The sequence below is a fragment of the Neophocaena asiaeorientalis genome, unplaced genomic scaffold (genome assembly GCF_003031525.2).
Source record: "Neophocaena asiaeorientalis asiaeorientalis breed wild unplaced genomic scaffold, Neophocaena_asiaeorientalis_V1.1 scaffold26, whole genome shotgun sequence".
Lineage (NCBI taxonomy): Eukaryota > Metazoa > Chordata > Mammalia > Artiodactyla > Phocoenidae > Neophocaena > Neophocaena asiaeorientalis.
In genome coordinates this window covers 13,440,819-13,512,907 of record NW_020173108.1, presented here as the reverse complement: position 1 = coordinate 13,512,907, position 72,089 = coordinate 13,440,819, and positions in this window count along the sequence as shown.

Below are 72,089 nucleotides of genomic sequence, written 5' to 3'. Positions count from 1 at the left end.
GGAAAGAGATAGGCAAACGTTGAGTAGAAGTTTAACATAATTTTTCTGTAAGCAATATGTAACAAAAGCCCAAGCAGGGGGCTTCTTACTTTGTTTGGTGTATTATGAGGAGATTTAGAGGTAGCTTTTAAGGTTGAATAAGCTTTTAAGATGTAAAGATGTGGTTCAGTATTCTGGGTTAGAGAAACAGTAGAGAGAGTCATACACAAGAAAGTAAGGCTATGTTTGAGGAACAAGTTGTAGGTAGGAAAAAACGTGAATAAGATCCCCATGAGATATCTATGAATAATGAGAGAGTAGACTGATAATTTAAGTGAAAATTAAGTAGAGAACTGAATACAGAGAATATTGAATGTTATACTGAGGGGTTTTGCTTAGATTTTATAGACAAGGGGCAACATGAAGGTTCTAAACAAAGGACTGATGCTATTTGAGTATTGATTTAAAGACACTAATTTGGCAATATTGGGTAAAATATATTCAGTAGGTTTTTAAATAATTTGAGTTAGGTAGAAATTATTGGAAACAAATGTTGTATGCCATTGTAGGCAAAGGGTAATGAAAACCTTAAATATGTGCTGAATATTGCAAAGGAGAGATGGGTGTCGGCAGATATTTCAGTTATTGAATGAATAAAACATAGCAACTGATATGTGGATGCAGCAGAGGGAGAAATCAAAGTTTACAAGACTCGTTTAATGGAAGATTTTTGGTGTCATTAAGTCAAGGAGAAAAGTCAGGCAGGGGAAATGGTCAGGTAATAGTGGATGATGAGAACACCTAGGTCACTGGGGTTCTCAACATTTCCTGCACATTTAAATCACTGGGGCACGTTAAAAACTACGGATGACTAAATTACACCCATTGAAATTCTGATGTAATAAGTCCAGAGTATGTCATTGGCATAGGAATTTTTAAAACTCTGTAGGAAATTCTAAGATTAAGCCGGGGAAGTTCTGATTTAGATTCTGGTTACTTAACAATGCAGGACATAAACCAGCAACATCCACGTTATATATAGAAATCTAGATTTTTAGTCCCAATCACAGAACACCTGAGTTAGAATCTGTAGTTTAAATACTTTCTTAGGTGAGTTGTATGCCTATTAAATTTTTAATGGTGCTTAACTTGAACATGCTAGAATCATCTGAGGTGCTTTTAAAACCAAACACCTGTAGATCCCACCCCTAGAAATTCTGATTTAATTAGTACTGGGTGGGGCCCAGGCACAGGTATTATTTTGAAAGCTCCCCAGAAGATACAGACATGAGCTAGATTGGAGAGCTATAAGTACAAAATATTTTACCTGTACATCCAAGAATCAGATTTCCAGGGGAGTTTGTTCTTTTGATTTCTTACAACAGCATTAAAATGTAACTAGGAGGAGAATGAGAAATGGTTTTTTTTTTCTCTAACTGTCTTGCAAGATAGGTTGCTTAATGAGAATCTACAGAAATATTCTACGTGACTAGAATTTTAGATTTATTTGGAGCAATTTTGAGTAAGATTGAAAAATAAAACTGAACAAAAATGTGTCCCAGAAAGCAGTTTAAATATCCATATCATCCATGCACAATAATCTATTTGGAGTTAAGGTAAACTTTTTAGGCATCTCTGATTTTTCCTTGTGAACTAATACCGATAGCTACCCTGTTTTGAGGGACTTTATAACGACAGCCATTGTGAATTGTTGCCACGCTCAATTTGCAAGGGCAGAGTTTCAAGCTAGAATAATTGCCTATTCCACTCCAGAGATGGGATGCTGACTGCTTCATTACCAGCTGGATAAACCAGGGCATGAGCAATTTCAGACAATGTGAACCATGCTCCTTTATACTACCCATGGGTGCTAGTTCCCAAATCTACTTACTCCCCCAAGCACAGTGACAACAGACATGTTTTGCTTGATGAAAGGTGCTCTTGATGGGACTTAAAGAGTTGTGCAAATGCACCTGTGCCCTGCTCTCACATCATTCTGCAGAGTGAATCACCACCATGTTGGAATATGCAGATAGACTCACATTATGAAATCACTGATGTGATTTTCTCTATTACTAATGTTTTTCCATCTGACTATCCCATTTCTAAGGCAAAGGGAATGGCTATTGTATAATCTATTGTTAGGTTACATAGTTGTATCGGCATACATCAAGCCAATAAATGTAACTAGGAAGGTTTAACTTACAGTTTAGTACATTGATTTGATTCCAAGGATGTCTATAGAAAAGCCTGTAAACCTTGGGAAGTAATTGCTTTTAAAAAGCATTTGCATTTGGAACTTTGCATAGTTGATATAAACTATTATGAGAGGAACTTCCCTGGTGGCGCAGTGGTTAAAAATCTCCCTGCTAGTGCAGCGGACATGGGTTCAATTCCTGGTCTGGGTAGATCCCACATGCTGCGAAGCAACTAAGCCCATGTGCCACAACTACTGAGCCTGTCATCTAGAACCTGTGAGCCACAAGTACTGAAGCCCACGCGCCTAGAGCCTGTGCTCTGCAACAAGAGAAGCCACTGCAATGAGAAGCCCACGTGCTGCAATGAAGAGTAGCCCCTGCTCACCTCAGCTAGAGAAAGCCCACGTACAACAACAAAGACCCAACACAGCCAAAAATAAATAAATTAATTAATTAAAAACAAAAAGGGAAACAAATCTTTAAAAAAAAAACTATTATGAGAATCATTTTAAAGCACATTTTTTTGTTTTAGTTCAATTTATTTATAATATGCCATATGTATTACTTAAATAACTAAACTTCATTTAAAGTCAATCATAGTTTCATTTTGAGTTAGAGGAGATGTTGCTTGCACCAGAAGCCAGTGTCAAATTTGTATTAATGAATTATCAACTACAATTTTAAACCAAAACCAGACACACAACTTTAGAAGTAGTGTCTGGTACAGTGGAAACCAGGATGAAAATATTGGTAAGAATGGAATTAAAGTTAATATGCCCAGTTTATATGTTCTTTTATTAATTTTGAATTACTTGATAGTCACTGTTTAAAATATCTATCTCTATATCTTTCTATGATATATGCAAAAATATATATGTACATGAAACATGAGAGTAAAGTAAAAACAAATACTTTAAAAAAAATTATGTGTCTACCACTAATGCTGGAAATATAACATTCTCAATTACTCTAAAGCCTCCTGTGTGTCCTCATCATTCATCCTTATCCTGTTCATATATAAACAGTTTCTTGAATTTCTTATATTTTAATAGGTATATTGATAATTCGTATAACATTCAATTAACTCTTTTAAGGTCAACAATTCAATGGTTATCAGCACATTCACAGATATGTTCAACTATCACCACAGACAAATTTAGAACGTTTTCATCACTCCAAAAAGAATTAATTAACAGTCACTCCCCATTTTACCACCCTAGCCCCAGCCCTAGATTACCACTCATCTGCATTTAGTTTCTATAGATTTTCATCTTCTGGATATGTCAAATAAATGGAAGAATAGACTGTGTAGTCTTTGTGACTGACTTTTTTCACCTTAGCATAATGTTTAAAAATTTCATCCACATTGGAAAATGTATCAGTACTTCATTCACTTTCAGTGAATAATATTCCATTGTCTGGGTATACCACAGTTTGTTTATTCATTCATCAGCTGATAGACATTTAGGTTATTTCTATCTTTTGGCTAATATGAATCATGCTGTTATAAATATTCATGTACAAATTTCTGTGTGGGCATATGTTTTCATTTTTCTTGGGTATGTACCTAGGAGTGGAATTGCCGTATCAAATGGTAGCTCTATGTTTAATCATTTGAGGAACTGACAGACTGTTTTCCAAAGTGGCTGCACCATTTTACATTCCGACAGTAGTGTAAGAGGGTTCAGGTTTCTCCGTGTCCTCAGCAACACTTGATATTCTGTGACTTTTTGATTCTAGTCATCCTAGTGAGTGTGAAGCTGTGTCTCATTGTAGTTTTGATTTGCATTTCCTCAATGACTAATGATGTTGAGTATCCGTTCTTGTGCTTATTGGCCATTTATATTTCTTTGAAGAAATGTCAATCTCATGCCCATTTTAAATTGAATTAGTTGACTTTTTAATAGTGAGTTATAAGAGCTGTTTACATTCTGGACACAAATTCTTTATCAGATTCATGAGTTGCAGATATATCCTTCCAATCTATAGGTGGTCTTTAGAATTTTTTCATGGTGTCTGTTGTTTGTTATTTTCTTTTTCATTTGTTTAGTCACTGGCTGGATTATTTTAGTGAAGTCTGTTATCATGCCTTAGGGAGGCACAGCTTTGGTTTTGTCCATAGTCATCCTAGGCTGACAGTGATTCTGGTAGTGCTCTCTTCCTCTCATTTCCTAACCACACCCATATGGCTAGCACCACCAATTGCTGCCTATTGCTCAGTGGATTTTAACAGGCTCTAGAGTATAAACTGCTCTGCAAACTATTCCAATCAAATCGTGGGTCTTTTGAAAGAATAGTGTCTGAGGTTAGTATTTGATATTTGTTTTTGTCCCAGTAGGGTTCCTCTTAGCCGACTTGTTCTCCAGTTCTCTCTTAGAAACTTCTGGCCTACCAGTTAACCTATATCTTTTTTTTTTTTTTGCGGTACGCGGGCCTCTCACTGTTGCACCCTCTCCTGTTGCGGAGCACAGGCTCCGGATGCGCAGGCTCAGCGGCCATGGCTCACGGGCCTAGCCGCTCCGCGGCATGTAGGATCTTCCCGGACCGGGGCACGAACCCGTGTCCCCTGCATCGGCAGGCGGACTCTCAACCACTGTGCCACCAGGGAAGCCCTTAACCTATATTTTGAATCTCCTTTGAATTACCTTTAACTACAACCTCCAGTTTTTTTGAGTGTGCGTCTAGGCTTGACTTGCTCTATGTTTTGCTGCAAATGAGAGTGTGCATTACTTTCTTATGTCCTGAAGCCAGAAATCCAAAATGTTTCACTGAGCCAAAACCAAGATTTTCTTAGGGCTGTGCTTCCTTTGGAAGGTCTAGAGGACAATGTGTCTCCTCGTCTTTTCCAGCTTGTAAAGGAGCATCCTTTGGCTCATGTTCTCTTCTGCCATCTTCAAATCCAGTGGTGTAGCATCTTCTATGAACTCCGTTTCCCTTTGCTTCCTTCACATGACTTTTTCTCTGTGTCAAATCTTCTGTTTCATTCTTATAAGTACCCTTATGATTGCATTTAGAGCCCACCCAGATAATCCAGTTAATTTCCCCCATCTAAATATTCTTAATTTAATCACATCTGCAAAATTACGTTTTAGCATATGAGTTAACAGTTACAGGTTACAGAGATTAGGTCATGGGTATATTTCGGAGGGGCCATTATTCGGCCTAACATAGCAAATATGCTTCCATCCAGTCTCCAAGAAGACTTTCTTAGAAGGGCAGCAGAGAAAATAGTCTCTTTGCCCTCTATATGGAGGAAATCATATTTCTCCATCTGTTGTCTACTGAGAGAACCTCCAACTCATATAGAGCATCTTTTCCATCTGGTTCTCATTGCATTGCTCTGTTGGGCTTCTGGGCATGGTGTACCAATACTGCAGTGTTTAGTTGGATGTTGATATTGCTGTAGGCATAATAAAAAATCTGTCTCTGATCCAAAAACCTCACATGCATAAGCTTAAAAATCACATTATTTACCTTGATACAAATGCCTATATAATCCATACGCAGGAAAGGAAAAGATAAAACATGGTTAGAGCTGTTCTTCAATAAAGTATTTTCAAAGATTTCTATGAAACACTTATGCCTTTTTTGGTTGGACTTTGTTTCATAGGCTTGATGCTATGTCAGTCCACAAAGATTTTGTAAGAGTATTCCTGTTGTACAGTGGAATAAAACACAGAAAAATAGTAAGTATGAGATCTCTTAATATATTAAGTATTCATTTTCATAATTTCTGAACTCATTAATATTTTCTATGTGTATGCACATGCATATGTATCTTTTAGATGATGTATATTCTGTATATGACATGTCATATATCTCACTATATTATATGTAACATATCATATATGTAACATATCTCCTAAGAAATAAGCAGAAAGACACGGATCATAATTTCTATGAAATTAGGGAATTTTTACATCTTGAAAGTTTCAGCACTTTAAAATTTATATTACCCTGGTTTATTTTTCCATTAGTGCTTAGAATCATCTTTATTCCTACAGGACATCTTTCAACATGTTTAAGAAAACTCTCATAATAAGACTCAGGCAACACATCTTTCCACTAGGGAGTTATATGATATCCATTCATACAGTCCCTTAGCTGTTTAGGAATATATATGGAGAAATAACAAATCAGTAATATATCTATATTCATTCATTAAATAAATGGGTTTAAATATGAAGGCAGAAAGTCATCTGTGTGAAGTATTGAATAATTCAAAATATTTTGACAAATACACCTTAATTTTGAAAACACACAAATACAGATATGACTATCCATTTTCTACAGTAAGTATATATACATTTTCGCTTCCAAATTTAGCTAAAAATATTTTTATTCTAAGAACATCCTTTGTATTTGAGGTTGACCAACTGGCGATTTTTTCCCTTTTTAATAAAATCTTATTATACCTCATCTTGGCAGAAAGCTTTAGGGAAAAATAATATGAAATTGGGAAAAAAAAGCAAGATGAAACTAATAAAATAAGATCAAAACTAAAGTACTGTTTTAGTCCTGAAAATGGTCAACACTGTGTGCTGAAGAGAGGATGTAATTAAAGTGATGTCAGGAACAAGTTACACCTAAGTCATTCACTGAATGGAGAATTTTAGAATTATTTCAAATTTGGCTATATTTTTTCTTTGTGATTTTTTTGTAAAATTGATTAGCCATTAAATCAAGGAAATAATTTATTGTCTATACTACAACATAATCATTTGTAATCTACATTAACAACAAATGGTTTTCATTGCCTACTTGGCAGGAATTGTGCAATATTACCAAAAGAATGGTAGCCACATAAAAAGTTTGATGATGACTCTCAAGGCCAAGCCCTTTAGTCTATCACAATGGTTCTATGGTTTCTGGCCTTTTCAAAATTGTCTTTTAATAATACCCATGTAGTATAAGTTAATTGTTTAGTCATGAACAGTAATTGATAAGTAAAACACATAATGACAGCAAGTCCTATCAGTTTAATAATACTTTAATTTGTACCATGAGAGCATCAAAAATAGAGCACCAAAAGAGCATCTTTTTCTTTTTTTTTGTAAAACAATTAAATGACATTGAACTCACCAGTTTGTTATGTAATGTTTGGACTGTATCTGATAAACAAATTAGACCCTGAATTAAAAAAAAACAACTACACAGCAGTAAAATAGATGATTTCTTAATAAAACCATAGATAGGAAAATATTCACCCAAGATATTAAATATAATAAATTAAAGTTTGTATATTTATGGGTTCAAGTTAATGTTTAGATCTCATTATTTTAAGGATCCAAATTAAAGTTATGGATTTTGCAGGATTTAAAAATTAGCAGAAATAAAAATGTTCATGAGCTTTATGTGCATAGAATTTGGTATTTATAATCTCTCAAAGTTTATTGTTAATAAATCAATGAAAGGCATCCTAATGAGTTAGTATCAATCAGGTCCTGCCACATTCTATCAAAATTGGCTCAATCATGGTAAATAAAATTCAATCCAATTAAACTAATTTAACTTTCTACTTCTCTTCGTATAGCTCACATATTAAACTCTGAAGAAGTTTTCTTCCAAACATACATGTATGTCATTTTGTCCCTTAACTTAATTTAGTTTTAATTTTTAGAGCAAACAGTGAGTTTAGTAGGAATTAGAGGGACGGAAGTAAAGTTAGGGGCACATACTATGTTCACATATGGTTCATGATCCTACCTTTTCAGAGCTCTCTCACGTATTCCTTAAAATAACTTTATTCAGTTTATATTTTTATATCACTTTTGTAAAAGAACATGCATGTTCAGAGAGCTTTAGCAGTTTTCTAGAAATTAGAGAGTATGACTGAGCCAGAATTAAAGCTGAGATATGTTCAATTACAAAGTCCAAAACTTTCTTCTAAACTATTCCCATTACACTTAAGAAATTGGAATCATATTCTTCAAATTATTATCCATAAATCAAGGATGTCTGCATGTTTCAGAATAGACTAGGTTATACTGTGTTAATAAATATTACAGTAATCTTACTGACTGGACATATTAGCTCACAATACTCCCACATAGGTTGCCTGAAAGCTTGGTTCTCTATATTTACAAACAGTTCCAGGCTAATAAAGGCTTCATTCTAATAGAGGCTTTCTTCCTACACAGTCTTCCATGATCATCACAGAAGGGGGAAGAGATGTGGTCAACAGTTATCTAGGAAATAATACATGCCATTTATCTACATTTCCTTGACTAAAGAATCTCGTGTATAATTTCACAGGGGATAAAAATGTCCAATCAGGAACCCAGTTCCTGAAAAGGGGAGAGCAAAAACTATTTGGTATAAGCATAAATGACTACTTCTGTTCATCTTCTAGTCAGCAAATATATTCAGCTGACCTTTCCATAGGCAAATACACTCATCTTTGTGAGGCAAAGCCAAAATATCCCATTCATTCACCTCAAAATTTAGTATCTTTACATGATATGCAGTAGTTTCAACATCAGGTTTAACGTAGAGCCACTTGATATGGAGTCTTATGAACTCAAAAGGCAATTTCTCTGCCCCTCACCTATCTAAATATGGTGGCAGAACAGGGTAAACCAGAATGAACAGTCTTGTTTTGAAGGGAGAGAATGGGAAACACCAGCAGTCACTGATCCTACAATTATGAAATCCTGCCTGGCAGAGATTATAAGAACCCCTGCATTGAGGAAAGGGAAAGTTTCTTAAGCGGGTCTGAATTTTGCTCCATTCTAGGGATCTCCAGTCCCTGAGCTGTGACCTCTGGGGGGTTTTGTTTTGTTTTGATTTTTCCCTTCATTACCTTTTTGGACCACATTGGAAAATAGACCCTCCCTGGGGGCTGAGCAGCTTTCTCAGCTTGATTCCTGCGTGTTCAAGCTTGGGACCCAAGGATCAATTTAGTGTTCAAAGAATTACAGACTTTTTGAGGCGAAGCTCATTCTCTAGAAGTATAACTTTCTTAAAAATATAGTATGCTTCATATCCATTTAATTATACTTGGTTCAATGAAGAATAGTAATAATGAGCATTCTTAGATTTATTTAACTTTTTTCCTTGCTTTCTTGCCTCCATTTTTCACTTTTACCACTTAGTTGCAGTTACCTTGAGTTAATACTTCTTTTCTTGGAAAGTCTTTAGCCTCTTTTCCCTGAGCTATTTTGTCAATTGAAATGATTTACTTGGTAGCATAACCTTAGTAATGTTCCAAGACACCTTTATTCATTCAGATTTTTAACAGAGCGTGTTGGATTCGATATCTATAGCTGTATAACACATTACTCTAAAATGTAGTGGATTAAAACAACACATTTATTATCTCACAATTTCTGTGTGTCAGGAATCTGGTTCAGTTGGGTTCCTTGGGTCTTTTATAAAGGCTGAAATCAAATTGTCAGCCAGTACTGAAGTCTCATCCAACTACTTGACTGGGGAAAGAATCCATTTCTACGCTTGTTTTCATGGTTTTTGAAAGGATTCAATTTCTCAAGGGCTGTTTGACTGAAGGCCCCATTTCCATGCTGACTCTTGGCTGGAGGAAGATATCTTTAGTTCCCTGCCTTATGGGCATATCAAACATGGCACTTTGCTTCACTAAAGCCTGAGAGAGAGAGAGAGAGAGAGAGAGAGAGAGAGAGAGAGAGACTGCAAGCAAGATGTAATTTAATCTTTCAAGTAACACCTCATCACCTTTGCCATTGTTTAGATACAAATCACAGGCCCTGTCCAGACTCAGGGTAATGGAGGTAGGTAATAGGGTGTAAGTACCAAGAGGCAGAAATTATTTGTCTGTCTTACAGCCTGTCTGCCACAGATGGGATAGATAAACATAAACTTGATTTGATCTTTATGGAAGCTTGGGATTTATTTTTTTTCCTCTACCTTTTGTCTTTCTTAGGACTTCTCAGTTTAATCTTTTACTAGTTAGGGTTGAGAAGAAATTACCTCTTTCAGAACTGTAAACTCCTGCTTTTCAGGACTCAGTTATTCTCTTCCACTACTACTTACAAACTGGCCAGTTCTCTTTTGTGATCAGTATTACTGATGTAGTATCTTACCGATTCAGCCAGCTGCAGCTAACACATCTGTTTTCCAATCTCTTCCATAATGCTGCTGTCCCATAGAAGTTTAGAGCCAGGAGACAGTAGGTGGAATGGCATCAGCTCTCTTTGCTCCTGACTCCAAATTTAGCCATCTCCTCTACTGTTCCCATAGTTGGTGATATAGGATATTTCACCAGTACTCTGGACAGTGAAAGTTCCATTTAATTCCAGATTTGCCAGACTTCTCCAAGGGAGAGTTATATCTCACCCTTGTCTTTTGGAGCTAGCCCTGAGAGTAGAAGGGGTAGAGGAACCCATCTCTAAGCCCCACATGAAGACTATGATTCTCTTTGGTTCTACTTTCTCATTCCGAGGCAGGAAAGCCTGCCCTACAAAACTGGCTATTATATTTCTTTTTATTCTTCCAAATATTTATAGAATTTGGCATTAACTTTCATAAAACCCTTTCTCCTACCATTTCACTCAAAAGAATATTTTGATTTTCAAAAGCTGAGAAATCCAGTTTGTTTTTATTTTGCTCTGGGCTCTTTCCTTAGATTAGGTAGGGGTAAATGGACAAGAAGATAAAAGAATTACAAGTACTGGAAAATAAAACATAAAATTAAAATATTATCTCAATTATGCTTACTCTCTTTTATTTATATTTCCCCTCTGTATCTCCTTGCTTTCTGTCTTTTGCTTCATAGATTATGTTCTTTTATGATTTTAAATTTGTTTAGTGTTTTGGGAATTAGATATTTCATTTGCAATTCTACTAGTTTTTCAAAAGGATTTTATGGGAGGACTTCCCCGGTGGTCCAGTGGTTGGGACCTCGCCTTCCAATGCGCGGGGTATGGGTTTGATCCCTGGTCGGGGAGCTGGAATCTCGCATGCCTCGGGGCCAAAAAACCAAAACGTAGAGCAGAAGCGATATTATAACAAATTAAATAAAGACTTAAAAAAAATTGGTCCACATCAAAAAAAAATTCTTAAAAAAAAAGATTTTATGAGTTTTTTCCTCTTAATCTTCACCCTATTTTAGTATTCTCTATCTTCCTTTATCTCATTCTTTTTATTTAATGTAGATACTTTTCCCTCCTTTTTTGCTTTATTAAATTGAAAACCTTGATACATGAAGGTCATAATCTATTGCAGTTCCTAGAGGATAATGTAATATGAGTATTTTCTGCATCTCACAATAGGTCATTTTTTGAAACACACTATTCCTCTGATAGTCTTCATATTATTTTGTTCTTCAATATTTTCTTGATTTCATGTTGTTTTTTCCCCTCCAGTACTCATTATTCAATGGGAGATAATAATACTAGTCTAAGCATTTGACAAAGCGAAGAGTGAGTAGGTTGCCTTTGGCCCTACTGTTGATGGCTCAATGTATATTTGGAAAGCAAATGGATATATTCAATTCCAAGGCAGGTTTAGGTTTTAAACAGACTTCTTTTTTTTTGATGAGTTCTTACCTGTTCCCCATCCCATACCTTGGTCTGAGTTATAGAGTTACATGAAAAATTAGAATTTCTACCTTTTTCCTATACTACTTTGAACTTTTATGAAAAATTCACCCCCAGAGAGTAAAATGTAATGACTAACACTCTACCACTCTTATTTTCACCAAGTTATTATTTGGAATTTAATGTCTTTTGAAGAAAATGATGTGTGTATATGTGTGTGGATGTGCACATACATGTGCTGGGGTAGCTTGGAATGGAAATACAGCATAGTTGCCAAGGGAAAAGAATTGCTGACCACATTTCTGATTTATATAGTCCCTGAATCAGAGAACAGGTGAGGGGGTTGAAGGCATGTCTTCCAACATTTTTTTTTCTAGATAATCTAGTTTAGTTCTGTGAAATGAGTAGACTATGGCCTCGTGGACTGTAAGTCTGAGTAGTTTTGTTGCTGTTTTTACTCCAATTAAACTTTATCAGCCTTAAAATTTTTTTCAGTTCCTCCAAGATTGTGACTTGTCTGTTAGTATTAAATTTTATGTTATTAATATTTTTAATCCCTTATTTATGTTTTCTTGCTTATTTTGTGAGAAATTGAAAGAGGTTAATGGTCAAATGCTGCTGGCTTGAAAGCCATTAAGTATGCTTTCACATTTTTGTCATCATGTGATTATATTTTAACATATACTATATTTTACTACTTCTAATTCTACAATATTCAAATAAAATTCTATATTGATAAAAGTATATATTAATGAACTGAAAAGTGCCATTCTAGAAACAATTGAAGATAGAAAAAAGTCACATAATAATGGAGCTATTGCCCACTTAAAATACTCAAATCAATCAAAGACAATTAGAATTAACTTTTGTTCCAGTTGGGTTTTGGTTGAAATGCCAATTATAGTGTGCATTAGGAAACCAGATAGGATATTGTGATGAACACTCAAGTAATGTCAATTCAATTGAAATATGAACGATGGTGCAACATTAATTGGATTTGTGTTCTATATATAAAATAAAAACATTAGTAAAATTATATGATAATTTATCATAATAAAAGGTAGCTTTCAGAGATCTCTAATATATACTTAAAGCTTTAAGAATGTATCTGAATCATACCCAATGCCTGATAAATTACAATAATAAATAAGCTTGGGAAGTAACTGAGTCAGAAACTGTCTGAATCTAGATATTTTTGTATCATACTGCTGCCATGTCCTCTAGTACACTAAAACATGTCTATTGTTGTTGCAATAATGACTTAAAATCAACATATAGCAGGTAGCCAGAATAAAGAATCCCTGAATGATGTATTTAGAGTTTCAAGTCATACATACATCAGGAATTAAACCATAGCAAAGACTGTCTCTGACTTATTTTAGAAATATGATCTGTTGCCTACCTGACATTATGGAGATGCTCTTTTCAAATATGATCATTTGGAAACATATACAATAGTACATGCCTTTTTTCAAAACCTTTTATTTGGTAATTGATTTTTTTAAGAAAAATATTGCTTAAGGAATACAGCTCTATCTGATTACCATTTATTCAAACAGCCTCATTACTGTGCCATATGAAGAGCGATAACACATATTACATTTTAGTGATGTCATGCTAACACCTCAGGGTGTTTTCACAATGATGTAAAGCTTGCCCTACTTGGAAGCAATAATAGAAAAATTAAGAGTAATAACAATTAGAAAAGCAACTTGTTATATAGAGACCTTCCTAAATTTATATTTAAATTGAACCATATATAAATTTTAATATGTGTTAAATAAATTTATATTTGTTATATTTATAATTTAAGGATGAGTTAGGATTTATTTAACAAAGCACTACAGAATCTCTAGATACAGCAGCCAGTAATGTTTGTTGTGATAAAAAGGGATATTTACTCCTCATATATTATGGCAGTTTACATAGTAAACTGCATTATTTTGTGGCAGATGTGATATATTATAATGGTCTCTGAGATCCTCAAAATTGAACACTGTGTCAAAGTAACTTTTACATTTGCATTCATTCAAATATAACTTAATATTTGCTCTATATGATTGGCCTGTTTTTGGAACAGGTATGTATTTCTGTATTTAGCTTGAATTTAATATTGGCAATAAAACATGATCTTGTAGTGGAAGCTGACAACAAATATCCTCTGTAGCCATCTAGATTTTGACATACAATTAAGGAGAGCCTCACCGTGTAATTTTCACATAGATCAATAACATTAGATTCTCAGCACAATTCTTTCTCTGCTGATATAAATGAAGGCCTCATTTTAAATTAGTTCAGCTAAAATGGGATTACTCAAGTAATGTTAGATAAAATAGCTTTCAGTAGCCAACGCTGAGGACTTCACATAAGAAAAGATAAAAATTTAAGTAGTAATTTAATGATTTTTTGAAAAAAGTTGTTAAAGTCATATCACAGATGGTTTGTTGTACACAAAAAGGATTTTATAACACATAAACAAGTTTATTATTGGAAGTTGTTCATTGACAAGAATATATTTGGCTAATACATAGTAAGTTCAACATTTTTTTCACCATAAAATTCACCTATATATCAAAAATACGTCTGGAGACAAGGCATGAGGAAAGGATAGAATTGTGTCTATACTAATAATAGCTTCTGTTTCTTTTTTTTTTTTCTTTTTTATTATTATTTTTTTTGTGGTACGCGGGCCTCTCACTGTTGTGGCCTCTCCCGTTGCAGAGCACAGGCTCTGGACGCGCGGGCTCAGAGGCCATGGCTCACGGGCCTAGCCGCTCTGCGGCATATGGGATCTTCCTGAACCAGGGCACCAACCCGTGTCCCCTGCATCGGCAGGCGGACTCTCAACCACTGTGCCACCAGGGAAGCCCTGTTTCTTTATTTTTATATCTCCACACTGGCACCAAATTCTTATTCTCTGTATCATATTTTATCTATCTAAATTGTACTTTTTCCCCTCAGAACCCACTTGATTTCTCTATTCATCTGAGAGGTTCAGAGGAAAAAAAAGGGAGAATTTTGTCATAGAATGGAGCCATTTCAATTAGACTGTGTGTCAAGAACTTGGTGTCATTACAGAAAAATATGTATTATACTAAAAATATACCCATCAGTTAGCAGTGCCAGGAGATTAAGACCAACCAGCTGGGATTTAAATCCAGGAGTTCTGAGTCCACAATCCACATCCTTAACCACGATGCCATACAACCTCTCTGGATGACTTCTCATGTCTGCTGAGGTCTTTTAAGATGGTATACTTTCCACTTTATTAATTAATATTAGAAAACTGAAGTTACATTCACATTTTTAATTGCATGCAAGAGAACTTGTATATTAATAGGCTGTGTAAAAATTCTGGCTGTCAAGGCCATAGGAAATCCTCATTCTATTAAGTGATAAGTCTTTCTTGTTTAAGAATATGGAAGTTGTGAAATCAGTTTATTTTTCCTTTCTTCTGAATCTTTTCATGTGTCAGCTATAATGCTGTTTGAATCAAAGACAGTTGATTACCATCTATGTTCTTCCCTTAAACTGAATGGAGAGCTTTGTGGAAGATTGGCAGGCCTGCAGAAAGAACTATTTTGACATTGGCAAAATGTTGCAACAGGAGAGAACTTGCAGCTCCTCTGTTCTATGGTTGTCAAAGTAGAATTCAGTGCCAGATTTGGCAAACGTTTCAGAGCTTTTTGCTTCATCAACTATCAACCTAAGAAGCCCAAGCCATCTCTATTTGTTGCAATAAGGCAGCCCCATTGGTCAGATAGTTTTTCTTTTTTAAAAAATTTATTGGTAAGGGCTATTAGGATATATACATATGTATATGTATATGTATGTATATATAATTGAGTTTTAAGTGCTTACGTCTCACATCTTTTTTTCCTTCATAGAGGGCTTTGTTGTGGTATTTTCATTAGTTTCCCAATACCATATTATTTTTCTCTGTAATATAAAAGACCTTAGGGAGGATATGAATTCTACCCAATCCCATTCAAAATCAGCATTAGAAAATGCTTCCTGAATAAATGTCATAATTCTCCTTTCTGGGTGCAGCCTCTGGAATCAGATGGACAGGTCTTATTCTTACACTGTTTGCCTGGTAACACTGACACTGGATAAATGCCCAATATACTTCTTCATCTGTTAAATTGGTATAATAAGATCAACTTCATAGGATTTATATGAGGAATATTGAGATGATGCTTATTAAGTATTGGCTCTGCCTGGGACATAGTCAACATTCAATAAATATTAGCCACCATCCTCATGATCATGATCATGGACAGAAGGAAGCCTGAATAAATAAAAACAGATTATGGAAGCAATTTTGTATTCCTCTATGTATATGATAAAATATAAGGAAGGAAGAAGGGTGAGGGAAAATTGGAGTGGGGGAGAATGTATTGTTTCAAGTAAATTAACATAATTTGAAATACTAAAGATAGGAAGACTCGTGGCAAGACTCTGGCACATTCAATAATTCATCACATACCCTAGAGACCTAGATATTGAATGTGTTTATTAAATCTTCTCACTATTTGAGAAACTAGATCTGCCCAGTCCCGAGTCAGAAGGAGTTGGGCTTTTAGAGGAAAGTGTTATGATATAATCCTCCAAGGGAAGAGAAACCCATTGGAGATAATTGTAAGTCAGTTGAATAGTTAAGCTTGGCTGCTCCAAACTGAGTAAAACAAATGGGGATCCAGGCTTGGAGAGCCTCATACTGCTCTTAGGAACAGGTCCCAGTGAAGAGGCTCAGTAGAGGTTTTGCTGGGTCCTTCTTATTTGTCAGGACTTAGCTGAAATGTGCCCTCCTTGAGAGGCCATCTTAGACTCCCTGATATTAATGTCTCTTTCCCCTTCTCTATTACTGGCCTCATTTTTCTTCTTTATTATATTTATGGTAAATTGCAATTATTTGAGTATTATTTTTTAACTTAGTATCCTCTGATGTCCGTAAGTGTAAGAGCCCTATGTGTTTAGCTTGCCATTATATAGAGAACACTTAATGTAGTGGTTTTCTCACAGTAAGCCCTCGATACAAATTTGTTAATTAGAAGGAAGAACAACAAGGACAATAAAACTAGGGGATATCTAACTACATTTATCACACAAAATAAAGGCAAAATAAAAAAGGACAGTCCCTCAATAGTGTAGCCCTTTTATGTTATCCCCTCCATCCTTAGTGGAACTATCACTTGATTTAACCTGACCTGTATGAGAGTGTTGGGAACAGGGAGACAGAAAAGTCATTATTGTTAGATAGTCATTCTGCCTATTTCTCTACCAATAATCTTGGTGGTGCTTCTTAATTTTAATACTTCTCTGCTCCCTCATACCTAATGACAAATTGTATAACTGAAGTCTATTGTGAAAAACTCTGTGAGATTTTAAGCACTATCTTCCTAAGCTATATAAAAGTTTTCAGTTCAGATCTCTATATGATAAATTACATTGTCATGTAATTTATCTGTTCCGTCCTTCATGAACCAGAATAACTTTCAAAGAAAAGGTGATGTTAGGATTTATTATCCACAAGGTCTCTTGAATAATACAATGTCCCTAACTACAGTAAGTCCCCTACATATGAACGAGTTCCATTCTGAGAGTGTGTTCGGAAGTCCAGTTTGTTCATAAGTCCAACAGAATTAGCCTAGGTACCCAACTAACACAATCGGCTATACAGTACTGTACTGTTATAGGTTTATAATACTTTTCACACAAATAATACATAAAAACCAAACACAAAAAATAAAGAAAACATTTTTAATCTTATAGTACAATACCTTGAAAAGTACAGTAGTACAGTATAACAGCTGGCATACAGGGGCTGGCATCGAGTGAACAGGCAAGAAGAGTTACTGACTGGAGGAGGGAGAGGAGGTGGGAGATGGTAGAACTGAAGGATCGTCAGCAGTAGGAGACGGAGGGAAAGCTGCAATTTCACTCACACCTGACGTTGATGGCACAGGTTCCGGTTCCTTGTTGGATTCAATTCTATCTACCTTCTTGAAAAAACGATCCAGTGATGTCTGGGTAATAGCTCTTTTTTTCTCGTCATAGATGACACGATAGCACTGGATTGCATTCTGAATGGCTGCAGCAATCTTCCTGTACCGTTCTATGTTCGGGTCCTGTGCCTCAAAAATGAACAGTGTCTCCACAAATAAAGAAAATCCCCTTTCCATTTCCTACATCATGAATCTCTTCGGTTCTTCAGTTAATTCTTCTTCCTCTTGTCCCTCTTCATCCTTTCTCTGGGCCTCCAATTCCATCAGGTCTTCATTAGTAAGCTTCTTGTGTTGCACAGCAGAGTTCGATGAAGTCATCCTCTTGCAGATCTAGATCCATCTTCTCCCTGAGCGTCACTAAGTTGCTGGAGATCTCTTTGGACTCCTCATCCACCTTCTCAAATCCATGAAAATCTTGAACAAATTGTGGGCAAAGGTTCTTCCAAACCCCATTCATGGTGATGGCTGTAACCTCATGCCAAGCAAAGTCAATGTTTTTTATGGCCTTGCAGATGTTATAGTCCTAAAATTGTGGCAAGGTTGTTCCTGATTCGTCACTCGCCTTTACTGCCTGACAAAAAGTGTGATGTAAATAATATTTCTTAGAAGTTGCTGTAACTCCCTGGTCCATAGTTTGGATGAGCAATATTGTATTTGGTGACAGATGCACTACTTGGATGTTGGGATGAAAGTCGTCCATGAATGGGGAGTGGCCCGGAGCATTGTCAAGCAGCAAAAGAATGTTGAATGGGACGTCCTCCTCCAAGCAATATTTCTCTACCTTCGGAATAAAGTGGTGGAAAAACCAGTCCTGGAAAATGGACTGTGTAACACAGGCTTTGAGGTTACTCTTCCACACAATAGGAAGAGAGCCCTTGGCTATGTTTTTAAGGGCTTTTGGGTTTTCTGAATGATAAACTAAGAGGCTTCAGCTTCATATCACCGGAAGCATTGCCACCAAACAACAGAGTTAGCCTATCCTTTGCTGCTTTATAGCCTGGCATCAACTTTTCTTCCTTACTGATGTAACTTCAGTCTGGCATCCTTCTCCAGTATCGTCCTGTCTCATCCACATTAAAAACCTGCTGGGGTAAATACGTGCCTTCATCAATAATTTCTCGAAGCATTTCAGGAAATTCCTGGGCAGCTACCGTATCTGCACTCGCTACCTCACCACTTTTATGTTGTGAATGTTGGCTCTTGTCTTGAACCGATGAAACCAGCCATGGCTGGCATTAAAAGATGCGCCCTCTGATTTTTCGCGGTGTTTCTTCTTCAAGACTTCATAAAGGCTTTTAGCTTTTCTCTTGAATCAGCACTAAGCTAAGCAGGACTTGACGCTGATGCTGATCCTGCGTCTCCACACACCGAGAAGTTTCTCCATCTCCTCCATCCCTTTTCCACACTTCTTTGATATTATTGTTGACATCATTGGCACAGGAGACTTCACATGTTCCGTGATCTTGCCCTTTTCGTTAGAATCGTGCCGATAGTTGAACGATTCATGTTATAAGAACGAGCAGCGTCTAACACCTTTTTGCCTCACTCCACTCTCTCAATTATTTTCACTTTTGTTTCCATTGTTATTGCTTGGCGCTTCTTAGCAGTACTAGCTACATCACCAATGCTTTTACGCTTGCTTCCGGACATCGTGGGCTTGAAATAAAGATACTGTACTACTGTACTCTATATTGTACTGTACAGTAAAGTACACAAAAGCACAACCACTTGTAGAGGATACATGCACATGACAGTGTACACCAGACACTTGAACTGACTTATGTGATTGGACACGCGAATGCACGTTCGCATCTTTGAAAGTTCGCAACTTGAAGGTTCGTATGTAAGGGACTTACTGTAGTTAATTTTCAGAAAATATGTTTCTCTAACAGATTAAAAGGATCGGTTTTTCACATTCTATTCCTGGCTATTGTAGGAAGTAGAAAGATCTTTTGTACCCAAAATAAGAAAGGCTATAAAGGAAAAGCTCTATAAACATATTACCAACATGTGTATCTAGATGGTGAAAAAAGCCTCCTTCCTTGTAGAAGTAATCACAGTGCTCTTGCTCTTTTGTAGACCCATAGCAATGAAATGCAGGAACTTTTAAAAAATATCTTCTATCTGGATATGGCAGGAGATTTTTATTTGAGTAAGATGTTATATACTTACAGACTTGAGATTTCTATGCAGATGTATTGAAGAGAGCAGTAGCTTTCAGATTCACAACAAGCATATAATTCAAGCTGTTTTCAAAATTGTTTGATTAAATGGAAAATAATTGCTTTTGAAATAGTTATCAAGTAATAAGCCCTTTTGATTTTCTCCATTATTTTAGAAGCTGGTGTAAAGAGGCACAGTATACACAGGAGAGCACATTTTGATTCCAAGTTGATTCCATTGTGTTTGATTAGCAGCTGCTATTACAACCAGTCCAAGTTAGATGAATGGCCTAGGGATTGTAGTCTATAAACTGTCACCTCCTAGAGAAAGTAAACAATAGCCAAGGGAGATATTTCATTCCTTGGAGTCTAAGCAAACTGTGGAGAAATCACTATGAATGGCAAGCATGCAGGAGAAGGTAGAGAACAGAGAGAACAACAGTGCTGGTAAACAGAAAGTCCTTAAAAATGAAAAAAAGAAATTGGTTACTAAACAATTCAGTCTTAGTTGCTAGGAATTGGATTTGATACAGTAAGCTTTATATATATGTACAATATTTCCCCAGATCAAAATATGTTTGAAATGTTCATATACATATGTATGTAAATGTAGTAAAGGCACGTACAATATTCGTATAAAGAATCTCTCTGTAATACCTATGAAATGTAGAATCAATCTATGAGACATGCAGAGTTGTAGAAGTTCTTATATATGGATATGTAAAACAATCTTAGAGAAAAATTAATTTTATACACATTTACATCTGTCTCACTGACAGTCATAAGAACTTTTTTGAAGGATTCTTAATTTATTATATATTATTTAGAAAAATCACAGGATTGGGTAAGAAAGAATTGAGTTCCTAGAACTTCAGCCTGAACTAGTTATTAATCTCTGCCTCAGTGATTTCAGTGAAACATGAATATAGTGATGCTGTTGTGCTAAGGGAGAGATTATGCAAAAGGTGCCTGTCTTAGTCCTTTCAGGCTGCTCTAACAAAATACCACAGACTGGGTAGCTTATAAAAAGACAGATTTGTTTCTCATAATTCGGGAGCTGGGAAGCCCAAGATTAAGGTGCTGGCAAATTCAGCAACTTGTCTAATGAGGGCTTGCTTCCTGGTTCATGGATAGCCATCTTTTCGCTCTCTTCTCACAGGGTGGAAGTGGGAGAGGAAGCCAAGCTCAATGGTCCCTTTTGTAATAAGAGCACTAATACCATTCATAAGGGTCCTACCCTCATGAGCTAATCACCTCACAAAGGCCCCACCTCCAAATACTATCACATTGGGGATTAGGTTTCAACATATGAATTTTGGGGGAACGCAAACATTCAGTCTAAAGCAATGCCCAACAGAGAAACAGCTTATAGGGGACAATTAAAAAACTGTTGTGCCCTTCCTCTGCCTCATTATTAATAATGCCACTTTGTAAATAGTAGTATTTTAATGGTATGTATTTTTCAGTTGCTTTCTTTTGAGGATCTTATATTGCCTCTGAGGATCTTATAAACAGAGGAAAAGAGCTTAGTGAAAAAGGAAGAAGAAATAGGTCACGTATTTGTAGCTGTATCCATGAGCCAAATGTTTTAAGCAGACAGCTCAGGATTGTGAGACTACATTCAGTTAATGGCACTGATGTGCCGATATTAGTCAATGTGTTGTTGATTAAGCAGGTTGTATGTGGACTAAAGGCCCACTTAATATTTGTTATGCAAGTTTAGGAATCCAGTTTCCATCTTTCCTCCATGACAAATCATTTTTTTTTTATAAAGAGGTGACTTTAAGATCACCCAAAGTTAAGTGTAATATTCTCTTCCAGTAGTGACTTCATAATAGCTTTTGAACTTAGAAAGTTGAGACCCCAATAAGTTGCATTGTCTAGTACAAAAGAGACTAGTTGATTGAAAGAGATGAACATTGACAAGCAGTCAATGCAGGTTTTAGAGAAATTTGATACTTAGCTGAGAAATACCTGATTTTTAAGAGTTTTACAACCTGAAGGCCCCACCAAAATGAATGAACTTTAAAATGTCCTCTTGACTACTGTGTTTCAATGAACTTCCCTGTAGGATATAACTGGATATTTTTTGTTTTAAATGTTGCAGAGCATCACTATATTGTTCTTGTAGCCAGCAAGTTTTCTCTGCTGCTTAACTCTACCTCTAGGTCAGGATAATAAAATCATATCAGCATAAAGAAGAACATTTGTGTTCTTCTTTTCTGTAAAATGCAAATAGTCAACTAAAATAATTGTTTACTAGGTTGGTGACATGGAACTTGAAAAGTGGGATACTAGAACATAATCTAGTTTCACCAGCTTAGAATTTGTTATGTTAAACAGCTCTTGAAGATTTATTCACAGCTTGGATTATATAACAATTATCCAATAATAAATTCCATTTTAAAGGGCTACAGACAAAAGTAGTCAGTGATACGGTTGTATTTTTTCACATTTATTTTATAGGTGAAAGGATATAGAACAAAAATAATAGTGATAGCTATCATTTATTGTAAATTTACCATATGCCAGACATTGTGCTAAGTTCTCTATGGATTTTATCCACTTAGCATTCAACACATCCCTTTAAGACATGTAAGGCACTATTACTATTTTATAAAAAATGAGACTTAAGCTTGGATCACAAAATGAATTTGTCAAAGTCATACAACCATTAAGTGGCAGAATTGTATGCAAACTTCATGTATGGATTCTTAGGATTACCACTGTTGCTCCTCCTAATGGATATCATCTTATTCTTCACCTCTCCCACTTTTACTGGCATGAAAACTCAGAACTAAATAAGTTCTTTAGTCACATCATGAATCAGACAACTTACATCTAAATGTCTTTATGATTAGAGCCAAATCCTTCCGACTTTTGAAAGGTATATAGTTCTTTTGACCCTTGAGACATTTATGTCAATTGCCATAAAAACATTTTTGACAGTAAAATCCACTATGCTCTGAAAGATTTTTAAATAGTAATGATAGAAATGCTATCAATCCAACATTTACAAAAACAGAAAAATAATAGTCCTTATATATAATATTCTAGGAAGTTATCTCTGTCTGGAAGAATAAAACACTCTTGTAGGAATTAAAAATTAAGTGAGCCTTAAAAAAGATTTAGGGAAAAATAAATTAGATATCTGTTTTAGTTTGTACCAGCTAAGGTGCTAAGTAACATCTTAATAAGTAACTACAATAGAACTTTGTAGGCCAAAGGTGTCTTCTATAAATAATGTGTTGAAATCAATTAGTATCCCTAAGGAAATACATAGAGCGTTTCTAAATGACATAAAATGAAACGTGCAAAAGCAGGGGAATGTAAATTTTCAGGGAGGGATTTAGTACATTTACTTTGGAGCCATACCAAAGCTTTCACCTCCTGTGAGCAACATGTAAAATCATGTCAGAATCAAATTAGATATATTGTCTTTAAATGAGTTTTTCTTTATAGAAAAGGCATTAGAAAAATGAACTTCTATAAATATATAAATTGTTAAAGTTTCTATTAGAGTGGCTTGTGCCAAAATTTACATTAGGGACAATTAGAAAATAAGAATGAGTATTGGAATAGAATGAAGGTGAGAATATTTGTGTGTGAACAGCCAAGTCTTTAATAGGAGAAGTGAATTAAGAGAAAGATTGCCAAGGGTCTAGGTCTACCTGCATAAGAAAACACAGGTTTTTTTCAGTTCTCCCCTTCATGTATTTCATAAGTTAGAGAAAGAGTTCAGATACGTAGATGATAGACCACAAAGGAAACATATCCATAAGATCATAATATACGGCATCTATTCTCAGAGTTAAGGCAATACACAATACTCCATACAGAGCCCTTTGGAAGAGCAGGGAGGAGAGGTGGAAAAGGAGAAGCAAGATGAGGAGGAGAGAGGGACGGGAGAAGTCAAGGAAATGAGGAGGTAGAGGAGGGAAAGAAGGAAGGAGGGCTGGGGGAGAGGGAAAAGGAAGAGAAAACTTTCCTCTGCGAGAGTAATTCAATTATATTCTCTTATTTGTTACTATCTTTCCACATTAAAAAGGTCATATTTACTGCCTAATAGTCATGACTCCCATCTACTGCTTCATTTTTTTTCTCTCTCTCTTCAGTTACTCACTACTGCCCATGGCAATACCCAGTGCCCAAAGCTAACTTGGCATTATTTCAGGTCATTTTTCTCTTTCTCTTCTCTAAGCATTACAGGATCTTCCTTTTTCTCCCCCCTCTAGTTGTTCAGGTTCATTGTTTCATTTTTATCTTTAGAGCCCTGAGTTTTACTCATGCACTCTAATATAACAAGTCAAAAACTAAAATTATTCTTCATAAAAACTAATTGTAAATAAAAGGCATAGGAATCCTTACTGAAAATATTGCAACATATAAAATATAATAGACCAAGAGACCCTAATATATTAAGAGATTTTTCACACAAGTTAAAAAAGATACAATCTAGAAGAAAAAAAAAGGTCTGATGATAAAGGGAATAATAATAATCCAGTAAATATATAACAATATTTAACCTTTCTAATAATTAAAGAATCCCTAAATTAAAGGTCAAGTATCTTATAATAAAGACAGTGACAGAGGAGTAAGAGAAAAACAACTTGTTCAGAATCTTCAATTACTTTAATAGGCAATGATTGCTAAGTTCTAAGGCAATCTAAGAAATATTTACTGATTGAATGAACAGATATATCAGTGAATGAAAGAAAAGGTTAGCTGGGAGAGAAATATAGGAATGGTGGTTATTCATCATAATCTCTGCAAATATAAGCATGGGAGTTTCTTCTGAATAACAGAAGGTAGAACAAAAATCCCCTATATAAACACAGTATCATTAAAAATTCAGAAATATCTACTGTCAAGTTACTACTTTTTTACAAGGAGGTAATAGAAAGTTAGTTAATGCAACCTAACGTACCATTGTGATCTAAGCTACAATTGTCTACCTGATTCTAAAATGAGAAATATTGTGTATAATAGAATATTCATGTATAAATATGCATGTACATATTTTTTTTAGTATAAATAAACTACAGTTTACCATTGGGGAAAAAATAAAGAAAAACAAAGTCATAATAACACTATTATTTTCATCTTTCAAACTGTCAATTAAAAGAATTTGACACTTGATTTAACAATTTATCTTTTATTAATCAACTTCAAGGAAATTAAAGTACCTTTATTACAATACTAATTTTAAGAGGGCAAAACGGAAGGCTTTTAAAAATGTTCCAAGATAGGAATCTGGTTAATTATATGAATGGATAAATACAGATATAAATAAATGAATGACAGCAGTGGTTTCATTAGGTAATGAAATTATAGGTGGTTTTTATTTTTTTAACGTGTTTATGTTTTTTTTTTTTTTTGTGGTACACGGGCCTCTCACTGCTGTGGCCTCTCCTGCTGCGGAGCACAGGCTCCGGATGTGCAGGCTCCGGATGTGCAGGCTCAGCAGCCATGGCTCACGGGCCCAGCTGCTCCGCGGCATGTGGGGTCTTCCCGGACCGGGGCACGAACCCGTGTCCCCTGCATTGGCAGGCAGACTCTCAACCACTGCGCCACCAGGGAAGCCCCTAACGTGTTTATGTTTTTAAAAATGTATGTAACAGTATGAGTCTGTTGTACTTTTACTCAGTTTATTTACCAACTTCTACACAATTTTCTCTAAATCTTCTTATTCATTCTTCAAGTTTTTTCTACTTAGATTCTCTGCTCATGACTTGTGCATTTTTCACCCACTAATGTGTGTAAACAATTCTACCAACTTTAGCTTCCTTTGCTATTCCTCTTCATGCATGCATGTGCACAATTGCAAAACTCACCTGAAAGCAGGTTAATCAATGAGGAAGTAGATGGGCTCACATCGTTGCTAAGTTGTGCCCCTTGAAGTGTATTTAGATTAATATCATTGAAAATTATGCCTACTGATTTCTAGGTATGTCTCTTGCATTTGCTAGCAAGGGTGACACTAAAAATTCAGGTTTCCATGAGCCTTAATGCCTGAAAATCCAAAGAAGAGGTTTTGTTACACCTGTGTGTATTTTCAGAAAAAAAAAATGAAATAAAGAATAGAAAAAAATAGAAAAGATCAACAAAACTAAGAGTAGATTTTTTGAAAAGATAAAATTGAAAAACCTTTAGCTAGACAAAAGAGAGAGAGTTCAAATAAAGGAAAATCAGAAATGAGGGAGGAAACATTGTAAGTGATGCCACAGAAATACAAAGGATCATAAGAAAATACTATCAACAATTATATGCCAGCAAATTTTGTAACCTAGAATGAATGGATAAAATCCTACAACCATACAACCTACCAAGGCTGAATTATGAAGAAATAGAAAATCTGAACCAATCACAAGTAAGGAGATTGAATCAGTAATCAAAAACCTCCCAGCAAATAAAAACCCAGGACCAAATGGTTACACTGGTGAATTCTACCAAACATGTAAAAATGAATTAACGCCTGTCCTTCTCACATTCTTCCCAAGAATTTGAAGGGAGGGAACACTTGCAAAATAATTTTACAAGGCCGACATTACCCTGATACCAAAGCTACATATGAACACTACACAAAAGGAAAACTACAGACCAATATATCTGATGAAATTAGATGCAAAAGTTCTCAAGAGTATTAACAAACCAAATTCAGTAGCACATTACAAAGAGCTTACCTCATGATCAAGAAGAATTTTTCCCGTAAATGGCTGCAAAATGGTTCGACATTTGCGAATCAATAAATACTATATACCATATAAATAGAATGAAATATTTAAAAATATGATAATCTCAATAGATACAGAAAAAGCATTTGACAAAATACATTTTTTCATGATGCAAACACTGAACAAACTGGGTATCATAGGAACATGTCTCAACATAAGAAAGGCCAATATGACAAGCCTACAGCTAACATGATACTCAAAGGTGAAATGTTGAAAGCTCTTCCTCTAAGACTGGGAACAAGATAGGGGTGTCCGCTCTCACCATTCTTTTTCAATATAGTACTGGAAATCCTAGCCAGAGCAGTCAGCCAGTAAAGAGAATAAAAGTCATCCAAATAGAAAAGGAAAGTAAAATTGTCTTTGTCTGCATATGATATGATCTTATATATAGAAAATCCTAATGATGAAATATCTGAAAAAGAAACAGAATAATCCCATTCACAACCACATTAGGAATAAATTTAACCAAAGAGGTGAAAGATCTGTGCACTAAAAACTATTAAGACTTTGATGAAAAAAATTGAAGATGACATAAACAATGGAAAGATAAGAATTAATATTGAAATGTTCATACTACCCAAAGCCATCTGTATATTCAGTGCAATCTCTATCAAAATTCCAATGGCATTTTTCACAAAATTAAAAAAATATAATCCTAAAATTTGTATGGAACCACAAAAGACCCCAAATAGGAAAGCAATACTGAGAAAAAATAAAGCTGGAGACATCACAATTCTTCATTTCGAGCTATACTACAAGGTATATACTGATACTGGCATAAAAACAGAAGTAGACCAACAGAATAGAAAAGAGAGCCCAGAAATAAATTCTCATGTATAGAGTCAACTAATACTTGAAAAGAGAGCCAAGAAAACTCAGTGGGGAAAGCATAGTCTCTTCAGTAAATGGTGTTGAGAAAACTAGATAACCGCAAGCAGAAGAATGAATCTGGACCTCTATCTTATACCCCTCACAAAAGTTAAAGTGTATTAAAGGCTGAAACATAAGACCTGAAACTGTAAAGTGCTGGAAGAAAATATAGGGAAAAGCTCCTTGATGTTGGTCTTGGCAATGATTTTTTGCATATGACACTAAAAGCAACAAAAGCAAAAATTAGTTAGTAGGAGTACATCAAACTAAAAAGCTTCTGCACAGCAAAAGAAACAATCAACAAAATTAAAAGGCAAGCTAAGGAATGGGAGAAATATTTTCCAATTATATATCTGCAAAGGGGGTAATATACAAAATATATAAATAACTCATACAACTCAATACAAAAAAACAAGCAAACAGTCCAATTAAAAACTTGGCAGAGGTACTGAACAGACATTTTTCCAAAGAAGATATTCAAATGGCCAACAGGTTACATGAAAAGTTGTACAGCCTCACTAATCATCAGGGAAATATGAATCAAAACCACAATGAGATATCACATCACAAGTGTTAGGATGACTATTATGAGAAAAAAAATGGTGAAGATATGGAGAAAAGGGAACACTTTTTCTTGTTGATCATAGTGTAAATTGGTACAGCCACTATGGAAAACAGTATGGCTGTTCATCAAAAAATTAAAAATAGAACTACCATATGATCCAGCAGCCCCATTTCTGGGTATATACCCAAAGGAAATGAAAACAGGATCTCAAAGAGGTATCAGCACTCCCATATTCATTGAAGCAGTATTCACAATAGCCAAGATATGAGATATGGGGACAGCCTAAGTGTCTGTCTGTCAACAGGTGATAGGATATGGTACAATGGACTGTTAATCAGCCATGAGAAAGAAGGAAATATTGCCATTGTGGCGACATGCACAGACCTTGAGGGCATTACGCTAAGTAAAATAAGTCAGACAGAGAAAGACAAATACTGTGTGATATCACTTATATGTGGAATCTAAAAAGCTAAAAATTTAGAGACTAGAATGCTGGTTACCAGGGTCAGTGGTGGTGGTGGCAGTGGGAAAAATGGGGATATTTTGGTCATGCAAACTTCCAGTTATAAGATGAATAAGTTTTGGGGATCTAATGTACAGCATAGTGATTATAGCTAATAATGTGGTATTATATACTTGAAAGTTGCTAAGATAGTAGATCTTAAATATTCTCACCACAAAAAAAATGGTAATTATGTGATGTGAGGGAGGAGTCAGCTAAATTTAAGGTGGTAATCATTTTGTGATATATGTATATTATTTATATTAAATCAACGTTGTACACCTTAAACTTCTACGATGTGTGTCAATTATATCTCAATAAACCTAGGAAAAGTATGCATTTTCAATTCCAAGTAAAGGATTTTGATTGGTTCTGTTAGGTCACACAAATTGAGTACTCTGATTTACCAGAATGGGTCAGGTGACTTCTCTTTGGCAAAAAAGTACAAGCCTTAATCGACAACCCTGCCAGAGGGAGGGGTAGGGCCCAATAATAACATGACACTGTTAGCAGAAGTTCAGGGAAAAATACAGCTGTTGTATTCTGGTGTATGCATGTTCTAAATCTTACCCCAAATTTATTTCTTCTCAAAATCCTTTTTTTCTTTTTCTTGGCCCTCCTTCATCGAGCTTATACCATAATTTTTATAGATGGTTTAAATTATTTTTAAATGTATTTTCTGATAGGCTCTTTCTTTCTGCATTTTTTGGTATTTATATTTTGGGAAATGGCTCCTTTATCCACATCTTACTTAGGTCTTTGCATATTGATTAATCACCTGCATTTCAGTAAAATCACTAACTGTCTGATATTAGCATTGGTTAGAAATGCCACTTTTTTCTGGGGGAGATACTTTTATTAAAATCAAAAAGATCCTAGAGATAGTAGGGACAAATGTCTATCATTCAATTTCTTTTATTTATTTTTTTATGCAGTTGACTTGGTATCACTTACAGTGCTTCTTTGAAGTTGTCTCCATGTATACTAGACATCAGATCCTTTAGCTTTTTTCTTTTTTTCTTTCTTTCGTTCTTTATTTTGTGAATAGTGGATTGACATTAGGTATTATTGAAAGTATAGGCTGAACATTAAAATACTTACCTAAAGGGCCCTTTGAATTGTCCCTGATTAACTTTCTCATTCTCTACCAGTGCTCATTTCATACTCTTTGGGATATTTAGGATATAACTCACATCACATACTTAATCAAACTTGTATATACAATGAGATGTTGCCTTAAGTGATATTTATTTTACTAGGAGATGTGCCTGGGAAGATAGCCTCTTGTTAAGGTGAAAGAAACCCTGTAACTGAGGATGGGTACTGTGGTTGGACACAACTTTCATATTTATAGTTTTTATCAGTTAAGAATGTCACAGTAATTTATAGAGCTTTTGGTACATGCATGTTGATTAGTCTTGCAAATAGCCACTCATCATAAGGAACAATATTTCACTGAAGGGGCAATGAAGAATGCTGATTTATTTTTTAATACCAAATGTAGAGTCAACTGTCAATTAACTCTATTAATGACAGAGATGGAACATTAAAAATTCCCAGCATTATTTTGACAAATAATTGAAATTTATCCTCTATTATTTATTCCACTGCAAGAAGCAAAATTGAATGGCTTGAATTGCATGTTTTTTACTTCCTCTGAATTTCACTGTGCTAATGAAGGGAAAAAGGGTAAAAGTCATTCAGCAGAAGGGAGGAGAAGTCAACGACCTGGATAATTTACAAACTGTATAATCAGTTCTTGAATAATCAAGTGTTCACTGTCTCTCTTCTGAAAATAGATAAAAGGGAAAATAGTATTTGTGTTAAATAATGAAGGTGGAAAGTACATTTTATGATGTGGTATCTACTTCATAACTTTTGTCAATTTTACTAATTGTTTTTAAAGTTGTTCACATTGAACTTATATAAAAATTTAGTAATAATTTTTCAAGACAGGTCACATATAAAGAAAGGAACTCTGCCATGAGAAGTCCTGAATTGTAGTCCCAGTGAACACTAATGTGATAATTTACTTTGGATACTTCAAGTAAACATAACCTATTGAACACCCGTTCTGTATAAGACACTTGATTTACCAAAGTTAGACACACATACAATTAAATTATATCTCTAGAGGAATATCTAAATTGTTTTAGGGAAAAAAATTGTAGATAAATGAATCTAATATGTTACTATAAAACAAGAAATGTACTAAGAAATGATAAAAATGAGTAATTGCTCATTACTTTGTAGAAGGAAATCTGTCAGTCCTTCAAGGAAGAAGCAGTATTTGAAATGCCTCTTGTGGAAAGGATTCCAAAAGTTAGGCATCATGAGGAGGGACAATAAAAGCTGAATTAAATAATGATTATACAGTAATGGAGGAAGAAATCACAAAGCAAGCTCAAGATTAGGATACATTTCAACTTAAAGGTAAAAAGTAGTGAAACTAAAGTTGGAAAAAAAAATTGGAGTCAACTCATGCAGGGCTTTCACTATCATAGACTTTAGTGGGAGATGACTTTAAAAAAATTTTTATTTTATATTGGAGTATAGTTGATTAAAAATGTTATGTTAGTTTCAGGTGTATAGCAAAGTGGTTCAGTTATACATATACATATATCTATTCTTTTTCAGATTATTTTCCCATTTAGATTATTACAGAGTACTGAGCAAAGTTCCCTGTCCTATGCAGTAGGTCCTTGTTGGTATCTGTTTTAAACATAGCAGTATGTACATGTCAATCCCAGACTCCCAATCTATACCTTCCATCCCAACCCTTCCCCGCAGTAACCATAAGTTCATTCTCTAAGTCTGAGTCTGTTTCTGTTTTTTAAATAAGTTCATTTGTATCTTTTTTTTAGATTCCTCATATATGCGATATCATGTATTTGTCTTTCTCTGACTTACTTCACTTGGTATGATAATGCACAGGTACATCCATGTTGCAGCAAATGGCATTATTTCATTCTTTTTAAATGGCTGAATAATATTCCATTGTATATCTGTACCACATCTTCTTTACCTATTCATCTGTCGATGGACATTTAGGATGCTTCCATGTCTTGGCTATTGTAAACAGCGCTGCAATGAACATTTGGGTTGCATGTATCCTTTCAAACTATGTTTTTCTCTGGATACATGCCCAGGAGTGGGAATGCTGGATCACATGGTAGCTCTATTTTTAGTTTCTTAAGAAACCTCCATACTGCTCTTCATAGTGGCTGTACTAATTTACATTCCCACCAACAGTGTAGGAGAGTCCCGTTTTTTCTACACCCTCTCCAGCATTTACTGTTTGTAGACTTTTTGATGATGGCCATTCTGACTGGTGTGAGGTGATATCTCATTGTAGTTTTGCTTTGCATTTCTTTTATAATTAGCTATGTTTATCATCTTTTCATATGCCTCTTGGCCATCTATCTGTCTTCTTTGGAGAAATGTCTGTTTAGGTCTTACACCGATTTTTTGATTGGGTTGTTTGTTTTTTTGATATTGAGCCACATGAGCTGTTTGTAAGTTTTGGAGATTAATCCCATGTCGGTCGCATCATTTGCAAATACTTTCTCCCATTCTGTGGGTTGTCTTTTTGTTTTGTTTATGGTTTCCTTTGCTGTGCAAAAGCTTTTGAGTTTAATTAGGTCCTATTTGTTTGTTTTTATTTCCATTACTCTAGGAGGTGGATCCAAAAATATATTGCTATGATTTATGTCAAAGAATGTTCTGGCTATGTTTTCCTCTGAAGGTTTTATACTTTCTGGTCCTACATTTAGGTCTTTAATCCATTTTGAGTGTATTTTTGCGTATGGTGTTAAAGACTGTTCTAATTTCAGTTTTTTACATGCAGCTATACAGTTTTCCCAGAAACACTTATTGAAGAGACTGTCTTTTCTCCATTGTATAGTCTTGCCCCCTTTGTCATAGATGAATTGACCATATGTGCATGGGTTTATTTCTTTCCTCTTCCATTGAGCTATATTTCTGTTTTTGTTCCAGTACCATACTGTTTTGATTACTGTAGTATAGTGTGAAGTCAGGGAGCCTGATTCCTCCAGCTCTGTTTTGCTTTCTCAAGATTGCTTTGGCAATTCAGAGTCTTTTATGTCTCCATACTATCACTCTGATACCAAAACGAGATGAAGATATCTCAGAAAAAGAAAATTTACAGGCTAATATCATTGACGAACATAGATGCAAAAATCCTCAACAAAATACTAGCAAACCGAATCCAACAATACATTAAAAGGATCATACACAATGATCAAGTGGGATTTATCCTAGGTATACAAGGACTTTTCAATATCTGCAAGTCAATCATTGTGATACACCACATCAGCAAATTCAAGAATAAAAACCATATGATCATCTTAATAAATGCAGAAAAAGCTTTTGACAAAATGCAATACCAATTTATGATAAAAACTCTCCAGAAAGTGGGCATAGAGGGAACCTTCCTCAACATAATAAAGGCTATATATGACCAACATACAGCTAACATCATACTCCATGAGGAAAAGCTGAAAGCATTTCCTCTAAAATCAGGAAGAAGACAAGGTTGCCCACTCTCACCGCTATTGTTCAACATTGTTATAGAAGTTTTAGCCACAGCAATCAGAGAAGAAAAAGAAATAAAGGGAATCCAAATTGGAAAAGAAGAAGTAAAACTGTCACTGTTTTCAAATGACATGACCCTATACATAAAATATCCTAAAGATGCTACCAGAAAACTAGTAGAGGTCATCAGTGAATTCAGTAAAGTTGTAGGATACAAAACAAATACACAGAAATCTGTTGTATTTCTCTGCACTAACAATGAAAGAGAAATTAAGGAAACAATCCCACTAACCGTTGCATCAAAAAGAATAAAATACCTAGGAATAAACCTATCTAAGGAGGCAAAAGATCTGTACTCCAAAAACTGTAGATGCTGATGAAAGAAATAAAAAATGATACAAACAGATGGAGAGATACACCATGTTCCTGGACTGGAATAATCAGTATTGTCAAAATGACTATACTCCCCAAGGCAATCTACAGATTCAGTGCAATCCCTATCAAATTACCAATGGCATTTTTCACAGAACTAGGAGATGACTTTTTAACATGGAGAGAACTGCTGTGTTTGAAGTTAGAACTTGATTTCATCTTGGATTTTTTTTTTTCTCACTAGCTATGTGAATAACCTACCTACTTTTGTCTCCATTTGCTCTGCTATAGGATTGCAATAATGCTTCTTAGGTTAGCATGAAGCCTGGTAATTATACATGTGAGGCATCTGCAACATTTTATGTACCTGATAGGTATTGTTTGCTCTGCAGAATATAGGGAGTCGTAATCTAGATTGTTATAAAAAAGCACAGGGGTATCACTACAAAAATGCTTTTTTTGCATAAAGTGACATTGGAAGTGGGGAGACCAGACTGGATATTACAACAATAGTTCAGAAATTAGGTAACTATGGTGATGTGAATGTTGGCAGCTGATAGGTGAATAGCTTTGTAAACCAGAGGGGAAATTTGAAGCTGAAAGCATCATTTGGACAATTTTCCACTGCTCATCCAGAAGAAGGTTATTGGAAAGGTAAAAATCATCCTATGCCACACTTGAAATTACAGAGTTGAGTCTATGAGTGATGTTTTCATGGTATTGCAGGACATTTCTGGAAATAATGTAATCATTCCTGAAGTTAAAATGAGGCTCTATCCAATCTAAGAGGAAGAGACAGAGGGTAAGCATCACCTTTATGGTTTTGGGAGAAGACACAGGAATTTGTTTAAATAACTGATTGTGAGATTAAAAACATAATCAAAATTTGGAGAAACAAAACTTTATATTAACTACTTTCTGTCTTAAGAAACTATGACTTGCCTAAGCACTAAAATAACCCCCAAACTAGTAAAAGGAAACAATTCATAATAATTCATAACAAAAACTGGGATTCACAATCAACCTTCTGATCAGGTCTTCTCTAACTTCAACAGTAGACCTAAATTTAAAATAGTGGTCCTGATGCTGATGCTAACAATAACAAGAATAACAATTTTATAACTTATAATTTTATAATAAGTTTATAATTTTATAATATTTTTTCCCAGTTTATAGGAGAAGTTAAGTAACATTACATGGCCATACTACTAGAAAATGGCTAGTAGAGCCACTAGCATATGTTTTACTCTATTAATCTCCCATTTCCTGCCACTCACAGTGGAACACAGGTTTTACACAGTATTTGCAGGTCTTGAGTAAGGTCAAACCAGTCAGGATGAAGAAGAGTAAAAAGATAATTCATTTGACTCTTATGCCTGTCTCTATGCCAGAGACCAGGTAATGTTCAAGACCATTAAACAGGTATACCCTTCTTCTTGTATTATCTTAGAGCTTAAGAACTTTATAATATCTTTTATGATGTTCTCAGTCCACCATTAGTAATTCTTCTTTATACCCCTGGGTGAATGTAAGAAGTAGTAATACATCTGTGTTGGAGACAGAATAATAGGAATGGGAAACAATGGGACAAAAACCAGGAAATATTAGTTTTATCATTTCCATGCAAAAATCAACTGTAAGAGAAAGTGTAAGCTATTCAAAGCTCCAAAATCATACAGACAAACAAGCAGATAAACAAAATGAAACCAGAAAACAATAGCAAAACTTAAAAAATAAAACAGCATTTTTGTTTAGAAACACAAGAATGGCATCAAATTTTCTATTCCAGTTATTAAACCTTGGAGATAATTGAGCAACTTTTATAGATGTTTAACCTTCAATGCTGATAGGAAATCAGAAAAAAAGCCTAATAAAGGATGAAGTTAATCCAAAAAAAAAAAAAAGAAATTAGAAAGTAGAATGATCATATACTTATCCAAAAATAAAGTATTGAAAAGTTATTAATGAACTATCAGAGATAAATGAAAATAATTTAAGAATAGGAAAGCCATTACATTTTTAAAAAGACCAGATGGACAGAATCATGGCCAGTAGCTTAAAACTAAGCCCAAGTAATTGATAAAAACATAAGTTCAAACTTAACAGAAATGTAAAAAATGTACAAAAATTTATTTTCAAAACTATAAAAATTGATATGTTGGAGATGAGAAAGAAGTGTCCGTTTCATCTTTTTATGAGAGAAACATGTTCAATTTTAAGACTTAGATGAAGCGGACAAATTCCTCTAAAAATATAGCTACCAAAACTTACCCAAGAAGAGAGACACAATATGAGCATTCTACAACTATCAAAGACTTAAATATTAAAATAAAGAAAATTTGAGACCAAACTGGCTTCTGAAGTATACTCTACAAAATATTGAAGAAAGAAAGGAAGAAAATACTACACAAATTCTTCCACAGAACAGAAGATGTAGGAAAATTTCTAACTAATTTTATGAGATCAGTGTAACTTTGAAACCAGCTTGATGAGGACATTACAATTCAGAAAAATCACAAAGAAATTTCACTAAAAAACACAGATATAAAATCCTAAACAAAATATTAACTCATCAAATGTAATAATTTATAAAAAGGATACTGTAATGTCACAATTTGTTACTTCTCAGGAATACAATGTTAGTTTAACATTTGAAAATCAATTAATGTGTTTTACCACAGTAGCAAAAAAAAGAATAGCTGATTAAATCATATCACTAGTTCCAGATAAAGCATTTTCTATAATCAAAATTTACTCTTTATAGACATTTACTAAAGTAGAAACAGAAGTTAATCTGATAAAAATTAATGATCAAAATACAACCTTAATTAACAATGTGCCGCTAAACCTTATACTTGTTTGTAGAATTTTGAAAGCTCTCTCATATTCTAAATGAGAGAATTTCCATTGCCACTACTTCTCTTAAATATTCTACTAGAGGAGCTAGATCGTATAATAAGACAATAAAAATAATAATATAACAATTAAAAAGGAATGAATACAACTCTCCTTATTCACAGTTATTATTATTATAATTGTATATAATGAAAATTCAAAAGAATCTATAGATAAATTAGAATATGTGAATTCAGCTATGCTATTTTACAGTCATTATACAAAAACCTGTTTTATATCTGTAATCAGACATAATAGGAAATAGTTTTTCCAAATTTTATAATTTTCAGTAGCATTTATAATATAAAATACTTAGAAATATGTCTAATGAAATGTTTGCAAAAACTATAGAGAAGAATAAATGAAAGGATCTGATATATCCATGGGTTACATTGTCAGTTTTCTTTGAATTGGTCTGCAGATTAAACTTAATCCAATCAGAATGTCAGCAGTGTGAGGCTTTGTATAAACTGGCAAGCTGACTCTAAATTGAAGGAAATGCAAAGGGCCAAGGATATAAAATCTCTCTTTAAGGAGAAAAATAAAATTAGTGTATATACACTACCATGTATCATGATGTATTATAAAGCTACAATAATTAAGACAGGGTACTGTTGGCTCAGGACAGACAAATATAAGAATGGAACATGATTGAGAGTTGAAAATATAATTCATGCTTGATTTTTTACAAGGTAGCATTACAGAGCAATGGATGAAAGTTAGTTGGCTCAATCAAATGCATTATGATAATTGGATACCCATATAGCAAATAAGAAAAAGAAACAATGCCTACCTTATGCCATTCCCCAAATAAGTGCCATGCAGATTGCAGTTATAGTCTGCAGAAAATAAATATAAAAAAACAAGCAAAGTGTAGTTTTGAAGGTAAAAAACAGAATGCTTCTAGAAAATAATATAAAAGAGTGTCTTCCTGACCTCTGGGTAAGCAAACTTTTCTTAAATATGATAAAAACACTAAATATAAAGGCAAAACTTAGTATTATGCAACATTAAATAGAAGGACTCTGTTTATCAAAAAACACTATTAAAAGAGTAAATACCTAACCAGTGACTGGTTATTTGCAACATGTCACCAAGAGAGTTTATACAAAGAATATATAAAGAATTCCTACAGTCAGAAAATATGGATAACCCAAGAGAGTTATTGCCTTGCAATTTGGACAGGACCATCACAAACAGAGATACCCAAATGGCTTATAAATACATGAGAAATTTCTCAACCTTTTCATCAGAATGAAAATTAACAATATAAGCGAACAGCAGTTATCATGATAGGTAAAATTAGAAAAATGAGATATGACTTAGTATAGGAGTATAAATTTTAGAACCACTTTGACATAGTTGATATTATCTACTAAAATGATATGTATGACCCACCAATTCCATACTAAGTTATCAAGGTATACATACACACAACAAAATTTCAGGCAATATGTCAAGATACATGCACAAGAAAGTTCATGACATAAACTATAAAATATATCAAAATCAAATTTCCATCTACAATAGAATAGATATGTAAATTATGGTGAATTCATTCAGTGGATGAATGTAACACCAAAATTGAACAACTATATCTACAACAACAATATGAATTAATATAACCAACATAAGGTTGAACCAAAAGAGCTAGACACAAAGTAGTACATGCTGTGCTGGTCTCACTTATATAAAGTGTAAAATAGACAAAACAACTCTATGGTGTTAGAAGTCAGGAGAGTAATTACTTTTACAGAGAAGGAAGGAAATAAGGAAGATGCAGAAGAGAGCTTCTGAGGTTCTGATCAAATTTTATTGATTGACTTAGTTGGTAGCTACACAGATTTCTGTGCTTTGTGGTCATAAATGGTCTCTATTCTTATTTTGGTCCACCTTTCTGAATGAACAATATACTTCAAAAAGTGTTAATAAAATAGCAACCAAAATTATGATTTATAACATTTCTAATTTTCTTCTTACTAAGTTATTAATCTGGTAATAGCACATGAGAAATGACTGTTGCCCTTCTGGTTTATTGTCTTTCTGAAAGTGCACAGGTAAAGGAAATAAAGTTGTTCAGAGAGTACACAGGTCTACAAAATTATGAATAAAAGGCTAACTATTCAAGGCATAGAAGTTGGGAGAATGAATAGCAGGGAGAGGAAGCAGAATTAAAGAAAAGTTTCTCTATTATTTAAAATATGCACATGGAAAGTATCTTACGCTTTCTTCAAAAAATATGCTTTCTGTAAGAAAATACCCTCAATGTATATTTTGTCTTCTTAGTTTCTCTTCCTTAGAAGTAATTTTTTAAAATAAACCTTGACTCTTGTGACATCCAGATAGTTCTAATAAACTTGATTTCATTCTGCAAGATAGATTACTCTTCTAATTGGAGAAAGCATCCTCTACTCTGAATTAATATCTAGTAGGATTTAGCTGGTGGGTAGTGTTTAAATGCAGCTGGAGTGATCTTGTGCCTTAAACTCTTTAGGATCTTTTCTCCAGCAGTTGCCTATTAACTTAGTTTTCTAGATGTTTTGAGTTTGGAAGAAGAAATAATAGGGAAGAAAAGGTAAACTGTTTGAAGTGTTAGAGATACTTTAAGATGCTATGAGATTGGCTATTGCCAGACTTGATTCTAGGAAGTTTAAGTGATACCTATTTGCTTCAAACTGGAAAGGTCTTCCTACTCAGAAACACTCTTACACTGGTGAGTAACATAGTCAAACTCCCAATGATATGAAATATATTCCATTAAGTTAAAGCTTTTTCTCTAGAAGTCGCTGTCATTTTGAATCATTTCTTTCAGGGGTAAGATATCAAGCCACACTATGTACTGAACATTTTAGCAGGGATTTATTAATTAGATTATTGTACTAGTTTCCTGGGGCTGCTGTTAAGAAATTGTCCCAACATGGTGGTATAAAACAGCAGAAATTTATCATTTTACAGTTCTGGAGGCCAGAAGTCTGAAATTGATGTCGGCAGGGGTGCATCCATTGGAGGCTGTGTAAGAGAATCCATTTCTTGCCTCTTCCAGCTTATGATGGCTACTGGTGTTCCTTTCTCTGAGTCACTCTAAATTCTGCCTTCATTTGGTGTGGCATTGAATCTCCCTCTATTTCTCTCTTATAAGGACACTCGTTATGGTCTTTAAGGCCCACTCAGGTAAACTAGAATAATCTCCCCATGTCCAGATCTTTCATTTAATCACATGTATAAGATTTACACTTCCTAGGGATTGGGACCTGATACCTTTGAGAAGCCATTATTGAGCTTCTATGTATATTTAAGAGATTCCTATTGTATGTAAGGAAGCAAAACATAAGCAGCTACATTTTGATAGGAGAAGTGAGGGAATGGCTCAAAGAGTAGAATATCTCTTGGGGGTGGTGGTTGAAACCACCATGAACATTAAGATCATGGAAAAGGGGAAAAGAAAGATCCTGAAATGGGATATATGATAATGATATAGCACTGTTTTAGCATTAATGGAAGCCTGGCATTGTCTATGAAACCGGAAGATATGAGCCTTTCTGTGGAAGAAATTAGGGAGAGAGAAATCACTCTGTTCTGGTCATAGTTCTGCACTTTCCCTGATTCCAGTGAAATAGTAGAAATATAGAGTAGGTATAGGGAATTGATATATCTCTTAGAACTAGCTACTATATAATACAGTATAATTTAAAAATGACTACTTGAGAAATTTTAAATTTGGCTCTGGACCAGTAATACATTATATATGATAGGAAGTATTTCCATGCAAATTTATTATTCAAGTTTACTGTTTTGAATACTCATATAGCTTTTATTTGCATCTGTGCTCTTGTATAACATTTTAAATATGGTGTATCTAGTTCAATAGAGCCAGCTACCTTCAGTATTATAACAGAAGTATTTAATGCACATACTATCTGTTGGGCTGCAACACGCAAGCCTGCAAGGCCTGTACTTGCTTAGCCTCCAGACCGAAGAAAAGAGCCAGGAGTCAACAACAGAGACATCCGTGGTTTAATGGATGAGGGAGCTTACCTGTCTGAAGCAAGGTCCTGGAGCAACACCCCACTGTGTGCTGCAGAAGGCGGGCAGGACATGGTAGCAATCTTTGCTTGGGGGCGGGGAGCCAGGGGAGGTTACCAGTTATAGAGGAATTGATGTCAGGTTGGCTCATCGGTTCCTAGGGAAACCAGCAGAAGGGTATGCCCCTTACCGCCCCTTTGATGAGGTATCATGGTTGCTAAAGTTAGACCAGTCGTTAGCTGGGGCCTGGGGCAAGCATGTAGAAAGATTAGTCGGGTGAGTAAGATATAGGTGAAGGAGGCACTGGTTGAGCAGGGGATGTACAGAGAGCAAGAGAACAGCCATCTTGGGTGGCTTGATCATACACTATCCATATGAAAAATGTGGATATATAATATATACAGCTCAGAAACGTCACACTCATGAAACTTACAGGATGTTTTCTTGCCAGTCCACTGGCCATCTGCTTGGCCTTTCTACTTATTATAATGTGAAATTTTAAGCGAAGACTACTAGACAACGACTGTGCTACTAGGGTTATCAGTTTTGGACATTCTGAAACCCAATAATTTCTTTTTTGTTGTTGCCATTCCTTTGATGAACAGTTTGCCTTATTTCCTCTTAATGGTTGTGATATAACAGTCATCAACCCAGCCTTCCAGTTTTCTTACCTGCTGTGCAATGAAAAAAAGATGAGCCAGACTTCACAGAGTTATAGAGTTTGAGACAGGGATGATAATTTCCCACTGCAGTCCTCATTTGGTTACTAAGATATATAATATCAGAAAATGTGGTATTTCCTCAGAACTTAAACCTATCTTAAAATGACAGCCAAGACCTATGTAATTGACTAGAGTCAACTTTCCAAGCTTAATGATTTCAGTTCTTTAAATTTATGAGACAGTTTATGATAAGGGTATTTCTTTTTAAGCAGCTGAACAGTAAAATATAGATGATGAGATGAGATTCATACTTTTTTATATATTTGTTCATGACCCTTTGCCAGAAGTATTTTAGTAGCCTCCTAACTGTTCTGTGTCTGTGGTTTTCTGCTTATCGTGTACGCCTATCAATCTGCTCTCACTGTAATGTTTCTGAGCCTTTATACATATATCCCAAATGCAGAATTAAGCATTGATTTATTCATTCAACAAATTATTAAGTACATTAAGAAAATTAAAACAGTCCTTGAAGGTGCTCACCATTTTGACTTACATACGTAGGATATGTATGTATAGATAGTTATAATACAAGATTGAAAGTGAAAAGCATGATAAGCAAAGTAAAAATAAATTCTAAGGAGTTTAGAAGAGGGAGAGATTGTTTCCTAATAAGGGGGAAAATAAGAGTGTGGAGGAAGTACTTCTTAAGCTGAGACATGACATCAGGGTGTTATTTGCACACAAAGAGTTAGGAGCTACAGAGAACAGCTAAGAAATTTGAACTTAATCCTTTAGATAATTTTTAATCATTGGCACATTTTAAGTGAAAGTATTCCACATGTTTTTCAATAAGATAACATTTCTGAAAATATGACAAGTGGACATGGGAGGGAGTATAAAGGAAGAGCAATGAAGTAAGTAAGCTTATTACAATGATGAGTATCTACATTAAGAAATTACCCATTAAAATGCAGAGGAATTAGAATTTTTTTAAAGTGCAATTAACAAAACTGGTGAACAATTACATTGGAATGATGAAAATGAGAGCTGAAGGCAAAGCAATTTTCTATATTGGTGGATTTGATGGGTGGTGATGACATTCTCTAACAAAGAAAATTAAAGAGAAGGTTTGTAGCAGAGGAAAGAGCAGAGCAAGATCTGAAAACTCTGGAAATTCTAATGTGGTAGCCTTTCAGACGGATATCCTTTAAATACATTTTTTTCACCTTTTAATTAGAGAAGACCTTGAGTGTTGCTTTGGGAAGTGAAGAGGGAAGATTCCTTCTGGTACTGCCTTAGCTTGCACATCCTAGTGAATAGAATGAATTTTGTTGTTAGCTGGACATATCTACCTCAGGAGGCACTTAACAAATATCAGTTACTACTGAAAATGCATCTGAAATATCAGTCTTGCCTCAATCCCCAAATGTTTTATGCAGTTATTACTTCCAATCATATAGAATTCTGGAAACACAGTTACCCATCTCGTTATGTTTACAGTGATATTTTACTTACCCTGTAGATTGGAGATTGGCTTCCTGGCAACCACTGAGCAGGCTTGACATTTAAAACAGACATAGGTAAGAAATAACACACTCTTTTTGTGTGTGTGTGTGTGTGTGTGTGTGTGTGTGTGAGTTTTAAAGGCTTGGTAGTAGAGATAGTGCAGGTCTGGAATTCAAGAAGCAGGAGATACTTTAAAAACTATCATAATGTTGAGAGTTAAAACCATTTTAGTTGATGTGTTGTTGGTAAGATAAGAGAAGATAAAGTATAGAGAATCATGATGAGATTAAAAGCACTTGGGAGTGCTAAGATTTTGGAGATGAAAAAAGGAAGAGCAATTGGGAAATAAAAATTGAAAAACAGGTGAGAGATGGAAACTGAATTTTTGGTGGTGAGCACTCTGTAATGTATACAGAAGTAGAAATGTAATGTTATATGCATGAAACTTATATAATGTTGTAAACCAATGTTACCTCAGTAAAAATACATAAATAAATAGGCAAGAGAAGGTTTGAGTTCTCACATTCCAAAGTTAAAAAATAAATAAACTGAAAAGCACTAGCCTGAACTGTAGAAGAGAATAACAAGACTGTGTAAGGTAAGACTGGGAAAAAGACAAACATTTCAAGACTACAGTGGTAAACAGTGTGGGAAGGTGAAGAGAGATTTCTAGATAGAGACACAGAGGAGGTCATCAAATCTAATAATTAGGAGAACTTGGGGAGAAATTTCGTAGAATTGTTTATTTAAGGCACATAGGAAGGGTTGAGGGAAGGCAAAAAATGGAGGTCAAGTGATGGAAACTTCTCTCTCAAAGTTTAGAATTTAATAAAATAAATAATATAAATTGTTTAATAGGTACAGGATTTAGTGTTTATTCAATAGTAAGATTTGATCTTGTTTATAGGATTAGGAGACGCAATAGGGAGGTAGAGACCAAGAACATGGGAAAAATTTTTTTTGATGTGAAAATCAGAGAAAGTATACATCAACAATATAGGAAGGTTAATATTAAAGGAATTTGTTAGCATATTTAGGTTCTTTTAGTTAGATAACAGATGGTGCCAGTAATTAGAGGTAGATAAATGCTGGCTATTTCTCTGCAATCTTACTTTCAAGTTATTAAGACCAAGACCACATTCTACTGCACATATAAATATTTACTAGCTAACATATACAAAAAAGTCAAACTAAATTTTTAGTAACTTTGGTGAAGTTTCAGTTTTCTGTTTTTTAAGATGTTAAATTACAATTTGTATGAAAGGTTCATTGAAGACATACATAAAAATATTCTGAAATCAGCATTCTTTTAAGTTCATATCAGACAACTGAATTGCTCACCTGTGTGACTGGGTACAGGAATATTAGGGATTAATTCTAAAGTGTTTCTATGCTCTCAATAATTTACTTTAAATTAACTCAACATAGACAAGTATCATGTCCATATATATATTACTTAGTTTCCATTTCATCTCCAGATACAGTTTTCCTAACCCATATTCCATGCGTGATCAGCTACTATGTTTCATAAGAGGGAATTTCCAGAGCCTCTGTTAACTATATCAACATTTTGTACTTTTTAAAATAAAAGAGTGAATGTCAGAAATTGATTTTCATTTTTGCAAATAGTGGTCTATTAACAATCATGCTGAGTGTGGAACTGTTAAATAACATGCTATATTGGAATAATTCGTGGTGTTCAAGATATGTACATTGGATACTCCCACACCGCATAGGACCAGGTTGTAAGCATCCTGTAGCATTCTAGTACCTGAAGCTTGATTCCTAAATGTGCCTGTGCTGCTATTGGGTTAGGAGAATTTCTGGCTCCCTGATGCTTCCTATACAACATAATAGAATTCTTCCTCTGGAATGTTGTCATATCTGACTCTAGAGAATCTTTCATGAAAAGAGTTGATCAGAGAACATAAAAAGATAGAGGCTGAAAAGTAATATACCTGACAGAATATAAATAGTTTGGGTCTGCTTACTGAGGAGTGATATGTTTAATAAATGTTGGTATGTGTGACAGAATTTGCTTTGAGGCATGCTTTCATTATAGCATAGTTGGGAAGTTATGGTAAAATAGCTAAATCTTGGCCCGTTTCAAAGTTCTCCAGTGTCTGCATGAGGCATGACCTGATTAGCATAGATCAGTTTGCTATAGAGATCATTCCTATTTTGCAAGGATGGGAAGTGTCTCAAATATTTCAGCCAGTCCACTATGTTGACCACCATTAGTTGCACTACTGACAACCCATTTCTTTAGGCCACTAGTAATTCAGCAAAGCCTCTTGTGTTGATAGGAACTAAAGGTAGCTGACTTTCTAATAAGAAGAATAACTAAAAATATTTTTTGTATGAATTCTTGATTAATGCAAATCATGCACCTAGGATTTAAGTGCACATCATTTATATGTATACATAATATCACGCTGCCTATGCTGAAATATTTTACAGTGAATTACAGATATCTTAACAATACTTTTTGCCTTTTAAGTAAGATGCTCATAAGCAGTATAGCCTTATATGAATACATGAAAATCTAGATAGACCTAAATGGATTCCTAGATTCTTGCCTTTCATAGAACTGATACTGATAGGTTTGACAGCATCCGTAGACACTATCTAGTAAGAGTGGTTCTCAAAGAGGGTGGTCCCACTCTCTGAGGAGGCATTTGGAAATATGAGTGGGGGCTTTGTGAGTTATTATGATGAGTGTCATAATGATTGCAGAATTTTACTGGGAGCCTAAATTCTACAATGTCTAGGGAACAATGTCTAAAGAGTACAAGAATGAATCATCCCACCCAAAATGCCAGTTGCATTCCTGTTGGAGAAAACCTCCAGACCAAGCAATGTCATTTCTCCTATACTTTTGTTATGGATTTTAATACATTATAATGACTATTCCTTGTGTTTTTATTTCCACTCATCTGGATAATTTGTTCGTGGACTGTCCTTTTAATCTTCATTTGTTGAGAACTCTTACAGTATTTGGCAAACAGTAGGTTTTTAATAAATATTTGCAGTTGAATAAAGAGCATGCATGTGGTCCAAGATTCTCAGCTTTTTGTCTTAAAGAAGGAAATGCTGAAGTTTGCTTCTTGAAACCAACATAGTCAATTACAAGCAATTGGGATAAGCAACAATGTACATTTATATAGTTAAAGGATAAAGGTTGAATTTAATTTTACTATATCTGATAGGATTTTTCTAATTGGTATAATTCTGAATGAGAGTAAAGAAACAATGAAGGAGAGGACTTCTTAGACAAATTGGAGTCAAATGTCTCTAAAGATAATCCAAAGTCTTTTTGTGTTTGTTTGTTTCTTTTTTAATTTGTTTCTCCAATACTAATGTAAAACAAGTTTCAGCACAAATAGGAAAGCTAAATCTTCATTTGTAGTTTCTAGAGCAATATATTTCTGGTTTTATTTCTTTGTGATGTTCCAAAATATAGACCTCTGATGCTAATTTTTGGTCTAGATTGCATTTGAAAACACACATAAGTGTTGGGGACAAACACAGTTCTCTTGTTAAGCATCATAGTACCTTCTAAATATATTATATAATTATATTAGAATGTTAAAATTTTAATTTTGTTTTGTATATACAAATCTTTGTTTTTTGAAATATTCAATAAAATATCCAAGTTTATATAGACCCATTAATTAAAATCTTATAGCTCTTACTGTCTCCAAGACTGTGGAATGTTAAGTCACATGAATACCTTGCTAACATACTGCAGAATACAAAGACAGCCACTAGTAGACTGAATTTCATTGCTTTCCTGAGTCATTTGAGATTTCTCCTTTTAGTGCACAATGTTTAGATGAAAATTGGTTTTCTTTTGCTAGTTTCATAGTGTGTTTGTATGTGTGTGTATGTTTTTCTTTCCGAAAAATACTTTTGATTTTCATCTGCAGTGTCTAAATCAACAAAATAAAATAAAATAGAGGTTGTGACTTGAACTTTTTGCATGCTGATAATAATTGAACTTTTGAGCTTTCTAGGTTTCACCTAATCTATAGCACCTCAGCAGATTCAGGGTTAAAGTGTAAGTTTTAGGAAATCCATCCAGTAGATCATTAATCTGTGATTATAAGTTATGTAAGGGGGGGTGGGATAAAAATAGGTGGGAAGGTATAATTTCAAGAATGGTATATAGCCTGGGAGGTTTGAAGGTCTGCATGGCAGTGATGAGTCGAAACAGGTAAATGCATCATTTGTACAGTGTCTCTTGTAGGGCAAACATATATTGGATTCAACACTCTGGCATGTGCTCGAAAGTAGTATGCTTGCAACTTTCTATTATATTTCACTGCCAGTGTTGCAGAGAATAGCTTCAACCTAACTTACGTGCTGAATTCTTTCCTGAATATAATGGTACTTACCAGAAGCTGGGCTAGGGGATCACTGAATTTCACATCCTCCCTCTACATTTTTAAGTTCTAGTTCATATTCACAATATTGCAGTAGAATGCATTCAGTGTGAATTGTTTCTTCTGCAAGTAACATTATGGCAATACATTGCAGGTAGATTCCTTTTTTATGCAGTTATGCTCTCAAGAGATAAGGAGAAAAAAATGTCTAGTCATATTAACCCTAAGAAGAGGTCAAATAAATAAGTGACTTTACTAGTAATGTAGAAAATAAGCAAAGAAATCATGTGGACCATATTTGGAGGGAGTGCTTTTTTAGACAGGCCATGTAAAGTTCTCTTACTTCTTGATATCATTGCAGAATCATTTGCCATCATTACAGAGAAATTCTACTTTAGAAAATCTCATTTTGAGTTCAGTTTCTTGACTAATATCTAATATTTCTCTGATTTTATTCCTCATTAGGACTGGTTACTGACACGTTTCATGTATTCTTGGCAAAGTCTTGAACTCCAACATCCAGTTAGAAAATATGTTTAACAACAGCCACAGTTGGACCCATGTTTAGATAATCTGAGTTAGTACTGGGGAAAACAAATCTGTAAAAGAGAGATAAGCCAAAGTCCCTGAACAGAATTACAGTGTTATTCTTGATTTTATTTTTCATTTATCCAGGACATAGTTCAGTTTTTTCCCTTCATTTATAAAGGCTGTACAAACTCCTTAATCAATCATAATTGACTTAATTTAAATGCATACTATTATTTGGTTGGTAAGAAAGGAATATACTACCTCTAAGTGATATTGGCATGGCATTTTAGATATGGTTTTCATGGGTTAAACACCTGTCTGCAAAGAGCTGGTGAAGTGAGGCAGCCAACTCATGGCACATCAATCCTGGAATAGCTGTCACATGCCCTTGACATTTAGCTACTGGAACGACTTGGATTAAACCAGAACTGGCATGGAAAACTTGCTTGAAGGCTAGGTATGTCATTCCTAGCTGAATTCAATCTTTGTTTTACTTTTGAAGGTGATATTCTCATAATAGAATTTGTTGGTGGAGTTGTTTGTTTTTAAGTAAGCACAATTCATTCATTTTTCTGTTTCTTTTCATGATCTACTGTTAATATTGTCTAATTTATTTTCAGAAAAAAAATATGCAAACTCATACTTTCTGAAAACTTTTAACTTCCCTTGCTTTTCAGTTTTATCTTAATAAAACCCATATCTTAATATTTCTTTTGAAATAAATAGAATAATATATTTATCTCATTGACAAGATATCCTTCTAATCTATTGCTATGCTAATTATTTAACTCCTTATTTAAGTTTTAATAATTTATTTTAAAATATAATATACTTTCTTAGATATTAGTATCTAAACTGTCTGCAGGGACCTGCTAGTGCAATGTTTAATTTGGATATATTCTAAGACAAAATAAAATGTTAGGGCCCATGAATAATTTGAGAGTGCATACACAGTCTAATTATATTTAAATCTTCAAACATTTCCAGCTTTAAGTTTGCCAAACAAAAAACTACTGTGGGATGTATTACACTAGAAGGCTGGCACTTTTTGACGTTTGATTTAGATATTTCCAAAAATAAATTCAAAGCCTAATTTATTAGATATTTTCCTTCTGTGTGTGTGCATACGTGTATGTGTGTGTGTTTCATTATGCAGATGTAATTTTTATTCATCTTAAAGCAGCAGCCAATCTTTTTCCATTTTTGGTGAGTCTATGTTCATAAAATTATTGTTGCTTAATCAGTCACTAGTACTTGATTTTGTTTAATTTTCTGTCCTATTCTTTGTAGTTCTGTTTGAAATTACTCATTCCTTTTTTCTTTGCTTTTCATTTCTAGTTTCATTTTTTAAAAGATAAATTCCTCAAAGTGGAATTCTTGCATCAAAAGATGTGATTATTTTCAAAATTCTTGAAACGTTTTGCCAAATTACCTTCCAATATGTGATACATATGAATGGTTCTTTTAATATAATCTTGCCAAATTTTGTTCCCCAGTTTTCCCATTCATAAAATGAAAATAATAATATTACCTTACAATAATCACATCACCACATAGGTTATTGTATTAAATGAGTTAGTAATATGTAAAGTATCTAGAACAATGCCATGTACCTTTTTTCTATTATTATTTGCAACTCTGTCAGCTAAAAAGTCTCTCATTTTACCTTTTATTCAATTTTTAGAGAGATGGGTCACATTTTTATATGTGTATTACATATTTTTGCTTCTTTGGTGAATTGTCTATTCATATTCTTAGTACAGTTTCCTAATGGGTGTTTGCTTATTCTTATTTATTTTTAGGCACTCATTATGTCATAAGGATGTTAACTCTGCATCTGTCCTAAATGTTTCAAATATTTCCTTCAGTTCTTTTGACGTTTTATGTGCAAATGATTATAATATTTTGAGTCAAATAACCAATCTTTTTGTTTGAGTTTTCCTTTTTCCTTTTTTTATAGGAAATATATTAGTTGTCTGTTGCCACTGTACCAAATCACCATAAAGCAAGTGACTTAAAATAACAGAAATGTATCACTCATCATTGTGGTGTCTAGTAGAAGTCCAAAACAGGGTATTGGCAGATTGGTTACTTCTGGAGGCTCTGAGAGAGAATCTGTTTCCACTCTTCTCTTCTAGCTTCTTTTGACTGCAGGCAATCCTTGGCATTCCTTGGCGTGTAGATTCCTTGGCATCACTCCAGTCTGGCTCCTTCTCACATGGCCTTCTCCCTGTATATGTGTATATCTTCATCCAAATTTCCCTCTTCTTGTAAGAACAACAATCATATTCGATTTAGGGCCTATCATAAGACAGTATGACCTCATCTTAAATTGAGTACATTTGCAAAGACACTATTTCCAAATAAAGTCACATGCATGGATTCTGGGTGGACATGAATTTTTGTAGGACACTGCTTAATCCAATATAAGAATTAATTTCATGCTCCAAGATCATACAAATATTCATCTAGATGTTCTATTCATTTTTTTACACATAATTCTTTAATCCTTCTGGATCTCCAGTGTTTTTGAATACAATTAGTAATTAATCCTTTCGACTGAGATACATTACCTTGAAATCTAAGAATCCTTCCATTTTTTTCAAAAATGTCATGGAAAAGTAAAATACCAGAGGTACCATTTAAATCAAAGCTTAGCAGTTTCACAGAGAGCAAGAAATAAGAAAAATGTAAAAAGGCAATTTGATGACTCAGAACTTGACTAAGAAATATCAGGCTTGATTTCCATTTTCTGGTGCAGAATAAATACTCCTCATTCTTAGAAATCTCAGAATTTACTAGATAATCCTCATCTCACCCTGTTCCCCATATTTACATAGTTCTTTTTTCCTTTTTCTTTTATATTGTGGTAAAAAAATACATTATATGAAAACTACCTTCTGAACAAATTTATAAGTGTGCAATTTGGTGTTATTAACTATAAGCACAATGTTGTACAGCAGGTTTCTAGAAATTTTTCATCTTTCATGTCTGAACATTTACAACCATTGAACATCAACTCACTATTTTTCCCTCCACCCATCCCCCAGCAACCACCATTTAACTTTCAGCTTTGATGATTTTGACTATATTACATACCTCACATAAGTGGAATCATGCAGTATTTGTTCTGTGACTGCTTACTTCACTTAGCGCAATGTCCATTAGGTTAATCCATATCATACCATATTTCAGTATGACAGGATTTCCTTCTTTTTATGGCTGAATAAAATTCCATGGTATATACCATGTTTTCCTGTCTGCCTCAGTGCAGTGAGGCGGTGCACTGGCTTCTTGTTCATGTGGGGAGCCTCATAAGTGATGCCTCATAAGTGATATCTGGATTTCTGATAAGAGGAATTGGTCCTTGTATTTTTGTATTTCCTCAGTGTCTTCCCAGGAGGAAGGGAGTGTCTAGGGCCTCCGATTCCACTACATTATTGACACCACCTTTCTTTTTCTTCTTTTGCATGAATTACACCATCAACATGTATGAACATTATAGCAATTTGAGTCCACATATATGCTCAAAGTGAGAAAGAAAGAAGTATTTTAAATGAGCAATTCAAGATTTAGTAGATTGACATCTAAGATGTATCTCTCCCCTCTCTTTTACCTTAGTTTCTCTCCATTAATTTTTCATTTCTTCATGCAGAAATGCTCAACATGACTAATTCCTTAAAGTGAAATATAACAAAGTGCAATTAAAAAGCAACATAATACGTTTAATTTTTCCTTGAATTATTTCTCCTCAAGGATAAATCTTTATCATTCTCTTTTTATCTAGCCAAACTTTAGAAGATTTTAAACTCTGTTTTCTTACTCTCTTTACCCGTCAATTCTAAACCCATTAGTTGGGGACTGTCCCCACACAGTTATTGCAATGTTTCTTGTTGTGAAAAAGTCCCCTTTCAATTTGTTTGTGTATTTAATCTTCTTTAGTCCTTCTTGATTTCTCTGGTGCTATTAAATTCTACTGATACTTTCTACTGTTACATTCTACTGTCCAACACTCCTGAGTGTTGTCAGCATCCCTGAACTGATCATGTCCCAGATCAAGTGGAATTCCTAACCCAGTAATTAGTTCTTTATATTCCTAATTAACACTATTTGATGTTGAAGTTTAAGGGTACCTCAAAAAAATCCACGTGGCCAGTGATCTCTCTGGGGCTAGTGTCCAGTTAGAAGTCAGGAGGTAGTCCTTTTTTCCTCCATTCACTCTGTTCCCTGCCTCAAACCCTGAAGATACTTGATGAAGTTTAGATGTCTCACATTTCATGCCAATTGGAACATCTTGCACAGGTGTTGACAGAGAAAGAGTTCTGAATCCATCCTACAGAGAGAAAGAAAGACAGGCTGGCATCCTTGGCTGAGGCCTCAAAGCTGGCCTGTGGGATTCATTCATCCTGTGCTTTCAAAATGTGTAGTGTATTCTTTTACTTCCCAGCACATCTACTCCAGAGGCCACACATTTTTGGCCCTCTTGCATTTTTACTCTTTATACTTGACATTTCTCTTCCATCAACAACAACAAAAAAATTCCTGTATCTCACACAGCATTTACTCTTCCTTCTCTGCTTATAGGGCGCTGTGCCAGCCTTTTACAACCAGGAAATTATCAAACATTTTTGATAAGATCAAATTTTCATTTATATGACAGTCCTGTATGTCCTATAAATGTAAGCCAAACCAATTTTGTTTTTGAAATTCATTCTATCTTCCCTTTCTCCTCCTTTTCCCAAATTCAAATTTTGATATGGACCACCAACAGGCATCCAGTGGTGGGATGCAGGAGTAGCATAGATTATCCACTGGGCATCTGTAGCCTCACTTACTCTTTCTGTCAAGTTTCACTCATCCAGCTAAGTTGAAGTGAGCAACTTTTCCTTCCATCAAAGGTTTGACTTAGTATGTGAAATTCAGAAGGAACCCTAAGGTGCTGGACACCAAAAGGAACTGCAAATTAGAAATCTGATGGTAGCCAGCAGGAAAGGATGTGGATTTCCCCCTCACACACCCTCCACAACCATCAAGCCAAGTCTGCCACACCTAGATCAGATTTCCACTTTTTGATAAAAATAAGATTGGACCAATGGATGCTTTAGAAATCCATCATGTTACTAGAGTTGATTTTGGCTTTTGACTAAAAACTAAGTTTATTTTCCTCGTACTAGTGAAAATGAATTAGCTCAGTCTCCTTATCTCTGTGGGTATGTGTGCATGTGTGATAAATATATATTTTTTTAAAATTGTCTTTATATAGGAAAAATATCTTTTCTACTCTTTGGTTATGTAGCCAAATTACATGAAAAAATCTTAGAGAAACTTTTGTTATGTCAAGATGCCTCTCTATATAACCAATAAGGATATAAAAATCTGCAGTGTAATACAAAAGGTAAAATGGTAAGTTGCTTTGTTTTTTGCATCTTAAGGTCTCCAAAGAAAATTGAAGTGTTCATAAATCCTTATGAATAGTGCACTTCACACACACACACACACACACACAAACAACAAAGAATGTATGATGCTGTTAATAAAAAAAATCTCTTAACATTTGTGTATTTGAAGTACTACTTAAATGGAGTAACATCTGAGATTTTTATCCTTGGATAATTCTTTTATCAATTGTTTGATATAATGTAACAATTATTCATGACATGATGCAGTTGAAATGGTTCCACTAGATAAATAATAGCCTGTACTTCTGCTCTTCATTATAATTCATGACTTTTGTATTTATCCTTCAGATGAACAATTCATTTAGTGATATAGAAGAGGCACACATTCTTTACTGAATGGAATGTAATATAGAACAGCAACTGAGAATAGGAGCAGCTAGGCTCACACCAGAATTACTCTCTGACCAGACTCTATTATCTACAAAAACACAGTAATGGAGGGAAATTTTTTTTTCATATCAATAAAGATTGGAGACGGGACAGTACTCTTGTTTTATGTTCCTGCTATCTGTCTTTCCTTCTCTGTATAGGCATTGTTAGGTATCCTCTATATTCGACCTTCATGGAAGGCATTCTCTCTTATTTATCAACTCCTGAATTAGCACATTCTCATCATAGTTGGCCAGATTATTTTTGCTATGTCCAACATCTGCCTGTCAACTTGGAATGCTTTGCAAAGCACAAATTGTCCACACTTGTCTGGCCCAAATCAATTTTACATATGCAAATATTAGAGAGATGAAATTAAAATAAATAAAAAAGTAGTAGAACAAGATATAATTCTAGTATATAGTAAATACATTAATTGTCAGGACTGATAATGCATTAGGAAAGTACAATATCCCAAATCTATGTTATAACAACTATTTTTTCTGTCACCAACTTCCCAAGCCTTAATATCATTTTTCTGTCTTCTTCTCTTAATCATTGATGGATTGAAAATAACTCTAAGTAATTGGAAATCATATGATACAGATAACATAGAATTTATATGGGTATTATATGCCATAAAATGCCTTGTTCTCATCTTCATCTTCAGTGTAAAAGTAAGTTAGATAGTGGACAAAATTTTTTCTTTTTATGACATAGTTAGTTACTATTCCATTGTTGAGGGATTATGAGAGTTTTTTACACTGAGTGACTAGCAAAATAAAATTCAAAATATATTTATGCCTTGGAAGTTACTCTCTTCAAACTAAAAAGGGAAATTTTGAACTGGTTTTGGAATACCGTTATTTCAGAGTTCCGTTTTCCAGTTCTAATCATATATTGCCTATCAGCAGCCCTATTAGCTTGCAAACGAGTACACTGTCTTCAGTTGTAAATATAAAGGAATATTGGATAGAAGTTGTACAAATCAGAAAAGAATGAGGATGTAAAATAAATCTGATGGCAATAGTCACTGATGCAACATGGGAAAACATAATGCTTACTTTATTGCAGTGTTTTCTTCTGACCAGAGTTTTTACTTTGATGTTGTGATGTTCACAGTAAGCTTTTCCATAATACAAACTTGTGTGGATGTACAGTATCTCTTCCCTTTGTTACCCAGATCTGCTTATCACCAGGATGTTGATTGTATAAACTACATCAATGGATTGATTTGCCCTCCAATTTTTTGTTTGGTTTGACTAATCAGAAGAACCAGCAGGAGATGGGCCATAGGGAGGAGAGGTAGATGACTGAATATGGGGTAATTATTTTCCTGTTATTCTACCTGGTAGTTTATTTTTGTTTCCTGTTTTTCCTTTGTTTTTCTTTTTTTTGTTTTTGCTGTTTCCCTCTACTAACAAACAGCCATAGTTTGTGTCAGGTAGTTCACCCCGTAAAGCTATCTTATTTGCCTAGATACTGTGAAAGCTTTCTGTTCTTTTTATCTCCTGGATTACCATATTATCCTTTGTAGGTCTTCTTAATACCTCCCTATGAATAAATAGTACTCTCTTTAAACTCCTCCAAACACCCAGTTTCAACGCAGCATATGTTTCTTGCCTGGTACCCGATTTATACAATGAGTAGGGACAGTAGACATGTGCTTCTAAATGAAGTTGTTTATAGACTTGAAGCATTACTAGGGTACTTAACAGTCATTCTATAGGCTGTTTTGATATTTAATCTAAGAAATGAGTTATGAAAAGTATTACTTCTGTTCTTTTGAGGATACTCTAAAAAATCAATTATTGGGGGGCACTTAGAGAGCTATATTGACATATATTTCATATATACACATATACATATATATGTATTTATAAAACTCGATTTCTGTAATAATACCAACAAATATATTTTTATTTTATTCTTTCATTATTTTGGATTATAAAACCCCTATCTAGAAGCAAAGTACAGCCAATCCAGTGTCAATCTGAGAATATTCATCTCCTTAGCTCTAAGAGCTTGAGTTCAAAAAGAATACACTATTTGAGAAGAAAAATTAAACAAAGAAGAAAAATTAAATCTATATCTACCCTTCCTGGCTTCCAAGTCCAGCTTTCAGTTTTCTTCCCACATAGCTACAACATCTAGCAAATGATAGGAGTAGCTGAGGCAATGATGGCTATTAATTTCAGCACCCCAATAATTTTAACTTCTCATTAAAACACAATATTTTAAAAGAACAAAGACAAGTTACATAAAATCTACACCCTCATCATATCTAAAAGATGATCCAAATTTCAGATTGCCAACAGGTTGAAAAAAATCCAGCAAAGAAATAAGCAAATAAAGTCATTGGTGTGAACCTTTGTGAAATGCAAGGGAAAAATGAAAAAAAACTGCATGGAAGAGAGAAGGAAGTTAGCAGAGATTCTAAATAAATCCCACACTAATGTAGTCCCAAACATAGTACAGCCACTGTGAAAAACAGTATGAAGATTCCTTAAAAAACTAAAAATAGAATTAAAGCTACCATATGATCCAGCAGTTCCACTCTCGGGTATGTATCTAAAAAAAAAAATGAAGACACTAACTTTGAAAAGAAACAGTGTTCATAGCAGCATTATTTATAATAGCCAAGGTATGGAGAGAACCCAAGTGTCTATCGACAGATGAATGGATAAAGAAGATGTGGTACATATATGCAATGGAATATTACTCAGCCATAAAGAATAATGAAATTCTGTTATTTGCAACAGTGTGGATGGATCTCAAAGGTATTATGCTTAGTGGAGTAAGTCAGGCAGAGAAGGACAAATATTCTGTTATCACCTACATTTGGAATCTGAAAAATAACATGAATGTATATGAATGTATATAACAAAACAGAAACAGACCCACTGATAAAGAGAACAAAATAGTGGTTAGCAGCGGGAAGAGGGAAATTGGAAAGGGTAAGATAATCATATTGGATTAAGAGATACAAACTAAACTATTATAAAATAAATGAGCAACAACAATATATTGTACAGCAAAGGGAAATATAGCTGTTATTTTGTAATAGCTTTAAATGGAGTATAATCTGTAAAAATATTGAATCACTATGCTATACACCTAATAATATTATTAACAACTATACTTCAGTTAAAAAATAAAATTAATCCCAAATCATCATCAAAAATGAATGATCGTTTAATATGTTAAAATAGAGATTAAACGAATAAGATTTATAAAGGCACGTTACATGCAAAGATATACCCGGGGTGAGTGCTGGGGTATGTGGGGTTGTGAAAAGTGCATAAAAGGAAACGCATTCTTTGGAAGAAGCATGATAAAAGGAAAAAGAATGAGTATGAAAATCAGGATATTTCAAGGCAAAAGATATTAAAAAAAAGACACACATATCTTCCATTTCTTCACACCCCCTTAAGAACCTATACTTTGCTATAGAGATAGAAGTGGGTGCTCTTGAACAAAGATTCTTATAAAATGCTACAGATTGCCAACCCTGCCCACAAAGATGCAGAGAATCAAACACTCTATTTTGAAAATTGTGACAAAATTAAATGAAAAATGTGATGCTATACAATTCAAGTGGAAATACTTTCCACGCCATAAAAACCCCAAAAGACAAAAAACAGTGTGAGTAGAACACTGTAACATGACACTCAAAATTGAATTATTTATCTTAAAGCAAACATTTGTAGATTTGAAAAATCATCTTGAATCATAGTTTCAAAATTGAAAACATAATTTTTTAAAAAATGGAAGAAATAAAACAAAATTGACTGAACCAAGGAAAAGAATGCAAGAGCTGATAAAATCTGATCAGAAATGAATATGAAACTACAAGCTGACCAAGGAAGAATAAATCTGAACGAAAGCATAAAACATAATGTGGATATATACATATATAGGCAGGTGGAAGGAAGGAAGAAAGGAAGGGAGGGAGGGAGGAAAAGAAGGAAACAAAGAAAAAGGAAGAAGGAAAGAACAAAACAGAAAGAAAGGAACTAATAAAGCAAAAGGGTGAAATACTAACAAGTGCATATGGTTAAAGGGTAGATGGTTGTTACCTGTACTATTTTTGTTTTTGTGACCTTTTGAAAACTTGATATTATTACCGAGTACAAAGTTATTACCAAATTATTTGAATGTGAAATTATTACCAAAAATGTGAAATTATTACCAAATACACATATCATAAGAAAGTCATAAGATACTGTCTTTTAGAACTCATAATCAAGGGAGGTAAAAGCCACAGAAAATTTTAACCATAAAGCTTTTAATCCTTGAATATCATTCTTTAACCATCTTTTTAACCAGTCACAAGTTCTCTTCTGTTAACAATTAATATTCTTTCACATGGTTGTAAAGTAGCAGTCTTACATAGGACGTACTACTTCAAGAATATATAACCATTGACACTTATTTTTTTTCAAGTTCCTTTCTCCTTTTTGAATTATCTATTTTTTCCATTTGATTGTTGAGTTAACTTTATCATTGATTTGTAAATAATTTTTATATAACAAAAATATCCTTTTTAAAAATAAGGGCTATTGAATAAAAGAAAGATTTAAAAAACAAGGAAATTCAAATGATGTAAAAGAAATAAAGTCAGAGAGAAATATCTTAGAATGGAATACAGGAAAAGAAAAAAATCACATCTTTAACAGGAATGTTCAAAGAAGAAAAACAAAACAATGGAGCAGATATAGTTTGTAGTAATATAATTCATTGTGTATATATACCTCATATGCAGATAATGTAGAAAGCAATTTTTTCTCAAATGCATACAGGATATTTAGAAACAAATGGTCATATAGTAAGGTGTAATGAAAATGTTATTTAGCACCATAGAGTAGAAATATTTCAAATAACACACTGATCAAAACACAATAGAAAAATATAAAAAACAATCAAAAGATCTTGCAGCTAGAAATTACATACCTCCTTTTAAACAACTCTTGAGTGTACAGGGAAGTACAAGACCAAAGTAAAAAATTTTGAAAAAATAATAACGAAAATACCACATATCAGAATTTGTGGAATACATTTAAAGCCATGATTATAGGAAAATTCATAATACTAAGACCATTAATCAGTAAATTTTTTTTAATTGAAAATAAATTTTCAATTCAAAAAGCTAAAAAACCAAAATTAAATGAAAAAAGCAATATTAAGAAATCAGATATAAACAGAAATTAATGATAGATATAAAGTTTAATAAGTTTGCATATCAAATATTATCTACTTGAAAAAAGTTAAAAAGATAAACTAAGTTAATAAAGTCCAACATGCAAGAAAGCACAAATATACATTAGTAATGACAAGGAAGAAATAAGCATTGAAAAAGAAGGAAAATATCAGAAGAGTCTGATCATGTCAGTGACTAATGAAAATGTTACTATGATATATATTATTAAAATTTTTTAAATGCTTTCTTTTCAGTGACACCTTATTAAAATTGCTATTTATTTTCTGGATATGGTGTCTTACACCTAAGACACATATAATCAAATAGAAAATAAAAGTTGGTATTTAACTTGCTTTTAATAATTAGTGTTAGGAATAATTAATACTGATGGTTAGTAATAACTACTATAAATAGAGTTTCTATATAGATTGTTTTACTTGTTCTTGCTTTTTTACTTTTATATGCCTTGACGGGTATGGCTTTCAAAGTAAATTTGTATTCTGTTTGCTTTCATTTGTGATATATAGTTAAATGTAGTAAAAATTCAGAATAATTTAATATGCAGTAATTTTATTGCATCCAAATATATTCATTAAATATCAAATATAGTTCAACAAGATGTTACCTTTATAAAAGATTAACACATTACTCTAATTCAAATATTGATTGATATTTATTATTCACTGTTAAAGAATAGCAGATGGTTACTTATTTGGTTAGCTTAAGAATTTTGCAGTGGAGAACAGGTATAAAAAATGGACTGTGGGAGTTTGGAGAAGTCCTGGACATTAATTCTAAAGTCAACCTGAATGCAGTTATTCAGAGTTACTAAAAAAATTGAAATTATAAAATTACAGGAATAAGATATTTGGCTTTTCAAATTATTTTTTCTATTTTCTTTTTCTTTTTTTAAGAATGCAGAGAAATTGGTATAAGAAACGCAATGGCTTGAGAAAAATGTGATTTATGTGCCGGGCCACTGGCTGAAGGTCAAGGGTCGGTGAAGTGCTTCTGCCAGGTTTAACATACGGCTTCCATATTGGCTCCAAGATGGCTGCTTCGGTTGTTACTATTTTTCAGGCAGCAGGAAGAGGCAGGTGGATATGGAAAGGCAGTTAGTTTCTTTTTAGGAAAGTTGATGCATTATTTCTACTTACATCTTGGAGCCTGGTGTTGTGGTCACACCTAGCTGAAAGGGTAGTTGTATTTGTAAAAGGAGTATGTGGAGAATTGATATTGGGATGTGTTCCAGATAGCTTTTTTCCACAGGATAAAATATCTGTTTTCCTGTGATTAAAATATTTGATAATTGATTGCTTATTGTGAAATGAAAATAACAGTACACCAATTCCAGACACAGTTTGCTCTTGCTTATGATTAGGGGAAATCAACAGATTTTTAAAAATGTAATTATGATAATTGTTTATGTCAAAGCAATGATGGTTACTCTTCATCTTGACTTTAGTCAACTGATTTCACTGTAGAAAAATATTATTCAAAGTGTTATATTAGTTCATATTATAAGACATATTCTGAATATGAGTAAAATGATCTTTTATTCTGTAACTGAGGGGACTGGCTTACTTTGCATTGAATAGAACTTAGTGTCATGGCTACACCTAGCTCCCAGGGAAGATAGTCAATGCTGGTTTCATTCTAAGCACTTTTGTGCCAAGCTGAGAACTGGGAGTTCAGTGACTAAGAAGAAAATATCTAATAGATCAAGTAAATTAAAAAGAAGTACCATCTGATAACCTACGGTTAAATTAGGTTAAAAGTCTATCTGTGTAATCCCAGAACAAGGAATAAAATCTTATACCAAACTTGCTGTTTGATTCAAAATCAAGTGAAAGTGCTTATCTCTTTCAGCTCTAGAAGATTTAAAAATTGTATTCTACAGTCTACGATTGCAATAGAAGGTAGATCCAGTGTCAAATTAAGCTTGATTGGACATACAATCTTTGAAAACTCCTTCCACTTGTCTATATAACTTTATGATTTCTCTTTCAATCCTTTAAATGTAAAGGTTTAAGGGGCCAAAATTACTTTGCCTTGATCCTGCAAGTGACAACTTCTAGCAGATAGGGTATACCCATCAGTGTCACTGATGTCTTTTAAAAGAGTGAAAATGTTGACCCGTGTTCCTATAAACGTTCCTCTAGCCGTCTGGCTTCATGTGAAGAAAATATATTTCCAACTGTATTTTATTTCCAATACAACAGCAGACCTCCAGGGCTCTGGGAGGTTTAGCTGATCAAAATAATTCTTTAAAGATGTTCCTGAGGAGTGACCATTTGGATCATCTGTCTTGATATCACCTGTTATCAATTTCTAATTTGATTCTTCACATTCTTTCACATTTTGCTATGTGAAAAATACACTTTCAAATAAATTTACAGTTTTTTGTCCATATTCTAAGTATAGAGATGCACCATAATTAAGCAGTTGGATTTACATCAGTTTAAAAATATAAGGCAACTTATAGTTCTTTCGCTATATACGTATCTTAGTGTTTTATCCATAACACATGGTAAGGACTTCACCACCATGAAAATATCTATGATATAGAAAATGGAAATGCAGGCAGTAAGAAATGTTCTAAACCTCTGCTATAAATTTGTATACCAGTGAGTAATAGTAATATTGTACAAAACAGACTTATGAATTCTGAAGTAATTTTTCAATTCTTAAGGAACACTTTTTCCATTACTGTAACTTTTATTTTGCTCTGTTGAATTTGAGAGCAGAATCACTTTTGCTACCTAGTAATTAACAGATAAAATCTGTTATAATATGTCATTATAGATCATTGCCAAATAAAAAGCAAGCACCAGATGGTGTGCTTTATGTTAAGCTACAGTGCACATGCATTAGGACTTCTTTTTCTCTCCTAGGAAAATTGCAATTTATTTTAGAGAGGTCCTTTACAGTATAGAAGCTGTAGAGCAAGAAGCTGTTTTTACTAGAATGAAATCCATACAAAGTGTGGTATCAACTCTGGCTTTAATTCTCTGTAAGCGGTTAACTTAAGAAACAAAATAATGTTTTATTTATTTTCCTTTCTCCTCTTCTTCCTCCTCCTTGTCCTCTTCCTCTTTTTATCATATGGACAATTGACATGGGAAAACAAACTATAATAATTCTGTCATCTATCAATTGTTAATAAAAATATTAGAAGATCTAACAGTAACAGATATTCTTTATTACCCTTTATATAAGTTTTATTTATTTATTTATTTTTGGCTGCGTTGGGTCTCTGTTGCTGTGCACGGGCTTTCTCTAGTTGCAGCGAGTGGGGGCTACTCTTTGTTGCAGTGCATGGGCTTCCCATTGTGGTGGCTTCTCTTGTGGAGCACGGCCTCTAGATGCACGGGCTTCAGTAGTGTGGCACATGGGCTCAATAGTTGTGGCTTGCAAGCTGTAGAACACAGACTCAGTAGTTGTGGCTTGTGGGCTCTAGAGCGCAGGCTCTGTAGTTATGGCGCACGGGCTTAGTTGCTCTGTGGCATGTGGGATCTTCCCAGACCAGGGCTCGAACCCGTGTCCCCTGCACTGGCAGGCAGATTCTTAACCACTGCACCATGAGAGAGGTCCCTATTACCCTTTCTTTTATTGACAATCTCACTATTACATTCTGAGAGAAAAAGATTCCTCATCCGCCACCCCTCAACAACGATGTGGCTCCTAAAATTTGCGTTGTTTGTCCTCTCATTAATATTCAGACTCTTTCTATGGTCTTTGAGCCACACGCTGAGACCTTTCTCATCATTCTTCCTTTATCTTAAGCACTCTTCCCTTTGTCCACCACTGCCCAGGTCTAAAGTCCTCCTTTCTATTCTTCACACAGGGCCAGCTGTCCCCGACATTAGGGTTTTCAAACATAAAACCTCAGCTTTCCCTCAGTTTTCACGTCTCCTCAGGTGTCTGGTTCCTTCTTGTTGATTTCTCTTTAAATATCAGGGAGGGCACACCCTTACCCCATCTGTGATCCTGACACTGAAGCTAACTCCTTTGATTTATGCTAGTCATCTGTTTATATTCTGTTAAATTATTGTGTATCTTTCTCACTGTATTTAAAATCCAGAATGGCAGAGACTACTTTTTATTCACTATACATACCCATATCCTATGTGCATCTGAAATTCAATAAATATATGCTAATTTAAAATAACTAAAATTGAAAACATAAGAAAATAATATTTGACATACTGTTAAGTAAACTTTATGTATAGTCAGTACTTAATTATCAATAGAAAGCTACTACATCTACTTTGGAAATAATTCAAATTGAATTGGAATCTCTTCCCCACCCTCCAAGGCCTTGGCCATTAACAAATGCAACAGAAGTGTATAGAAGGGGTTATAGTGCTTTGTGTTTGTAAAAATGTTTCATCTGGTGAGAGCTGATTAACTTAATGTAATTTAGTGAACCATTGTTCACTATCTTTACCAAGAACTGAATGAAGTAATTATGTAAAATTTATCAGAATGGATTTAGGTTAAAGATGTTACTGAAATGGAAAAGGTATTGAGTGAAGGATTTTTATTTCTTTTTAAGATGTTTTAAAAGCTCTAATAGCTATGTAAGTAACAACTATTTTATAAGTAGGAAAAAAGCAGTTTTACCACCTCCGAGATTTGGGGATGGGCATTACTAGCAAATTAAAGAAAATAGTGTACTAGGGTAAAATGTTTATCTCCCTTTCTCCCATTTGAAAGGTCATCTTAGTTTCTATATTATTTGGACACAACTGTCTAGCATTTAGTCTCATAGAATAAATGAAATTGAGCAATTATAGGAAAATGTTAAAAACAGCTTCAGAAAAACGAAAGTGTTTATATATACTTTACCTGCAATTTGGGAGTTGTATTACTCAGCTAGGGCTGCTGTAACAAAGTACCACAGACTTCTTGGCTTAAACAACTGAAATTTATTTTCTCACAGTCTGGATACTGGAGGTTCTAAGATCCAGGTGCTGACAGAGTTGGTTTCTCCTGAGACCTCTTTTCTTGGCTTTCAGACAGTCAGTCACCTTCTTGCTTTGTCCTCACATGGCCTTTTCTCTGTGAGAGTGCACTTCTGGTATAACTTCCTCTTTGTACAAGGACCTTTTGGATTAGATCCCCCCTTTATGACCTCATTTAACCTTAATTACCTCCTTAATGGCCCTGTCTCCAAGTATGGATACACTGGGGGTAAAGGCTTCAACATATGGAATCTGGGGAAAACAATTCAGTCCATAACACTAGTGTTTACACACTATACTCTGTAATCATCCATTCAGAAATATGAGATACTACTTAAAAGTCACAAAGTAAGAATATAAACATGGCATTTCAGAAACATTTTTACCCCATACGTCCCCATGATGCTAGTCAAGTAATTGAAACTTAAGAGAAGTAGCAGTAAAATCCAGAAGTGAGGCATGCAAAGAATATAACAACTAATGTGAAATCCTTTTACACCATTTCTTAGTCTGCTGTTTCCCAAAGCATGTTCAGATGAATAATAGTCTCCACTGATTCTCCTTTAAAACGGTATTCCTTTTGCTCTAAAGCACAGTAAACAGATATGGATCTGTCACATTAAATGTTAATCTCCTACTTGCTGACTTACTTGCACTTCAGGGAAGTATGCTTAAACTTCCTGGCTATTTATTGTATTGTGACTATTTTAAAGCTATTGTCTGTGGGGAATTTTAAATGTGCAAACCTTTCTATAACTCTACTTTAAAAAGTAAAATGAAAAAGGAAAGTTTAATACCATAGAATGAATAGAAGTGTCAGAATGGAGATTCGCTATTTATTGTGAATTATCTTGCTTTTATTGGCTGCAGTCAAGCTTTTGAGGTTAAATAAACAGTTTTCCGAGATTGACTGAGAATGCTTCATTTGTACATAAACATGCTGAAGAACCATAACGATGTTAGAAGTTTGAGTGTTGTATACATTGAACAACTGCACACATTGTATCTGTAGATATTATTTATTCAACATTTGTCATGCATTTCAGTGAGTAAAAATCACATGTGCATAGAAAGCACTTCCCTCAGAATCAACAGTCATGTCTTCTTCCGAGAAGAGACTTGGCAAGAGAAAAGAGTATCTGAAGCGTTCAATGCCATTCAAATTCAGACACTGAATAAACTTGCTGTCAGTCAAAAGTCAGATATATTAGGGGAGGAAAAGAAAAAACAGTTTGTAAGTAAACATCAATTCCGTTAGGTTGGAAAAAAATGAAAAATCAAAAGCACCGTGGACCAACTCAGGGTAGCTGCAGAGTGCTTATGGACCTGCTCCCCCTCAGAGATGGAGAACAGTTTTTTTTTTTTTTGGAGAACAGTTTTGATAGGGAAGTGGAAGAGTAGTACCTTCTATTCTTTAAACCTGCTATCCCTAGATAGCTAAAATGCCTTTATGCTAACCTCAGGAAGAAGTCTTTAGATTTTTTTGTTTGATATTTTGTAGATGACTTAAATCTCTATTTAAAAGAGTTTTCTATGATAGAAAGATCACACAGTCTTAATATCTAATAATCATTTTGTGTATTTGCTGTTCACCATTTGTATTTTCTCCATTTAAGAAGTTTTTTTTAAGATAGTGAATCCCACGTTAAATAATACATGAAGAAGGAAAAGAGAAAATATTTTCAACCCACATTTATACACTTTGAATAGCATAGCTGAGAGTTATTGAGTACTCTCTTATTTTGAAACAATTTTTGCATTTTACTATTTTAGCTTTCAAAAGGAAAAGATACAAGGGATAAATATGAAAGAATTCTTGTTCATTTCATGACATTACATGAATATTCCTCCTGTGACTGACAAATTAATATCGGAAAACAGAGCATCCTGGTCCTAGTAGTTAATTTGTAAACATTATTAATTCTTTTTTCAGAAATGATCACACTTTATTGGACTTTCCTTAGTGTAAGTTGCAATCAAAACATATTATTCCAATTCTTATATTTCTATTTGTCAAACTCATTCCGTGGAAATTTATCATCTATAATGACCAAGTATAATTTAAAATTATTTTGGTTCTTAGTATATTTAAGCTGAGATTTTCGTAGCAAGTGTCAAAAACAATTAGATATTTTTCCCTATAGCAATGTCTGGAAAAATATTCAAAAACAAATTGTTCTAAAAATATTCTTATATTTAAAATGGTTTAAATCTTTACTTCTAAAATACTTTGAAAGGAAGGAAAATAAAGATTAGTTAGCTTTTATCTTTCTGAAGATCCTAGTCAAATTTTGCTTTTTCATGATAAACATTATCTTAAATATTAATATTCTGGTAGATTAAGAATATTTTTGAAAACAATACTTTTTCCCTAGAATGAGGTATCTTACTAAGTTCCCACAGATTATTTTCTTTATAACACATTAATGTACGTACATTGCATCTATGAAGCTACAAGTTTTTACCACCATACTCATAGGCCTAGCTAGGGAATACATACAGAAACCATATTGAACACTCTGTGCATACATATATTCTAGGTGAATACTCAAAATGAATTTATAGGCTTCATATAAACAAATATAAAAATAACAAATATGTTTGTTTGAACTCCTAAGTTGGAGAAAATGAAAATATTTCTAATATTTGAACATTAAAAAAAACCCTCTCAAATAAACATTAAAAAGAACACCTCGGGCGGAGGACCTTCAAGATGGCGGAGTATGACATGGAGATCACCTTCCTCCCTACAAATACATCAAAAATACATCTACATGTGGAACAACTCCTACAGAACACCTACTGAATGCTGGCAGAAGAACTCAGACTTCCCAAAAGGCAAGAAACTCCCCACATACCTGGGTAGGGCAAGAAAAAAAGAAAAAACAGAGACAAAAGAATACGGACGGGACCTGCACCAGTGGGAGGGAGCTGTGAAGGAGGAAATGTTTCCACACACTAGGGAGCCACTTCACTGGTGGGGACGGGGAGGTGGGGGTGGGAGGGGAAGCTTCAGAGCCATGGAGGAGAGCACTGCAACAGGGGTGCAGAGGGCAAAGTGGAGAGATTCCTGCACAGAGGATCAGTGCCGACCAGCACTCACTAGCCTGAGAGGCTTGTCTGCTCATTGCTGGGACAAGTGGGGACTGGGAGGTGAGGCTTGGGCTTAGGAGGTCGGATCCCAGGGAGAGGACTGGGGTTGGCGGCGTGAACACAGCCTGAAGGGGACTAGTGCACCACAACTAGCCAGGAGGGAATCCAGGAAAACTTCTGGAACTACCTAAGAGGCAAGAGACCATTGTTTCTGGGTGTGCAAGGAGAGGGGATACAGAGCACTGCCTAAACGAGCTCCAGAGACAGGTGTGAGCCACAGCTATCTGCTTGGACCCCAGAGATGGGCATGAAATGCTAACGCTGCTGCTGCAGCCACCAAGAATCCTGTGTGCAAGTACAGATCACTATCCACACCCCCTGGGAGCCTGTGCAGCCCACCACTTCCAGGATCGCATGATCCAGGGACAAGTTCTCTGGGAGAACACATGGTGCACCTCAGGCTGTCGCAACATCATGCCAGCCTCTGCCGCTGCAGGCTTGCCCCACATTCCAATTATAACTATGGTACCCTTCCCTCCCCCTGGCATGAGTCAGCCAGAGCCCCGTAATCAACCGCTGCTTTAACCCCATCCTGTCTGGGTGGAAACAGGTGCCTGAGGGCGACCTACATGCAGAGATGGGGCCAAAACCAAATCTGAACCCCAGGAGATGTGTGAACAAAGAAGAGAAAGGGAAATCTCTCCCATCAGCCTCAGGAGCAGTGGATTAAATCTCCACAATCAACTTGGTGTACCCTGCATCTGTGGAATACATGAATAGACAACAAATCACCCAAAATTGAGGTGGATGACTTTGGGAGCAAGTGTAGACTTGGGGTTTGCTGTGTGTGACTGATTTGTTTCTGATTTTTATGTTAATCTTAGTATAGTTTTTAGCGCTGGTTATCAGTGGTGGATTTGTTTATTGGTTTTGTCGCCCTCTTTTTTTTAAATATTTTTTTTTATTTTAGTAATTTTTTTGTTTTTATTATTTTTTCTTTCTTTTTTTCTCCCTTTTCTTCTGAGCCATGTGGATGACAGGGTCTTGGTGCTCTGACCTGGTGTCAGGCCTCAGCCTCTGAGGTGGGAGAGCTGAGTTCAGGACATTGGACCACCAGAGACCTCCCGGCCCCATGAAATATCAATTGGCAAGAGCTCTCCCTGAAATCTCCATCTCAACCCATCTTGACCCAACAGCCAGCAAGCTCCAGTGCTGGACGCCCCATGCCAATCAACTATTAAGACAGGAACACATCCCCACCCATTAGCATAGAGGCTGCCTAAAATCATACTAAGTTCACAGACACTCCAAAACACATCACCAGACACAGCCCTGCCCACCAGAAACAAAAGATCCAGCCCCATCCACCAGAACACAGGCACCAGTCCTCTCCAGCAGGAAACCTGCAGAAGCCACTGAACCAAGCTCACCCACTGGGGGCAGACACCAAAAACAACAGGAACTACAAACCTGCAGCCTGTGAATAGGAGATCCCAGTCGCAGTAAGTTAAGGAAAATGAGAAAAAAGAAATACACAGCACATGAAGGAGTAAAGTAAAAACCCACCAGACCAAACAAATGAAGAGGAAATAGGCAGTCTATCTGAAAAAGAATTCAGAGTAATGATAGTAAAGTTGGTCCAAAATCTTGGAAATAGAATGGAGAAAATACAAGAAACGTTTAACAAGGACCTAGAAGAACTAAAGAGCAAACAAACAATGATGAACAGCACAATAAATGAAATTAAAAATTCTCTAGAAGGAATCAATAGCAGAATAACAGACAGAACAGATAAGTGACCTGGAAGATAAAGTAGTGGAAGTAACTACTGCAGAGCAGAATAAAGAAAAAAGAAGGAAAAGAATTGAGGACAGTCTCAGAGACCTCTGGGACATTATACGCACCAACATTTGAATTATAGGGGTCCCAGAAGAAGAAAAGAAAAAGAAAGGGTGTGAGAAAGCATTTGAAGAGATTATAGTTGAAAACTTTGCTAACATGGGAAAGGAAATAGTCAAGTCCAGGAAGTGCAGAGAGTCCCATACAGGATATATCCAAGAAGAAACTTGTCAAGACACATATTAATCCAACTATCAAAAATTAAATACAAAGAAAAAAATTATAAAATCAGCAAGGGAAAAGCAACAAATAATATACAAGGGAATCCCCATACGGTTAACAGCTGATCCTGATCTTTCAGTGGAAACTCTGCAAGCCAGAAGGGAGTGACAGGACATATTTAAAGTGATAAAGGAGAAAAACCTACAACCAAGGTAACTGTACCCAGCAAGGAGCTCATTCAGATTAGACAGAAAAATTAAAAACTTCACAGACAAGCAAAAGTTAAGAGAATTCAGCACCACCAAACCAGCTTTCCAACAAATGCTAAAGGAACTTCTCTAGGCAGGAAACAGAAGAGAAGGAAAGGACCTACAATAACAAACCCAAAACAATTAAGAAAATGGTAATAGGAACATACGTATCTGTAATTACCTTAAATGTAAATGGATTAAATGCTCCAATCAAAAGACATAGACTGGCTGAATGGCCAATACCATGCTGTCTTGATTACTGTAGCTTTGTAGTGTAGTCTGAAGTCAGGGCGCCCAATTCTTCCAGCTCCATTTCTTTTTTTTTTTTTTTCTCAGAATTGCTTTGGCTATTTGGGCTCTTTTGTGTTTCCATACAAATTTTAATATTTTTTGTTCTAGTTCTGTGAAAAATGCAATTGATAATTTGATATGGATTGCATTGAATTTGTAGATTGCCTTGGTTAGTATAGTCATTTTGACAATATTGATTCTTCCAGTTCAGGAACATGGTATATCATTCTCTCTGTCTCATCTTTGATTTCTTTCATCAGTGTCTTACCATTTTTGGAGTACAGGTCTTTTACCTCTTTAGGTATGTTTATTTCTAGGCATTTTATGCTTCTGGATGAGATGGCAAATGTGATTGTTTCCTTAATTTCTGTTTCTGATCTTTCATTATTAGTTTATAGGGATGCCAGAGATTTCTGTGTATTCATTTTATATCCTGCAACTTTACCAAATTCATTGATGATTTTTAGTAGTTTTCTGGTAGCATCTTTAGGATTTTCTATGTGTAGTATCGTGTCATCTGCGAACAGTAGCAGTTTAACAACTTTATTTCCAATTTGGATTCCTTTTATTTCTTTTTCTTCTCTGATTGCCATGGCTAGAACTTCCAAAACTATGTTGAAAAAAATTGGTGAGGGTGGACATCCTTGTCGTGGTCCTGATCTTAGATGAAATGCTTTCAGCTTTTCACCACTGAGCATGATGTTAGCTGTAGGTTTGTCCTATATGGCCTTTATTATGTTGGGGTAGGTTCCCTCTATGCCCACTTTCTTGAGAGTTTTTATCATAAGTAGGTGTTGAATTTTGTCAAAAGCTTTTTATGCATCTATTGAGGTGATCATATGGTTTTATTCTTCAGTTTGTTAATGTGGTGTATCACACTGATTGATTTGTAGATATTGTAGAATCCTTGCATCCCTGGGATAAATTCCACTTGATCATGGTGTATGATCCTTTTAATGTGCTGTTGGATTTGTTTTGCTAGTATTTTGTTGAGGATTTTTGCATCTGTGTTCATCATGATGCAAAAATGTATGTGATACTGGCCTGTAATATTCTTTTTTTTTTTTTTTTAATCTTTTTCTGGTTTTGCTATCAGGGTGATGGTGGCCTCATAAAATGTGTTTGGGAGCATTCCTTCCTCTGCAGTTGTTTGGACGAATTTTAAAAGGATAGGTATTAGCTCTTCTCTAAATGTTTGATAGATTTCACCTGGACTTTGGTTTGTTTTAAGTTTTGTTGTTTTTTTTTTGCAGTACGCGGGCCTCTCACTGTTGTGGCCTCTCCCGTTGCGGAGCACAGGCTCCGAATGCGCAGGCTCAGCGGCCATGGCTCACAGGCCTAGCTGCTCCACAGCATGTGGGATCTTCCCAGACTGGGGCACGAACCCGGGTCCCCTGCATCGGCAGGCAGACTCTCAACCACTGCGCCACCAGGGAAGCCCTGTTGTAAGTTTTTTAATCAGTTTCAATTTCATTACTTGTGATTGGACTGTTCATGTTTTCTGTTTCTTCCAGGTTCAGTCTTGGATGGTTGTACCTAAGAATTTGTCCATTTCTTGTAGAATTGTCCATTTTGTTGGCATATAGCTGCTTATAATAGTCGCTTATGATCCTTTATATTTCTGTGGTGGCTGTTGTAACTTCTCTGTTTTCATTTCTAATTTTATACATTCCAACCCTCTCCCTTTTTTTCTTGATGCGTCTGGCTTGATGTTTATCAGTTTTGTTTATCTTTTCAAACAACCAACTTTGAGTTTCATTGATTTTTTTTGTATCATTTTCTTTGTGTCTGTTTAATTTTTTTCTGCTCTGAGCTTTATGATTTCTTTCCTTCTAGTAACTTTGGGTTTTGTTTGTTCTTCATTCTCTAGTTGCTTTAGATGTAAGGTTAGGTTATTTATTGGGATTTTACTTGTTTCCTGAGGTAAGATTGTATTGCTATAAACTTCCTCTTAAAACTGCTTTTGCTGTGTCCCATATGTTTTGGATTGTCATGTTTTCATTGTCATTTTTCTCTAGGTATTTTTTAATTTCCTCTTTGATTTCTTCAGTGATCCATTGGTTGTTTAGTAACATATTATTTAGCCTCCACATGTTTGTGTTTCTTTACAGTTTTTTTTTCTTGTATTTGATTTCTAATCTCATATCGTTGTGTTTGGAAAAGATGCTTGATATGATTTCAATTTTCTCGAATTTATCTAGGCATGTGATCAATCCTGGAGAATGTTCATGTGCACCTGGGAAGAATGTGTACTCATGCTATTGGATGGAATGTTCTATAAATATCAGTTTAGTTCATGTGTTCTAATGCGTCATTTAAGGCCTGTGTTTCCTCGATGATTTTCTGTCCTGATGATCTAAACTCCTTTTTTCCATTTACTGAAGACTATCAGACTCTACAGGAATTCCTTGCTCTAGAGAAATTTGTATTAGCAAACTAAGTTATATATTTTAAGCTTGTAGTAAGGGGAGGGATAATGAAGGCAGATGAAAGCAGTATTCAGCCTGACTAAGGCCAGTGAATATCTCTGTAGAATAGTCCTTTCCTAAAGGACACATCAGAATATTGCTTGATGAGCAACAGAATTAGAACAAAGTTGTTGAAGTTTATTTTGGAAAGAAATGATCAAGTTTTGGTAGATGAATCTCTTTGCTTTACTGTATGAAAGTCTGCAAAGTAGAATGGCAATTTGCAGCTTACTGTCTAGGGCAGCCAAAATTTTCACTGGTTCTGTGGATTTATCCTCAATATCTTTATTTTTATGATAATAGTAATAGTAGTAGTAATAACAGTGATAATTCCTACCTTAAAGCATTCTCTGAGGAAGGTATGAGTTAAATTCTTCCTATAAATTGTTATGCTTATAAATTTTGTTATTTTAAATGAGAAAAATAGACTGCTTGTCTAGAATGATCATAATAAGTATAGGAAAAATATTTA